General features: G+C 42.8%; 2 protein-coding genes and 1 pseudogene across 3 annotated transcripts; all 3 read right to left on the bottom strand.

Moving 5' to 3' along the window:
* Positions 1 to 28,837: 28,837 nt before the first annotated feature.
* LOC308287212 lies at positions 28,838 to 41,787 on the bottom strand (annotated as a pseudogene). The gene is made up of 14 exons (XR_013963352.1): positions 41,667 to 41,787; positions 41,155 to 41,339; positions 40,050 to 40,204; positions 39,524 to 39,948; positions 38,798 to 38,945; positions 38,337 to 38,516; positions 35,955 to 36,015; positions 34,522 to 34,709; positions 33,206 to 33,390; positions 32,782 to 32,936; positions 32,553 to 32,681; positions 31,918 to 32,047; positions 30,940 to 31,093; positions 28,838 to 29,376 (listed from the first exon to the last, which is right to left on the bottom strand). The product of XR_013963352.1 is annotated as an uncharacterized misc_RNA (transcript).
* Positions 41,788 to 48,528: 6,741 nt separating this feature from the next.
* LOC308287200 (protein FAM177A1-like) lies at positions 48,529 to 48,936 on the bottom strand (the record flags this gene model as incomplete). Its single annotated transcript, XM_080728318.1, has 1 exon — positions 48,529 to 48,936. One exon carries the CDS (start codon positions 48,934 to 48,936, stop codon positions 48,529 to 48,531), a length of 408 nt encoding a protein of 135 aa, XP_080584444.1.
* A 1,017-nt stretch (positions 48,937 to 49,953) lies between these two features.
* Positions 49,954 to 50,925, bottom strand: LOC308287189 (retinol dehydrogenase 12-like; the record flags this gene model as incomplete). The annotated part of the gene is made up of 1 exon (XM_080728307.1): positions 49,954 to 50,925. The coding sequence occupies one exon, from the start codon at positions 50,923 to 50,925 to the stop codon at positions 49,954 to 49,956; it is 972 nt and encodes a 323-aa protein (XP_080584433.1).
* Positions 50,926 to 72,089: the final 21,164 nt, after the last annotated feature.

Raw genomic sequence — 72,089 nt, 5'->3', positions numbered from 1 at the left:
AGATCCCCCAGAATTTTGAATTATATGAAAAACTGTAAAAATCTATCTCCTCCTGGGATTTTTGCGTTAGGCGCACAAAGCTTTTTTCACATGAACTTTGGACCAATACGGTCAAACTGTCTGGTCGGATTTCTTTTAAAGCGAAAGATTATTTTTTAATAATTCAATAAATATTGCGGTTTTATGCAAATTATTCTTCTGCCTCTAAATCATACATGCAATCTTATTCCAATCGGCCAAAGGGGGGCGCTATACGAAGCATTTGAAAATTCAAACTTCAAACGGGCATAAGTCATGACTCGTTTCGTTTGAAGACATGCAACTTGCTTACACGCGTGCTTTGACTCAAGCGGAAGACATCTGTGTCTTTGTTGAGTAAGCTCCGCCCTTAGATTTTCCGCCATTTTGAGCAGTTTGTAAAACGCTTAAACCCGCTTTTATTCTGGAATTTTCGCGTCACGTCCACAAAACTTTTTTTACATGAACTTTGGACCAATATCTAAAGATCTGTCAGATCGGATTTTTTTTTTTAATTGAAACATGCTTTTTTAATAATTCAATAAATATTGCAGTTTTATGCAAATTATTCTTCTGCCTCTAAATCATACATGCAAAATAACATGTTCATGGCATTTGGCAAAGATGTAGAGTGTTAGTCCAAATATCACTAAAACCAATCTTACTCCAATTGGCCAAAGGGGGGGCGCTATATCATTTTGAGCAGTTTGTGAAACGCTTAAACCCGTTAGGATTTTTTTTAACAATTTGCATGAAACATTCTACACACAATCTAAGGACCTTTATTGTGTGTGTGCCTATGAAGTGCACACACACAAAAAATAAATAAATAAATAAATATAGCTGCAAGCAGCGATAGTGGCCAAAGCCAAAAACACCTCAAATCATGAACACAGACTGCAATGTGCGTGAAATCTTGCAAGCACATTCCCAATAGGTCAAGGAACAGATACCACCCTTCTCACATTGGCCTGTTATAGCGCCACCAGCGGGTCAACTTTTGCACAACACATTTTTGGAACAAAATGGACCAATCTTTGACGTCAGTAACATCAAAGAGAGCACCGCCTGCGATCTTGACATTTTGTACTTTTATAGCCATTGTTTTCTGGCTTGAAGCGAGCCCACAATTGTTTCGAAGGAACAATATTTTCTAGTTACAGTGGCCTCCTGTAACACACTTAGACACCATATTCAGCATGTTCAGTCTGTCTGTGTGTGTGTGTGTGTGTGTGTGTATAACTGAAACTGTGTGTTTGCAAATGCCCTTAGTTTTAGTTTCTCTCGTTACCAACAGTAACTGGATATATTTTACAAAAATGATACTTAGTGTAGAGCCTTTACCTGTAGACCTACAGCGAGGGGCACCGGGTTGCTTTAGTAAGACGCGTGCGTGATGAAATTCAATGTCCAAAAGGTTGTCTTAGTTTGGATATGTCAATCCTTTTATTTTGGCGTGGCGACACACGACACGGTCTAAAACTGTTTGCCGTTTTCCCCTTTGCACACCTGAGTTGCCAAGGCCATTGCCAAGTGTAAATGTAACCACCCCCTGTGGCAGTACCCACCCCCTGTGGCAGTTGCCATGGTAACAAATGATGCCACACCTCTGTGATGAATGAAAATAATAAACAATTGTATTTTGGCTCCAACACGTAGCTTGTGAGTTAGTTCAGGCAGATACACTCGAGAGGTTACACATGTGCAGGTGGGCAGGTTATTTAAGGTCACCTACGTTGGTGTTCATCCTGCGTTCCTTCGGGAGTGTGTCATCATTTCGACATGGCATCTGTTCAACGTCCCATCTTTTCAAAGCGGTTGAGTGTTAACCTGGTGAAATGCTAACCTGCTGACGCTGGTGAATGCTAACCCTAACCCTAACCCCAGTAAAACTATGCCTAAACCTAACCCTAAAACCTAACCCTAACTCTTAGTCGAAATGATATGGTATGTCGAAAAATAGAGATTTCACCCGTTCCTTCTCCGTATGCGTCCCTGGTTTGTTATGCAATGTTTGCTCCCGCCGCCACCCCAGCACCACCAGTGGGCTTTGCTATTAGTCCTGTTCCGCATGGGGGGGCAAGATAAAATATTATATCTACATTTGTATTCACATTCTTTAATTATATATTGGTTCATTCTATACATGAGTTATCTGACTGACATTTTTGTTGCAGGAAAATAAGCGAACATTTTGCAAACATAGTTGACCTGTAAGCTTGTAGATCACCTATTTTTGCTACAACAAAGTATAGTTTTAGTGGTTATAATGGACTTTTGAAGTCCTACTGTATATAATGCTATAGTTCCCTAGGTCCTTATTCCTATCAGTCATTTCCAGACCCTGCATCATCTCAACAGTCAGCATTTCGCCTTCAACATCGGCATTTAAGAATTTGTGGTTTTCATTTCATTTACTTTCAATTTGTCTGGCCTAAACAGAGTGTACATTATGGCCACAAACTCCTGCACTGTTCTGCAGTGTAAAGTATATATTGACTTTGCCTTCGCCATAATCTTGTTGGGATAATGGACTGCAGGGAATGCTTTTCGGTCTATTTTCGGCCTACGCTTCATTCAATCGCCTCGCTCCGTAACTCGGTTAAGGGAGGCTTGTTATCGTTATTGTTGGTGATCACTATCAATGGGGTTAGAGGTGATAGATAGATAGATAGATAAGGTGCAGAAGGTGGACGGGACTAGTTGCACTGATTAATTCAACAAGACACTGAGGCATGTTTATATATTAACCACTTTAAGAGGCAGGTGGAAATGAAGAAGGGCCTCGGGGTCACATAACAGCATCATGCATAAACAATTGAAAGAGGAATATGCAAAATAGAGTAAGCTCAGGTCCACAGGGGTCACACCACAAGGGACTGAGTATGAAGGCTGTAAAAGACACACTGTTGCGTACAAAAAGGCGTTGTCAGGTTGTATGGAAGTGGAAAAAGGAAACAGTGTTCTAATGTAGTTCATATTTATATCATACAATACTGTCTCACAAAACTAGTGAAAATAGCAGATTGCGAGGCGTTGTGTGCTTGTAGATCAGCTATTTTCTGGTCTTCTTCGTACCCTCCTGCTCTGACTATTGAAGTGGTCCTAGCAAATGTCAGGTCATGCATGTGAATTCACCAGACGTTTCAATAAACATCCTGAAGTTTGAAGAGTGAGCAATCCCCTCGACTCCCCTCTGTAATGTTCCTTCAATGAGGTAGAGAGCTGGGAAGGTGAGATAGAGGCCTAATCATAATGATCACAATGATTGATTGATACTATATTGCATGATCATGTAAATCAGTGCAAGTCTGTTGTATTCTGTGAGCGTCATGGTCGCACAGCAAAATATAGGCTTAAAGCGGTAAGATGGGCAAGATATGACTTCCGCTTGGTTCCAAGATTTCTAGCTGAAGTGCTAAGTTTAACGGACGTTACATCATGCGGTGCGGGTCTGTTTACATTCCCCAGCAAAAAAACAAAAATAGATTGTAGTTCTTAACTCGCTCTAAATAGGTGTAACATTGCCTGAATCAATGTTTTGTTGTTTTTGAGTGCAACCGACGGAGGCAGGGACACCGCACTCACGCACTGTGAAAAAAATACAACTTCCAGGAAAATTCAGCCCCACCTCCTAGAACGGTCTCTGCCTCATATCTTGACCAGGCTTTTCTCTTCGCAGATGAGTAAACCTGGCTACGTGAGGCTAGTCTAGGTGTAAATGCAGAGGCAAGCATCTAAACTACAGTATAGTGTCTAAATAACTTGGCAGCAAAGGCAAAATATGCCCAACATATCCTCAAAATTAAGTTGCCACCAAGGTGCAGCAGAGTACATAATTATATCATCATTATAATTGCTATGGGTAGCGCCAAACGTTAATAATACTGTAGGTCTTGTAAAGGTATAAAACACAGATCAGGACATGTATAATCTGTATAATGATTATAATTTGTGTGTGTAGATATCACGACTTGCATGTACTGATAAGGACCACATTATTGGATAATTCGAGAACTAAAGTCTGTCTAATTTTAGTAGGAAGCGATTCAGCTTGGTTAGCTTGTTTGAAACTTTTTTTTTTTTTTCAACTATTTTTGGAAGATTTCCTCATTGGATTTGGAGCGTTCTCCTCTTAGCCACATACTCAATGCTGCACAAATTCTATTAGTTTGTAATGTTTTATTATTTACATTTTCAACAATTAAGCCCTGTAGACTTTTCCGTTCGATGAAAATAAGTAAAAAGAAGTGAACATAGCAGATCCACAAACTTACGAACTTGTAGATGACAACTGAAAACAAAGGATGTGACAGACAACCTCGTTAACCTCATTAATTATTATTTTTGCCAAGCAAGAACTAAGGAGTCCATCACCTGTTTCTGTCGGTTCTTTTACCCAGCTGCCCTCGGTGACCTCTGGCATAATTGCTACGCATAATTGTTCGGCTTTTGTGAGAGTGATTACAGTTATTAAACCATGTTATTGGCTTACATTTACATTTTTAAAACATGTTTCATTGGCTATTGGCTACACATTGCACAAGATGCACTGATGATAATTGTTTTGCCATTGGCTGAAAATGTTGACCCTGTGAATATGACTGTGTGCATGTGACAAAATTAAAATTACGTTTAATTTTAGTAAATAAAAATGATTCAGTTCTAAAAGGAGCTGGCTAAACAGACTGTGTTGTTGTACAACATGTGTAGTATAACTAGCATCTGTCAAAGTATGTATGGCATATTGTACGACAGACTTTCAACAGTATGGTATATCTTTCCATGATGACTACACAGTAAACGGGGCCAGTGGGCCACCTGTCGTGCAGGACTGTAGCAGTTGCTTAAATTCCCACATGATAACTACAGCCAAGGAAGCCATAATCCACACTGTCGTGGGGAAATGAATTCGAAGAACCGCAAATTTGAAACATTTATTTTCTCTTTGCATTGATTGTTTTATATTAATATAAGTGGCACATGGTTATTTGTGTGCACATAACAATGCATGATGATGGTAGCATTTCATGAATTGTGTTCATTTTCAGTCAAACACAAATGTTTGTAGTTCCTACACTGTATGCAAGGTTGTTGCATGAAAGCTTCTCATCTGACAATGGCAATGTGGGGCATGCATGCATGCATATGCACATGCTCGCACGCGTGTGCACGCACGCGCACGCGCGCGCACGCACGCACGCACGCGCACACACACACACACACACACACACACACACACACACACACACACACACACACACACACACACACACACACACACACACACACACACACACACACACAGGCAATTAGTCACCTTCTCCTAACTGGGCCATTACTTGTACTGTAGGTAAAGGCTCAAGCATGTATGCAGAATGAGACAGAACAAAACACAAGCTGTTACCACATCCTCAGCAGGTTATTTGAGTCCATAACGGACACGTGTGTATGTTGTCTTTTGACTGTGCAGACACATCACTGCACTCCACACTACAAGTCTGTCTTGTAAAGAACTGTTCAAGTTCAAACAACACACCCTAGCCTAGAAGGCATTCAGTCATGGACATGACTCATGAAAGAACATCTACCAACACCGAGGGGTGAAGATAAGGGTGTTTTTACATCTAGGTCAGCTACATTCACCTGAATACTTGGTACACCTTGGCTCCCAGGAAATAAGTGATGGAGTTGTGCCTGTGCGATAACAAATACAGTGGGCTTTGGCTGACATACTGTAGGACACACCTTTTACCATGGATGAGATGCAACGCTTTTTTATATATATTTTTTTATAATTATAAGCAGTGTTGGGCAATATTACTCAGGAGAGTAAACGTTACTTATTACTCCTTAAAGTACCGTAATAATAAGCGACCGTCAGGTTGCAAGTATAGGCCTACCTACACCAGTAAGACTCCCTAAATCGGGAGATAGGCGACCGTCAGGTCGCATACACAAACTTTAGGCAATGCTAGCCAGTCAGGAGGGAATATGGGAAATGGGCCAGATGTGTTGATGACATGACTTTAGAGATACTGTGTACCGCTTTGCGTGATTTTAGGACGAAATCTGTAGGAGCAGTGTCCAAAAATGTGTTTTTCAAAGATCGGCAAGATGGTGGCGCTAGATGGGACAGATGCATGTTGATGACATGACTGTAGAGGTACTGTGTACCCACTTTGCGTGATTTTAGGGCGAGATCTGTAGGAGCAGTGTCCAAAAATGTGTTTTTCACATTGCGAACTGGTGGTCGCAATTACCGGTACTTAAAATCAAGAGTCATATATTATATTACTTTTTCACCCTCACCAGCAAAACCAGTAAGACTCCCTATTCGGGAGATAAGCGACCGCCAGGTCGCCTACACAAACTTTAGAAGGCAAATAGCCAATCAGGAGGGAATATGTGTAACATTTTGTACAAAAACAACCAGAGCTTTTGCACATTTATAGAAGATTCCTTTTTTATTACTCTTATATATCTAGTAAAAAGACGTACTAGAGTATAGAAGTAAAAATAAATAAAACAGTCCCTAGATCACCTTTGCTTCTCCTTTTTGGAGAATTGAGAGCATCTGGCAGCGCTAAATCCAGCAGAGCAGTGTGAACACCTAGCGTTGAATGTTTCATAAGCCCAGACTCCCACAAGAAATTGAGAGGTGGCTCTGTCTGCTGTTCCCATGACAGCAGCAGCCCAAGAACCTGCAGAATTGGCCGGAGGTGAGATTTCATTGATGACGAGTCCTATACGGGGCCTGTATGTGTCTCACAGTACATGACATTATATTACCGATGAGCCAAGCAGGTAAAAGACACAAATATATGTGCCTGTTCATAAAAATTACAAAGTAAAATTCTGAGTGTTAATGTGTCCATATGTGTACAAATACATAATGGAAATGTTGTAATAATAGTAGAAATTGTTTGTGCAATTTAGATAGAACTCAATCAACGGTGAAGCCGCTGGTGAGAAAAGGGAGTTCAGTCAGAGATCACCCACAGGAGTCCACAGTTCTTGAAATTCAGATTGAATTAAATACGTGTCTGCAAACTTTTCTGCTCACCATAAGGAGGAGAGGGACCGATAAGGCCAATAGACAGATGATATTATTATCTGTTCTTCTCTTTTCATTGTTCTTTCCAATTTAGTCGTTCTGTCCCCCTCTGTAGTCCCTGTCACTGTTATTTTGGAAAGGTTTGTTTGGTATATATCTTTTAGTCCAACTCGTAGAGACTGGCAAGACTACACTTCTCGAGCGTAGTCTTACAGTAAATAGGGATTGGGGAAACAAACAGGGGACACCAAACCAAAGCGACGCCGCTTCTAGAACGAATACCAGGCTTTCCTTCAAGGTGGAAGGTCTAGTGTTTGCTTTGTTGAGGAGAGCCCGGTCAAGCCAAAGGCACCATAGAGGAATCGAACCCCAATAATGCCCTATAATGGGCAGGTACTATTACCCCTGTGACACACAGACATGGGTTTTAATTACTTTTGGAAGATTTAAGAAGCCAAAGCATCTAGTGAAACAATTTATAATTTAAAGCAACTGATGTCCACATCTCTTTCAGAGTATCGCCATGCGATTTTCACTAATCTGCCCCATGTTTACCTGATGCTGTATAAATATTTGCAATAGAACAAAGGGTGTGCGTGGCTTTATGGTCACGGGACGTTAGTGCACGACACAGGAGAAACTGGAAGGAGTGAGAGGAAAGAATGAGAGAAAAGGTGTGTGTGTGTGTGTGTGTGAGTGAGTGTGTGTGTGTGTGTGTGTGTGTGTGCGCGCGTGTGCACGCGTGTGTGTGTGTGTGAGAGAGAGAGAGGCTTTTGATTGTTCAAGCGCTTTGCATACATGTGGTGTTTGCACATTACAGTAATTGGAGCAGATGGGTAAATGAGCTGGAAAGGAGTGCAAACACGTGCATGTGCTGTATGCAAACACATGTGTGCATGCGTACATGCACGCAATGCCACATACACCCCCCCCCCCCCCCGTCCCCCCCACACACACACACACAAACACACTCTGTCTGTCTGTCTGTCTGTCTGTCTGTCTGTCTGTCTGTCTGTCTGTCTGTCTGTCTGTCTGTCTCCCTATACCAGTACAATATCATAACAAAGCACAGAGACAATAATAATATCCAAATCTATGAAGCATGACTATCACCTGCACTCTGTCATTCCTTTAATAGTCTGCATACTCCATCTCTCCGTCCAATTATGTCTCATGCACAGGCTATTTTTCACCCGGCTATATTTGTCTCCCCGTCTCCCCTCCTTTTCCCTCACATTCTCTCTCTCTCTCTCCCTCCATCTCAGTCATGTACGCATCCAAGGCCCAAAAACAAAGCAGCATGATGTTGATTGTGTCTAATCTGGTGCTCCACTCTGGCAGCCCTCACACAGCACATTAACTCTGGAGAAAGAGGAGAGGAGAGGAGAGGAGACTAATCATCAGCCTCTCGCCAATACATGCCACTTTGCTCTTGCTTCTCTGAGTGTTTGTGCGTATTCTTTCCGGGTCAGAGACAGTTCACAATCACTGCTCTTTTCTCTCAGTTCCTAACATGGAGCATTTATAAACGCTGTCCATTGATCTGCCGATGCAAGAGGGGGGACAATTTAGCCTACAGTAGCTCCCACTTTGTCTGGCAAAAAAAAGAAAAAAAGAACACTTTGTATCCAGCAATCTGGCCTGGACACCCATCGTCAAATGAAAAACAGCGCCCTCTCTGTTTTGTTCCTTTCCATTTGTAGTAGTAGCGCAGCACTTCATCTGTCTTGAGAGATTATGTATCCAGTGACTCATTTGCTGTCACTCAATATTTGACCGTTCGGCTGTAGTAGCATATGTGCCAAATAATGCCAGATATGCATGGTATGAAGACACAATGCCAGAAGGGGCGGCAGGGGCCATTGTACTGTACTGTGTTAGGATCTGTCTGTGTCAGGATTCTGTAATCTGTAGTGATATTGTTTCTGTTTTCTGTGTTCTATACTGTAGGTTTTACTTTATTGCTGTGTTATTTTGAAGTAATGTTCTTGTTTTGAAGTAATGTTCCTAGTATTTTGTGTTGTTTTTGTAGCTGTTGTCTGTCTTGTCCAACCTGTGATTGTTCATTTCCTGTTTGCACCAACCAATCCAGTTGTTGATTGTCTTTGAGTTTCACCGGTATGTCTAGTGTACAGTATAGACCTATATCCCAGTTTGTTTCATTGAATAGGACCCCGCTTCTTTAGCCTCATAAACCAGACTCTCCTTGAATTCGAATCAGAAGGCTATATCGCTTCTTGTGTTAGCTGTCAGTTTTGCCACCCTGATTGTTGTGAGGGCTTGAGAAAGACTGTTTGCACTTGGAATCTGATCGAGTTTTCCTGCATTTGGGTTCGAGCTTGGAAAAACCCTGACAGACTGAAGATGTCAAAAGAAAGGACATGGCATGGGGTCACCCAGAAGGCTTGATTATAATGCCTTTTATGTAATGAAATATCTTGTGTGCAAAGTTGATATTTTGACCACTTAATGGAGTCAGGGTTCTTCTCCCGCACAAATGCGCTCTGCAAGTTTCATGACAGTCCACCAATTCGATTTAATATTAGCAGTGCCAGTAGAGGAAAAAAAGCCATGAGATCACTTAAATCAGTGGGCTTAATTCTCAGTGGAGGATGAAGTTGCACAGAAGTCCAGTCTGTATAAGTACAGTGTTCTAGATCAGAGAGAGCCGAGTCACTAATACAAACTAATTAGACCGAATAGAGGCTGGAAACTACAGTAGGATAAATATCAGATTGGTGCGGACAGAAAAGTCACCTCCTTCCACTGTGCTTCCCCTTTCAAATCCACCTACAACAATAGCACCATAACCCACAGCTAGCTAATGGTAGAAAGCCACACACTTATCATGGTGATTTTTTGGGGATGGAATGATCCGTTTATCCATTATAGCATCCATTATAGTCTCGCCCACATTCACTTTTGACACTAAACCAGCCAGTTCTTACCTGTGTAAATTGGTTCCACGAAAAAAATAAAAATACAAAAAATAAATCCCAGCACTATTTGCAGGGGCATTCAGTCATAAATCCCAGGGGGGGCTGTGCGTGGAAGACAGGTTTTATTTGGGTTTATTTTTTCCTTTTCTTTTTTCGGGTGTTTATTCCCCACACAACGGTGTAACAACAATGAGCTCAGACTAGTTATTTTACCAAGCAGGGCATCGCATACACACACACACACACACACACACACACACACACACACACTGTGCAATGACAGGAAGTATATGCGGTTCTGCGTGTGTGTGCTTTTGTTGTATTGTTTTTAGCCATATTTGAGTGATTTTAGTGATGCACTGATCGGTTGGCACTTTTAATTTCATTGTACTTGTAACAATGACAATAAAGATCTATTCTATTCTATTCTACACACACACACACACACACACACACACACACACACACACACACCCACACACACACACACACACACACACACACACACACACACACACACACACACACACACACAGTATATGTACAAAGACTGTTCTTTCACCAACATTGTGTCAGACAAACTGCACAGTGGCAGACAGTGTTGCAAAGAAAAACTACAGCCCTTGTCAGCCTTACAAGCAGTGTTGGTGTTGGGTGTAACAGCGTTAAAACTAACAATGCATAAGGAGGTCCCACTGACTTTGGGTGTGACACGAAAATCGATGACCGACCGATGCCTTGCAGTCTGTGGTGGTGATTCTATACAGTAATCAATATGTCACTAGTTTTTTTAGGTAACAACGGGTTAAGGTCCCCCTAGTGGCAAAGAACAATAAGTTCTGTTACAACTTACGCTGCATTTTAACAGCTAGTGGGGGAGCCAATCGAGCAGATTCTGTTGGTCGTAATTTTGGAATGTTAATTTTTGGAGACATGTATATCTTGATTCTTGGGGTTCTCAGAATGTCAAAAAAACATGTCTCCAATTTTTCTTTTTGGGTTTAGCTTGTGTAATTAGCATAATTAGCCAATTAATTGCCAAAAACAGTAAATGGCAATAACTTTGCTTCTAGGTAACTTATAAAGGTGATTTAAGAGTCTAAGTCCATGTTTGTGAGGTCCAGAAATTCATCTGTTACCATTGTGAAGTCATACAACCTTTCCTAGTTAGCGTAATTAGCATAAATGATGCAAAAACTAGGCAAAAATAAGCAAATTGCTGCATTTCTTTAGTTTTAGTCAACTTTGAAAGCTTCTCACAAACTCTAAGATGTATGTTTACAAGTCATCAATTATCATCATCCTAAAAATAAATCATGCAACCCTTTGTCTGTGTAATAATTATGTAATAATCACACCCAAACGAGAAATAGCTATATTTCTTTGCTTTAAGTTAATTAATAACGATAATCTTACAGACAGTGTAAGTCTGTTTGCATGTCTAGAAAATATTCTCTTTCCATAACTAGGATATCTAACCTTTCCTTATTAGCTTAATTTGCATATATATTGTTACGACCCTGCAAGAGATTGGGCCGTAACTCGCCATGCCAAGTGAGCTGCTTGCCTTGTCTGCTGAGTGGGGTGCTGGGGTTCGCTTCCTGGTTTGGAAGCGAACTGCCTCACTCAGTCTGCAAAACGTTACATTAGTGTCAGACGGGCTGGCCCGTGGAGCATGCCTTTGTGTGAGGGCCGTGAGGGACTCGGCCGTGGGCAGTGAAGTGGGGTCCTACTAATTGCACCACAATACCCAAAAGTACACAAAAGAACACAAAAGTACTCAAAACTACCCAAAAGTATACCCCAAAGTACCCAAAAGTACACAAAACTACCCCAAACTACCCAAAAGTACCCAAAAGTATACCCAAAAGTATACCCAAAAGTACACAAAACTACCCCAAAGTACACAAAACTACCCCAAACTACCCAAAAGTATACACAAAAGTACACAAAACTACCGCAAACTACACAAAAGTACACAAAAGTAGGCAGGGACCAGCACCCAGGGGGTCCCTGGTGGCCGCCCCACTACCGGGGCCCACCAGGGACCCCCAAGGACCCCCACGGACCTCAGCAGCACTGAAAAAAGCAAATGAAAAAATAAGCGAATCTAGCAGATCTACAAGCTACGTGCTGCTCCACTCCACATGCCGTGGCTTGGCCGGGAAGGGGTCCGCGGACCCCCACTCCTCAGGGGGGGTCCCCGGGGGTCCCTCGCCGCCGGCCCTCCACCGGGGCCCCAAAGTACCCAAAAGTACCCAAAAGTATACCCAAAGTACACAAAAGTACACAAAACTACCCCAAAGTACACAAAACTACCCCAAACTACCCAAAAGTCAGCGCCGGCGCCCCCTATAGGCAGACTACGCAGTCTGCGTAGGGCCCCCGACCAAAAAGGCCCCCACCACCCCCCTCCTCTCTGCAGAAAAGAACGCACCAAACTGTCTTTTGACACCAGCGCTACTGCCATCTTAGCCTGAATGACACATCTCTGATTAACCTTGTCCCTGATTGGCTGTCACGGCTCTTTGCCATTGTCCCATTGGCCACAAAGAAAAAGGAGACCACATTTCTTGACTCTGGAAATCTTTGGGAGTTTCCGCCCCGCCCCCTTTCAGAGTCTAGTGTTTGTTTACTTTCGCTTTGACAATGCACGTTTATCTTTCTGGATATGAGAGAAAGAAAAAGCGTCAAACGGAACTGCAGCAACAGCGATCAGGTAAACAGAAACACACATTCAAAGTGCACTGTCAGTTGTAACTTGTGTTGTACGACGGAGCCACGTTGCTGCTTTAATGCTTTTCTGGCTTCTCCGCCTCTGTGTAAGGCTGGTCATAAAGTAATTAAGTCATAAAAAGCGCAGTTTTCAAAGCGGAGAATCGGTTTATGACCGCAGGGTTCTGCACGTTCTCACTCTCAATAGTATCGCTTCCCTCTCATGTCCCATGTAGACTACTAGTAATGGAAAAAAGTACTCACATGTTTTACTTAGTAAAAGTATCAATACTGCAATGCAGGAATACTCTGTTACAAGTAAAAGTCCAGAGTAAAAGTACAATATTTGCCGCTGAGATGTGGAAATACTCCAGTATAAGTAAAAGAACCTGAAAATGAATTGTGCTTAAATACAGTACTTGAGTAAGTGTAGCCTACTTAGTTACTTTACAGCACTGCCCGTGCACTAGACACACAGTAACCATGGTAACCACTCCAATTTAACCCTTTCATTTTAAGCAAAATCTTTTACTGTGTGTAAAAAAAAATAGCCGATCTACAAGCTCACAGCATGCATTGTCTCTGTCTATTCCTGTGGCCTATATATTAATGTTGCTATGATTTTTTCTCTTCAATGTCTCGCGTTGCCATGGTTACCATAGACTTCCATGTAATTGTGCAATTGTGTAAAAAGTGCACGCCCATGCCTAGATGATGCACCACGTGTGTAGATGCTGTTCACAGCTTTCAAACAAAAAAATCCGCTTGGAAATCCGTTCAGGCATTCATGATTTATCAGCCATTATGTTTTCTTCAGATGTAAACAAACATGGCTGCCATGTTTGAAAGAATGGGTTGGTATGGGGGTTAAACATGCAATTTCGCGATCGCGATCATGCCTAATACATTTCTGGAGGTCCAAAAAAAAAATGTTGAAAAAAAAAATTTGAAAAAAAAAAACATTTTTTTTTTTTTCAAAAACGGCCCAAACTCGGGAAACTCGGGGTTGGCACAGCACTAGTACCAATACAAACTCGGGAAACTCGGGGTTGGCACCATATGTGTTAAAGACAAGTCCCTAAATATTATTATATTCATATAACTATATCTATAGGATATATTATATTTTTATTGTAGATTTAATTTTCTTCATTATATCTAGAACAATCAGTGCCGTGGTAGGCAACAAGTCCAATTTTGCTGCATGTATTGTATGTGTAAGTCACTGTTTAACCGAGTTAATAACTTAGAATGACGATTCTGAAATTTGGCCTATTTATATACAAAACCCAGAATTAAACCCATTATAAAATTGATTAAAAAACAATAAAAAATTATATTATTTTTTCGAGGGGCTCTCGCTACGCTCGCGCCCGCAGGAAGGCCCCATAGCAAAATCATGCTTAGGGCCCCCGTGGGCCCAGAATCGGCTCTGCCAAAAGTATACACAAAAGTACACAAAACTACCGCAAACTACACAAAAGTACACAAAAGTAGGCAGGGACCAGCACCCAGGGGGTCCCTGGTGGCCGCCCCACTACCGGGGCCCACCAGGGACCCCCAAGGACCCCCACGGACCTCAGCAGCGCTGAAAAAAGCAAATGAAAAAATAAGCGAATCTAGCAGATCTACAAGCTACGTGTTGCTCCACTCCACATGACGTGGCTTGGACTCCTCAGGAAGGGATCAAATTCAGGTTTGTGTGTCTTAGACAGTACATGTGTTTATTAGATATCTGGCATATGGTTGAAGCATTCCATTTCATTGTGATTGATATGATTGTGCCATGCTTTCAACAGGTCTGAGCTACAAGCTCACAACGCGTCGCATCGCAATGCGCTTTGAGCTTGCCTTGCCCATGTAGAACTGCTATTTTCAGAAAGACAGTGTATAAAATAGGGCTAACGTGTATGTTTCATAATATTTTAATTTATATCCGCAAAGTAACTATAGTAACTTCAACTAAGTTTTCAATTAAATGTAGTGGAATAAAAGAGTAGAAGTAAAAGTATTGGAAATTGGAATTACTCATGTAAAGTAGCCTACAAATAACTCAAAATTGGACTTATAAGTACAAGACTTATAATTCCAATTTCCAATACTTTTACTTCTACTCTTTTATTCCACTACATTTAATTGAAAACTTAGTTGAAGTTACTATAGTTACTTTGCGGATATAAATTAAAATATTATGAAAGATACACGTTAGCCCTATTTTATACACTGTCTTTCTGAAAATAGCAGTTCTACATGGGCAAGGCAAGCTCAAAGCGCATTGCGATGCGACGCGTTGTGAGCTTGTAGCTCAGACCTGTTGAAAGCATGGCACAATCATATCAATCACAATGAAATGGAATGCTTCAACCATATGCCAGATATCTAATAAACACATGTACTGTCTAAGACACACAAACCTGAATTTGATCCCTTCCTGAGGAGTGGGGGTCCGCGGACCCCTCCCCATCCAAGCCACGTCATGTGGAGTGGAGCAGCACGTAGCTTGTAGATCTGCTAGATTCACTTATTTTTTCATTTGCTTTTTCCATCGCTGCTGAGGTCCGTTGGGATCCGTGGTGAGCCCCGGTGGTGGGGCAGCCACCAGGGACCCCTTGGGTGCTGGTCCCTGCCTACTTTTGTGTACTTTTGTGTAGTTTGGGGTAGTTTTGTGTACTTTTGTGTATACTTTTAGGTAGTTTGGGGTAGTTTTGTGTACTTTGGGGTAGGTTTTGTGTACTTTTGGGTACTTTTGGGTATACTTTTGGGTACTTTTGGGTAGTTTGGGGTAGTTTTGTGTACTTTTGTGTACTTTGGGGTATACTTTTGGGTAGTTTTGTGTACTTTTGGGTCCAGAGACCCTTCCGGATGGTCTAGTTGCCGGGGGACCGCAGTGGGGGTCCACGAGGGGCTCCGTGGGGCCCCGGTGGAGGGTCGGCGGCGAGGGACCCCCGGGGACCCCCCCTTAGGAGTGGGGGTCCGCGGACCCCTTCCCGGCCAAGCCACGGCATGTGGAGTGGAGCAGCACGTAGCTTGTAGATCTGCTAGATTCGCTTATTTTTTCATTTGCTTTTTCCATCGCTGCTGAGGTCCGTTGGGGTCCGTGGTGAGCCCCGGTGGTGGGGCGGCCACCAGGGACCCCTTGGGTGCTGGTCCCTGCCTACTTTTGTGTACTTTTGTGTAGTTTGGGGTAGTTTTGTGTACTTTTGTGTATACTTTTAGGTAGTTTGGGGTAGTTTTGTGTACTTCTGGGTACTTTTGGGTATACTTTTGGGTACTTTTGGGTAGTTTGGGGTAGTTTTGTGTACTTTTGTGTACTTTTGGGTACTTTGGGGTATACTTTTGGGTAGTTTTGTGTACTTTTGGGTCCAGAGACCCTTCCGGATGGTCTAGTTGCCGGGGGACCGCAGTGGGGGTCCACGAGGGGCTCCGTGGGGCCCCGGTGGAGGGTCGGCGGCGAGGGACCCCCGGGGACCCCCCCTTCCCGGCCAAGCCACGGCATGTGGAGTGGAGCAGCACGTAGCTTGTAGATCTGCTAGATTCGCTTATTTTTTCATTTGCTTTTTTCAGCACTGCTGAGGTCCGTGGGGGTCCTTGGGGGTCCCTGGTGGGCCCCGTTAGTGGGGCGGCCACCAGGGACCCCCTGGGTGCTGGTCCCTGCCTACTTTTGAGTAGTTTGCGGTAGTTTTGTGTACTTTTGTGTATACTTTTGGGTAGTTTGGGGTAGTTTTGTGTACTTTGGGGTAGTTTTGTGTAGTTTTGTGTACTTTTGGGTATACTTTTGGGTACTTTTGGGTAGTTTGGGGTAGTTTTGTGTACTTTTGTGTACTTTTGGGTATACTTTTGGGTACTTTTGGGTACTTTGGGGTATACTTTTGGGTAGTTTTGTGTACTTTTGTGTTCTTTTGTGTACTTTTGGGTATTGTGGTGCAATTAGTAGGACCCGGATTGTGATATAAAATAAAGAACAATACGAGAAATGGTCACAGAATTATCTGATTGTTTATTCTCAGAAAGTTCTGTAAACACATTTAAATAGAAGGGTCTCCATCTTCGTCGTTGTCATCATCAATCCCCAACAGATGTGCCTTGCTTACATTACAACACACCTATTCATCTGCCCCACACATGCACATCTCAGAGCAGTTAAAATGTTGAGATCGACAAGAACAATGTGACATGCACTGGGATTTTTTGCAGCCACATTTGATCAGTTGGGTAATGGTGGCTGGAGCTGGGGGATCATGTGTTGTGACTAGCACCAATTGATCTCCATCCATATTCAGTTGCTAGTGGTATCTGTGGGTTATGTACGTGGTCCTGACTCCTCATACCATACCATTGCCTGGTAATGGGCACGGGCAATGGCTTGATGTAATGCTCCTTGTGTAGGTTGCAGCTTCTCGGCTTCTAATTGTTTCTTTGTGAATAACCTCCACCTGAGCTCACCAACATCCACAAGATTTGTACCGGGCTCGTACAGCTGGCAAACAAATGCTTCAATCTTGTTTTCTGTGTCAGAACTGAGCTTTTTTGTAGTACCTAGAGTAGCAAATGCAAATGGGAATGGATCAAGAGATGTTCCCAGTGGGCTGACCACTTCATAGCCACACTGGACAGGAAGACCAAAGAACATAGTGAGACCCATGTAGTATTTGACCGCCATGACATTGCATCTTCACTGAGGGAGGCCACATGTAAGCGATGCCAGGGTGGCAAGCCCCCTACCACTTATCATGTGGAAGACAACACACCAATAGGGAAGGTGTCAGAACAACTGTCAGGTATCCACACCAAAGATGAGCTGACTGTCTATCTGGCTAAGAAAGCCCTCCAACACTTCCAGGGGAAACCCAACATTTTCATAATCACGTCAAGGCAACATGTCCACTCAAACTCTATCAATGTAAAACATCTCCACAGCTCACAGGAAGAGGCTGACACAAGGATAATCCTGCACAGCCTGCTGTGTGTGGGTTACCATCAGCTGTACAAGGACACCTATTTCATCACCGGTGTGGGGAACAAAAAACGTATCATCTCACTGGAGCCAGTAGTGCACTGGGTAAAACAAGGACTTCAGCCTTACCAGGGTTACATGCCATTTCTGGAGCTGACCAGCCAGGCCATTTTGCTGGCAAGGGGAAGTTAACCTATTGGCAAGCCCTACACCCGTGTCCTGTGGAGGTGGTATCTGCATTTGCTACTCTAGGTACTGCAAACAAGCTCAGTTCTGACACAGAAAAAAAGATTGAAGCATTTGTTTGCCAGCTACAAATACAATCCCGGTACAAATCTTGTGGATGTTGGTGAGCTAAGGTGGAGGTTATTCACAAAGAAACAATTAGAAGCAGAGAAGCTGCAACCTACACAAGGAGCATTACATCAAGCCATTGCCCGTGCCCATTACCAGGCAATGGTATGGTATGAGGAGTCAGGACCACGTACATAACCCACAGATACCACCAGCAATTGAATATGGATGGGAGGCTGAGGGAAATCAACTGGTGCTAGTCACAACACATGATCCCCCAGCTCCAGCCACCATTACCCAACTGAAATCCCATTGCATGTCACATTGTTCTCTCAAACGTGTAACTGCTCTCAGATATGCATGTGTGGGGCAGATGAATAGGTGTGTTGTAATGTAAGCAAGGCACATCTGTTGGGGATTGATGATGATGACAACAAAGATGGAGACCCTTCTATTTAAATGTGTTTACAAAACTTTCTGTAAATATTAGAACAAACAATCAATCTGTGACCATTTCTCATATTGTTCTTTATTTTATATGAGGGATATATATATATAGGCCTATATATATTGTAACGTTTTGCAGACTGAGTGAGGCAGTTCGCTCCCAAACCGGGAAGCGAACCCCAGCACCCCACTCAGCAGACAAGGCAAGCAGCTTGCTTGGCATGGCGAGTTAAGGCCCAATCTCTTGCAGGGTCGTAACAATATATATGCAAATTACGCTAATAATGAAAGGTTAGATATCCTAGTTATGGAAAGAGAATATTTTCTAGACATGCAAACAGACTTACTCTGTCTGTAAGATCATCTTTATTAATTAACTTAAAGCAAAGAAATATAGCTATTTCTCGTTTGGGTGTGATTATTACATAATTATTACACAGACAAAGGGTTGCATGATTTATTTTTAGGATGATGATAATTGATGACTTGTAAACATACATCTTAGAGTTTGTGAGAAGCTTTCAAAGTTGACTAAAACTTAAAAAATGCAGCAATTTACTTATTTTCACCCGTTTTTGAATAATGTATGATAATTAGGAAAGGTTGTATGACTTCACAATGGTAACAGATGAATTTCTGGACCTCACAAACATGGACTTTAGATCACCTTTATAAGTTACCTAGAAGCAAAGTTATTGCCATTTCCTGTTTTGGGCAATGAATTGGCTAATTATGCTAATTACACATGCTAAACCCCAAAATAAAAATTGGAGACATGTTTTTTTTGCATTCTGAGAACCCCAAGAATCAAGATATACATGTCTCCAAAAATTAACATTCCAAAATTACGGAAATTGATAGGCTCCTCTACTAAGCGGGCAACAGCGAGCGAGCGACGGTCGGACATATTTTCTGGAAGTGCCTTATTTACTGGCGATAGCAGGTGATGAGGCAATAATGGAAAACGTTGCCCAAAAACATGAAAATAATTTAACTTTTGGACGACATCTCCCAGAGTCGCCGCTGTTGCCCGCTGTTAAAACATAGGGTTACATGTATTGTACAGCAAAAGTCCCCCCCTTCCCGTGCTACTGAGGGCATCATCACCACACTTTGGGCTTAGTGTCACCTTGAATGATTGTCAGTGGTTTCCAAATACCACAAGACTAAGAATCTAAAAGTCCTCCTATTGTAGTTACACCCAGACCAGTGTGGTGTGAAGAATAAAATGGCTAGAATAAAAAATAAATATAAAGTAAAGGGATGTCGGAATGGGGGGATGCACCGGAATCACAGCATAGCGGCAGACAGCGTGGGTCCATTAAAGGTTAAATATGGGTTCCAGATCTTATAGAAAGTGTCCAACTAAAGCCCTTTGCACACAGGACAGTTGCGTTTTTTTCGTTTGCTGCATGAATAAAACGCATTGGATTTGGTGTGCAATGCTGTGCGGAATCGGCGCTGCGGATCCCAAAAGGAGTCATAAAAGGAGTGATGAGTTTTTTACCGCATGCGATAAGACGTACGAATCGAACTGGGTTCGATCGAAAAAAAAAACACACACATTTCTTGCCAATCTACACCATCAATCAAGGAGTGCCAAAATCTTTCTCCCATGACTGCTTAAGTACCATGCATAGTAGTACATAAGGACCGCAGGAATACACAAGCAACGGAGGGTGAGAGAACTTTACTCCGTTTCGTCCGGTTTGACTCCCAGTACGTAACACTCCGGATGATTTATCTCCGTATACGGACCCTTACGGACAGCACCCAACTGGACGGACACAACGTACAGTATCCGTACACGATGTATCCGTAGCAGGAAGTAGGCCTACCCACGGCCACCGTTGTCAAACATAGGCGCAGTAGTGAGGAAAAATACTTTTCCTCTGCTCAGCGGCTCATCATATACTTGGGAATTATATGCGGGTGTGTTTTGTTATAAACACTCCCGGTCCTGATCCATGTGGTTAAATCTGTACCCTCGCGGAGTTTTACATTTACCGCGAATCCGCGAAACAACTTTTCCGACAGACAGCAGAACCTGCAGTCCAGACTGTTACCACTTATAACATCACGTCGCCTCTCCTCCAAAAGCGAGATGGGGGCAGTGCACTGTGTTTTATTATTATTACTCAGTCCGGGTGGTTAAATCTGTACCCTCGCGGAGTTGCATTTACCGCGATAATGTTGCCGATAGACAGCAGCTGCAGAACCAGTCCAAACTCCAGACTGTTACAAAACATCACGTCGGTCGTCGGGTCAAGAAATTCTGTGGTTCTACATATTTTGTCTAAAAATGCTTCGGTTAATAACACGTGTGTGCTGTGCAGAAGACCCCACCATGTGGCGTGCGGCCCCAACTGGAGCAGAATTGGAGCGGAGAGCGCGTCGGCACGTACATAACGCATAGAGCAACTATACATGTCGACATAACTACCGTACGTACGTCTCACCCAAAAACGTACACAAAACCATACGTAACTATAAATGGCCCTTTAGCAGAATGGAAATCAGAGCTTGATCAAAAACAGAGATAAGTTTCTTAGAAAATCCTGTGAAGCGGAACAATCGGTTAACAGTGTTGGAACAAAGTGTCTTATAGATTTAAAGTCTTTTCTTTGACAGATAGCAAATTCCTGAGAGGGCACTCAGATTGTGAGGATTCGATATCCAGCCAAATTGAGCAAGGGTCAGATGAGAGCCATCCAGCAAGCATCCTAAGGTGTGCAGCCAGCTGATAATGCCTAATATTAGGCAGATCCAAATCACCACCAACACCAGCCATTTGGAGTTTGGTCATTTTCAGTCGAGGCCTCCTCCCATTCCAAATGAACTTAGAACTTAGCCAGCCTTCCAGCACCTTGATAACCTTTTTTGACAACAGAACAGGAACCATTTGCAAAGGGTACAGTAGTCTTGGGAGAACGTTCATTTTCCTTATCCTACCCAGCCAATAAATATACCTTCTTGATTTGTGATTCTCCTGTTCTGTTGAGCTCTGAAATAAAGTGTGGCAAAAGCTGAAAAGGAGTGCTGATTTTAACTAATTGAAATTGGTTTTCAATTGATTTGTTGATTTGCTTTGGATTTTTTTTAAAGCATACAGTACTTTGAACCTTGTTGCTGCTGAACAGAACGGTCAAGCAGAGCACACAGCTCAATTATGTTGTATTCCATCCATTTACCACTCTCACAGCGCTTAGACATGTGTCCGCACTCATGCATTCAAGCACACATGTGTACACACACACACACACACACACACACACACACACACACACACACACACACACACACACACACACACACACACACACACACACACACACACACACACACAATCCCTGCAGTACCTCAATCAAACAGCTCACTAATGACCATGGTAACTTCTACCAGGTCCACATACAGTATTATGGTTCTTACTTACCCTGAGACCCCAGTTAAAAGGAAAATAGAATGTTCCAGAAATGGGTGTTCTCTCTTTCTCTCTCTCTCTCTCTCTCAAATACACATGCGCACATGGACAGCGCACAAGCTGCAAATAAATCAAAGATTGCAACAGCATTCCCCCCCATACATCTTTGGGAAAAATGAATGATTTTTTGGGCACCAGTAAACCACGGCCACTGCTATGCCCTATAGAGCTGTTCTCAGAGCCCTCTATTGGAGAGTTGCGCCACTTTACTTCAGGTCCAGGTCTTACATACACATCTATTGGCGAATTGTGACAAAGTGTGAACAGGAAGTTTACGGAAGGCATAGAGGTCTATGAGGGAAAAGTGACATTTCTAGTTGCATGAACCACGTGACCGGCGACCGGTTTCTGACCCCGCATTTTATGCCTTTATTGATAAGACAGTAGACTGACAGGAAATGGAGAGAGAGATGGGGAGTGACATGCAGCAAAGGCCGTCCGAATCGGGAATCGAACTGGCGATACGCTGTCAGGCTTCAGAGCCTACAGTATGTGGTATGCGCCTGGACCAGTAGGCCAGCAGGGCAAGCGCTCCCATCTATCTCTTAACCCATGCCAGCCAACAAGAGGAATAACAATGTAGAGCTGAAGCAGCCTGTAAGTCTTCTTTAATAACGTGTCACACTTGCTTTTCTTTTTCTTTCGTGTATCATCGTCCTTGATGATTGGTTGACAACATTTTTATTTCACAAGATTTCTTGTTACAGCAATTAAAATATAGGCAGTCAGCTGCACCTGTACCTATATACTTGCATGCACACCATTGCTTGGTTTTAAACGTTTAAGAGGACATAAAGTTTCACAGGAAATGTAAACGTCAGCGACCTTGTTCCACACCCATGGCCAAAGTGTGTATAGGCCTACGTGTGTGTGTCAGTGTGTGTGTGTGTGTGTGTGTGTGTGTGTGTGTGTGTGTGTGTGTGTGTGTGTGTGTGTGTGTGTGCTGCGCGCGCGCGCGCGCGCGTGTGTGTGTGTGTGTGTGTGTGTGTGTGTGTGTGTGTGTGTGTGTGTGTGTGTGTGTGTGTGTGTGTGTGTGTGTGTGTGTGTGTGTGTGTGTGTGTGTGTGTGTGTGTGCGTGCGTGCGTGCGTGCGTGCGTGCGTGTGTGTGTTCATGTGCGTGCATGGGTGTTCGGAGCGGCAGAGGCTCAGGAGGTAGAGTGGCCATCTTATAATTGGAGGGTTCCTGCTGGTTTGACATAGCCTAGCTCAGCTAGACCATCCACCCATTATAAAACAAGGAGGGGATACTGCAGATACTGCAGTTAGTTAGCTGCATTAGTATATAGGCTGGCTATGCCAGGCTATGTTTGACACCCCGCTCCACCCTACCGTGTGTCAAAGAGTCCTTGAGGAAGACATTTAACCACTAACTGTACCTGCGCCTTGCATGGTTTCCTATACCATTTGGTGTGGGTGTGTGCGTGCATGCATGCATGCACCCTCACCCACGCATGCGTGCAATGCATCGTAAAGGTCTTTGGAGAAGGTATATAAATATAAATGGAGCTCTTACCTTAAAACAAATTTAAATCTGAGTTTTTTGAATGGTGGCACACCGTCTCCTATGCGTGACTGCGCGTGTAGGTAACTATGTATGTAAATGTGTCTGTAGCATGAGCTGCAATACCGCTGGGTGACCAGTGACACTGTTGAGCAACCCATGCAGGCACACACACGCACACACACACTAATCGTCCCAAATCCTGAAAGATTGCTGCTATTTGTTCAAAACGCTTTCAAAGCTACCCTTGCCAAACAGGTATTTTAACTTTCTAACAGCAAATGAACATTTGTGGTTGTGTAAGCCATTTTTCTCTTAAATTGTTTTATTATGTTTTTGACAATTGCTTTGGCAATGTAAACGTATGTTTTCTCATGCCAATAAAGGTCCTATGAATTGAAAGGTGCTATAGAAATGCACATTTGCCCTTTATGTTATGACATAAACAAAGCTACAGAAGAATGTCATATTGGACCAAGGGTACGTCAAAGACAGTGGATAATATTAACATAAGCCTACTATTGGGATATCTTTATATATCTTTTTGTTTTACGTTTTACTTTTGTTCTTTATTGTTGATTCTTCTTCCTTGTTTTCTTTTTTCACTGTACACAACAGTAGCTACTTTTGTCTTTTTCATATAGCTTGTAACCTTAACTGCTGTGCCGCCTCTGGGTGACTGAATTTCCTCCTTGGGATAATAAAGGTATGTATCTACACACACACACACACACACACACACACACACACACACACACATCATAAATATGCTCACACACACTTGAGGAGTCATTGCCCAGTACACAGTCACCATGCAGCTGGAAAACTAAATGAGGAGGAAATGTATAAAGCCTAAATTGTCCCCAGGGAGACATTGTGTGTCTAAGTGACTAAAGACAGAGGCCATTCGGGCAAATGGTGATGAACCGCAGGCGCAGAAGCAAAAGCAGAATGGGAGACAGGGAGGTGAAGGCAGGCCACTGTAACAAGAGCCCTTGCTATAGTGACCCCTATAGGCCATGCTGCTCCTTACACCCAAATGAGCCAAAGTGGTTTGTACCAACTAACACTGCCCTTCTTCCCACTATGGGAGATCAAAAGAAAGGTCTTTACCCCAGGTAGGAAGATTGTGCTCAGCAACCTTCCTGGCAATCTACCCATTAATCTTTTAGATATATTGCATGCAAGTGGACATGTCATAATGCCGTAATGGTCCTAGATTAGAGGGCTGGGGTCACCAAAATCAGTAGGTTTACTCAGACGATAGCAAAAGAGAGCAAACAGCCAAGGTCTGGACACTTCCTCTTAACATCCTCGCTAACATTCAGGGAAAATAGCAGAAACTAAGCGTCCACAAGTTTCCAACATCCTATCGTACATTGCGCAACAGGGGCTGGCATTTCCGTCTCGCAGCTGCGTCGCAGGCGAGCTGAGCCGAGTGTGAGAGCGTGACGTAATCGTAATCCCGACCGTCATTGACGGTCCCAGAATACCCGGATGTGACCCACACATAATTCTAAATTCCCGCGGAAACAGGTGGATAACGTTTAGCGGGTAAAACCCTAGTCACTCACAAACCCAACCCAGCCTCCTCAAACGGACGTTAAAGGGGAGTACCACAAATTTTCAACTTTGAACTTTGTCATTAATATACCTTAGAGTTTGGAAATAAGAAAAAAGATGTACTCTGCAAGCCAAAGAGTACACCTTCATGATGTCACTGATCACATGACCCCACAATCAATCCTCCAGTTCTATGCAACACAGAAGGGGGGGACCTTTATCCTATTTCCACACAACAACTCTAAGGTATATTAATGACATAGTTCAATGTTGAAAATGAGTGGAATTCCCCTTTAAGTTGTTATCATTGGTTACCAAGATCATTTTCATGCACAACAGTGTAGTTGTTTATCTCAAAGGGCCTGTTGCTTTTCACATTGTGAGCCATAGAAAAATAATCGTTGTGAGATATGACCTTGCCCAGAGTGCACACCATCTAAAAACCATTAAACACTAACTGGGCACCTCAGCACCTCCAAATGCGTCCGAGCCCTGTGGCAGTCTGCAGACGTTGTTTCCAACCTCTCTACTCTGACACTAATCAGATTATGTGTTCCCCACAGGCTGCTACAACAACACGGTAACAGCCTGACCTCTGCACCTCGTCTCCAAGGTGCTCCGTCCTCGCTGCCAGTCAGCAGCCTGCATGGAGCCCCGGTGGGGGGGGGGGGGGGGGGGGGGGGCAGTTGTACCTGCCAATGCCCCCCAACCACCCCCCCCCCCCCCCCACCCCCCACCGTTAGGCAGCCTGCACTTCCCACACCCCCAGCTGACTCCTCGGCCGCCCACTGGCAATCAGCGGTGAGAGCCAACACATTTCCAGGGCAGAGCGGTAGGAGAGGGAGAGACAGAGAGAGGGAGAGGAAAAGGAGAAACGGTGGGGAGGGAAGGGGACCCGGGGAGCGGCCGGGGTAATTTGCCCTTTTGCTATTGTTAAAGGCTTTCGGTTACACATTTTGACACCGAACACAAAAGGTGAGAAGAGAATACCCTCAAAATACCATGCAAGGCAGAAACTTTGTATCTCCATATTTCATTGTTTTAATGTTTTTTTTTTGTAAGTTATTGCCATATTACTTGGTCGTAAGACATTGACGCACTGTGTAGGTCTGCTACTGCAGATTTTTATTGAAGAGATATAGCCTGAGATGCAGCATCACATTTTCGAGGGGGTCCCATATGAACACCACACCATCAGCTGTTGAGCAACAGAAGAGAAATAAGGGCACAGTGCAAATACATCAGTGTCCCTACAGGTACAGTAAACAACAAGCTGGATCAAGATGTGAATATTCAATATAGGGAAGTTTTGAAGCGACAGAGGGATAAAATGGCCTTCGTCCTGATCCTTGAGAGATTTTTGGTACTTTAAAGGTGATACACCATGCATTTAAAAAGTATTTATGTCATATTGTTTATGTCCCAAAAACGTTTTTCAAAAGGTTTGAGGCTAAATTACCACTCCTGAATAGAGAGCCTCTCTCATTTTTGAATGGCTCTCAGAGCATTTCAGCTGCAGTACCACCTTTGGCCTGAACTGCGCCACCCCCCCAAAAATCTTTTTCTTTTTCTTTGTGATGACGTCACAATCGGCAGATGACGTCACAATCGGCAGCAAATCTGGACAGCCTGTTTTGAGAACCCGTGGGATACTTTTAACCTTCGCCTTCTCAAAACCAGAGAAAGACACAACGGTCAGAAATGGGACTTTGTGAGGATAGAAGGTGCTAGTGGGACCCCAAAAAAAGGTTTTAAAATAGGAAAAGTGAAATTTCATGGTGTATCACCTTTAAAGTAAGGATATTGCAGGTGTCTAAGTGGATAATGATGAAGTAATTTGAACCAAATACTGTTTCAAATAAGAATGGCATCTAAAATGAATGCCTTTAAAATGTAAGAGAAATGCACTTGCCTTCTTGATCTGGGCTGCAAACAATATAGAGCAAGTTGTACATGAGGCAGTGATGTACGAGCATGCAACAAATAGAAAATCCAATGACTTTCAGCAATCTAACACCTGATGCCACGCACGGCAGGGAAGCGACTGGGGGCGTGTGTGGAAAGAAAGCCCTCAGAGCAGGTATCTATGGTAACATTTTGTGTCAAGCATCACTTCTTGGAAACTGTGAGTGTGTCGTGAGCCACTCACACAGCCAGACATGAGCACTTTTCTGACGGAGAACAAATTATTGTTGTACGTCATGATGTGGCCCTTCCAACCCCGCATCCCAGTTACAATACTGCCACTTGATGATTCACCCCACGTCCCCATCATGTACCATCATCAGCCATTCTGCTCCATTCTGCTCTAAGGGGAAATATCGTCGCACCGATCATTCTGAAAATGCACAGATTGTGAGGCATCAATACATAATGATATCCATCATCATTCATCCATAAACAACTGTGTAGGTATTTCCATTGCATGAATTATCCATAACCTAACCATCTATCCCTCTACTGTTCATTTTTAGCTCCTGTATGTGCTGTATAGAGATCTGGGGAAAACAAGGATTGCTGATAGCTGGTGCAGTATGTTTCAAAGACACAGGATGTATCTGCCCTCCGAATCACCAAACCCTGCTTTTTCTGTGACATCTAACGTGTCAGAACATTGATCCTTTGAGTAAGCCAAAAGTGACAACCTAAGGAGGAAACATTACTAATCTGTGTCAGCAAAGCTATCCATGTGTAGTGCTGAGTGCTCTCCCCGATGACAGCTAGGCTGTCACCATTCCCATCCTGTGAGATTCACAACAGAACAGAATGTCACACACACACACACACACACACACACACACACACACACACACACACACACACACACACACACACACACACACACACACACACACACACACACACACACACACACACACACACACACACACACACACACACACACACACACACAGCCGAAAATGTCCAACAGAATAGACAGGGTAAGGCATGAAGCGGGTGGGCACCGCTCTCTCTCTCTCTCTCTCTCGCTCTCTCTCTAATGAGCTCACCTTAGGGTGCTCAAGAAGCTAAATGTATGGGGGATTTTTGCAACTGATCCTTCTGTTCTGGTTGAGGGCCTCACTAGTTTAAGCATAGCTTTGCAGGGGTCCTCTCCTATGATGGGCCTGGTGGAGTCTGTGCTGACAGCTGGATGGTCACTGGTGAAATCAAACCCAGCTGTATGGACCAGTGTAGCACCTTGGATCCTTTACTGGTCTGGTGTCAGGGTTCCCTCATAGGCTGCCATAGTGCTCTGGGTTGTTGATGGTGATGAGAGCACAGGCTGTGCCTGAGGCTTAATATCCTGCAGTTTGCCAGCAGTCGAATATGTCCATGCCAATGATGCGCCAGTCTTGTATACCAGCCAGCCAGAACTCATGGTGCAGCTTCCTGCAGTGAATCTGCATCATCATTGGTTACCAGACTGGGGACGGGGGTCGTGAGTTTTGGCTAGGGCCCCGATTGAACCATGGAGAGTGAAGCTGCTGTGTCGATGAGGGCTTGACACTGAATGCCATTCCAGGACTCAGTTCAAATATAACCCATCGGCCTAGCCGGCCCCGTCGGTGATGCGTGAGAGGGGGAGAAAGATTGGACAGCAGTTCCCCCTGCCACCCCCTTTGTAGTTTAAAAGGCCATGGCTGAGGGATCAGGGGAGCCAGAGCTGGGTAAGAAACTTTGATGAGTGATCATGTCAACTTCCACCCGCCAGGGTCATGGGTAAGTGGCCCTGTAGTAAAATGTGTATACGCAATGATGCTTGTTGTTGATCTTTATAAGTTAAGATTTGGCAAACACTTACATGGCAACAACATGAATACAAATGTGTGCAGATGTATTAATCAGGGTAAAGAGTACACACACCCAGAATGCAATTACTTTATTACAGAATAGTTCCATGTATTATTAATCTGTAAGCCGATATACAATTTCCCTACTGAGAAAGATAATTAAATAGACACCATCATTAGTCGATTTTTCTTTTCAGCCGTTGGGTTTTCATGATTCAGTTTGCAGGAACTTGAAAATATGTACAGTATAGATGTACTGTATATAGAAGTATGTACAGAGGAGTAAAAGTGCTCCATTTGTCCTGGTGTCAAAGAGCAAACTTATCAAAAAGTAGGCTACTTGTTCAAATCAAAGATTCTTCCTGCACCGGTGGTGCAAGTGATATTTTTGTTATATCATGAGGTTGTATTCATAGAAGTTCATAGCGGTCTGGGGTTGGGGGACAATGAAATCCAAAGATGATGTCTCCGATATAATAGAAGACAATTCTAATGTCTTGCGTATCAGTGGCACAGGAGAAGTGAGGGTATATAAATTTTCTGCTATTTGTATTCAGATCTAAAAACATCTTCAATATGAATTCTCTTGCTGCCTCAGCATCCCGTTGTGGACCTGGTAAAAAGAGAGACAGCAGCGGCAATTCAAAATGTATACGTTAATAAACCGTTGTGCATTTTGTTTCCATAACAAAGCTCAGACAAGGAAACCATCATTACTGTCTAATACTATTTCTTGGCTATACAATATAGGCAAGAGGCTGGGCCATATGACCTCAAATCAATATCATGACTTTTTCAAACTTTTGCCTTCATTAACCGATTAACCAAGATGAGTAAAATGAACAAACATGCATCTATATACACACAATATCTCCATGGCCATGTCAAATAACAAGAAGAGAAAAGTTGCACTTACTTTCTTTTATTTTGTATTTTTACATTTCTCAAAAGTGTTTTACTATTCTCAACTTTTGAAGGCGAAGGGCCCTTTAAAGGTAGCTACTAGCTACCTTTTGCACCATGCAGTATTTCTCATTTTTTATTCATAGAAGTTCGTACTGACGAAAACAACAGGTCCGAAAGATGATGTCTCTGACTTCTTGGAAGGCAATTCTAATGTTCTGTGTGTCAGTGGCACAGGTAAAGTGAGGGTATATATATGTTCTGCTATTTGTATTCAGATCTAAAAACATCTTCAATATGAATTCTCTTGCTGCCTGGGCATCCCGTTGTGGACCTGGTAAACAGAGAAGGCTGTGAATTTTACGCGCCAATTAAAAAGTTAATAATTGATGAACTGATTCAGAGATCTACCAACCGTTTAAGTAAACAATACAAATATGATTACATTAAAATTAAAATGTCCCCATTGTTTAGGCTTCTGGGAGCACCATAGTCTCACGTAGCCAGACAACTATTCCACAATCTTCAAATGCTATATAGAGTCTGGAACTACAATTCCGGAACGGTGAGTATCGGAAGTAGTCACTGCTGCACTGAACTGTCAGTAGTCCCCTTGGAAACAGACTAGCACAGTCAGTCAAGCGGCATATTCTTGTTATGCGTGTATAGTTTAAGAAAACATTTGAAAACATCATGGAAGTATACACCAATAACACCGAAGAGAGACGAAATAATGCCCCCAAAAATATTGAAAGGAGACAGGACTTGTTATACTGCTGTGCTGCCTCTGGGCAACTGATTTTCCCCCTTGAGATAATAAAGGTAGATATCTATCTTGTTATCGCTACTGCACCAAGGGAGCGGGTGCGTCACATCCGGTTTACCGTATTTCGCACTCATCGTTAGAACTTCCGTCTCCCAGACTGTATGCTGGGAGCATTTGCAAATCGCGTTAGGCAACAGTCTGGCCACGCGAGACAAGGAGCACCACATCCTAAACAGGAACTCGGTTTGTCTCTTGCCCTTTCTTAGTCCACTTCCTAACGGGTGCTTCTATGTTTATTCTTACTTAAAACAACATTACATGTGTAGGGCAGTGGTGCTGAGAGATTAGAGTCAGAGTGACGTGGCTGTGGCCCTGCCTATATACAGTATGGCATATCAGGTTTGTTTATGGATATGTATGAGTCAGAGTGGCGGGATGCAAATCATAGGAAAGAACCAAGAAATTGACATTTTGTGGCCCTACTAGAAAGGTTGTCTGTTGTCTCACCATCATATTCAGGGAAGTAGTCCACCAAATGTGAAAACATGATTTTTTCCTCCAGTAAATCTGTCTTGTTCATAATCAAGATGGTTTTGGAATGTTGAAACCATTCACAGGATATTATTGTCTGGAACAAGGCTTTGCTTTCCTCCATTCGATTCTGTGGGGGGAAATTGTACACGCATGCACACGCACACAGAGAGAGTGGAGTACAGTTATAATACTTGAACGTGTAACCTTAACTGAGAGGTGAGCTTCAAGTGAATAAATGTGATCTATACGCTCACAGAAAGCCAAGAGTGAAGACAAGGTGTAAGACCGGAGGACACAGAAAGAATGGAGGAGTCAGCCTCATGTTCGGTGTTCAGCTCCATAGAAATCTAGGTCATTTGGACTTATTCAAAGGACAAAATGATTCTGCCCTTCAAAATGACTAGTTTATTATCCACATTGAATGACTTCCATCTATAGTCAATCTGTGCTCAGCGGATGGATAATGATTATCAAAAGATGATTCTGGGCTGAACTTAAAGCTATACGCAGGCTGAGTTATTACTGAGGTACCTTGGGCATGGCAGCCATGGATGACCATGGATGGTTATTGGTTACCATTGGCTGCTGTGCTTCAAGTTCAATCTAATTGGAAGATTCAATTTTGAATTTGAACTTTGAACTGCTTGATTACAACCAGGATGCAGTTCATCACCTTGTTTGAGAATCGCCAGTTGTTGTGGCATCTGTTGAATTCAGTGAAATGTTCATATTGTCACAGCTTATGCATATTTTACATACTGATTCCTTCTGTCTTGCCCCCCCCCCCCCCATGTCCGCACCATATTCCAAATACTGCACACTGCAATGCAATGCTTATATTAGAGACTAGTTTTATGCGTACATGTTTAGGATGTTGGGTGTTACATTGCAACTTTAATTCATGTGTAGTGTAAGTGTTTTGCATGATGCTGAATACAGCCTGAGTCTTACCCCATTGACAGACCCAGCAAGAACCTGGTCATAGTCGCTGAGGGCTACCATGAATACGACAGCTCTAAACCCCTCAAAATAGTGCATCCACTTTCTCCTCTCCGAGCGCTGACCACCAACATCTACCATCCTGGAAATACATTTTAAGGACATAGTGGACAAAAACCCAGCACCTACAATACCTTGTGAATAAAATTGCAATAATCTATTATCTAACATTGTTCAATGTTAAAATGACACTACATTACGGAAGGAACATCAAAATGTGAATATTACAATTAAGCTGAATTTACCTCACAGTTACTTTCTATTTGCCTGTCAAGTGTCTCCTTACTTGTTTAATTACTTACTTCATTACTTTCATATAGTCTGAAATGTGTGAGGACAGTTCCTCTCGAACACACTATGCTTTTCTCAGACAAAAGGCACTCAACATAGCAAGAGTGCAATTATGTAAAGTACTGTAGAAATTGGAAACAATTTGTGGTTGATGAATGGTATTTCTTTGTAACATTGTTGTTGCTATGGCTTAAATCCTTAAATGCTTCATACACACCATATTCTAATTATTAGTAACATAGGACAAGACAGACTAATGAAGCAGTCACAAAACTGGGTATTTAGAATTAGCCCACCTGCAGATGCAGTTACCCACTTCAAAACGGTACTCCATAATACCTCTGGTGGGAACCCTCACCCTCAGGACATCCTGTTGTGTTGGCACATACGCAGAATCAGTGATGCGGTCAAGGGCATTGAGATAGCTGTGAACACATGAAGAGGGGATATACAGACTGAAGCATCAGAATCAGTGGTATTTGGCAAAGACAGAGACATGTTGATTTGGTCTCTGTGTCCACTCACTATCTGGCTGAGTCTGAGATTTGGTACTCTCTCTTCCGACTGTAGCATTGCTGGATCCCAGGGTCAATCCATAGGCTCTTGATGGCTTCAACATATGGATTCATAAAGGTTGTGACCTTCTCCACATCTACCTCACTGACTGTCCTGGCATAGGCCTGAGCAAGCAGAGACATTAAACACAACAGAAATTGTTAATTAGCTATGTCAATATGCGCTGATGAAAGGGCATGTCCAGGCATAGACTTATCCGACCTGCCACAACTTAAACATATACAAAGCATTGACCAGCGTGAACAGGTTCCAGACCCAATTGTAAATGCAATGAACAGTGTCAACTGATCATCTCAAGTAGAAGTTGCATGCCTGCACCTGATTGTTGTGCAACAAATGGGAATAGTAGAATAAATAAAGCAGATACCATTACCTCATTGTGTTCATACGTGTAAGGGATCTGTAGTGTGGTCATAGCATGAATTATAGACTGCATTGCTGTGAAGATGTTCTGATAGATCAGCCTGGTGAAGCCTCTCCTGTCCTCCTCAGAGTATCCAGAACCATGAAGGATTCTCATTTGTTTGAGAAATGTGCTCTTACCACTCTCACAAGTCCCTAAGAAGTAACAAACACATATACTGTATATTGTACACAATATACTGTGTAAAGTGGAATAGTCTCAGTGTGTAGATTAATTTGGATTTCAATTAGTCTTAACCATTTTTCATTATTCTTTTTTGTTTTTTAATTGTCTGCCTCTTACTAATGATTGTATGCACCTTTGTATCTGTCAATAGCCTGAAGGCCTGAAGGTCTGGGTGCTAACGTATAATTTGTTTTCGGACAGAGAAGCGGATTATACGCTAGTACCCAGACCCTGAATAGATATGAGTTAGTATAACATTCCCCCAGTAAATGGCAAATAGTCAGGTAATCACAGTCCTCTGTAGTACATTACTTTGTGTATAACTACATAACATTCATATACATATGTATCAATATCAATCATAGTTTAAAATAACTGGGCACTATTCAATTCTAATCTTGTTCTGATAAAAGTCTAGCTGGTTCTGGTTGTTGTATATGTTTGAAGTGGGGAGTCTTTGCTGCAACCATGCATGATTGTGCATGTGTAGCGGAGATTAACAATGTGCCTGAGTAGATGATTTTATGGTAAATCTAATGGGGCACAAAGCACCAAACATTTTTAACTCACTAAACCATCTGTTTCATCTACATCTAAAGGTACTCACATGGCTTGTTATGCAGTGGTAATATCACTAACAGAAAATGGTATACTTTTCTTTTGCTGAACAATAATAAATGGTTTGGATTCATCCTGTCTTTAAATAATTGGTCCTAATGTTCAGAATAAAATAAGCACAATTGTGTTTCTCTGTCTGTGATTTAAAATGTTAAATGTTATTATCGCAAGAACAAGGCTTCCAGTATAGCATGGTAACTTTTCAGGAATAGAAAGCCTGCAGTTTCTAGTAGCTTGGATTTCCCATCGATGATGTCACTGGTAGACATGTTTTCTGAACTGCCCACAGCCCTCCAGAGACATGACAGACCGAGTAGTTATTTTATCATGAACATGAGTGAGGACCAATTATATAAAGATAGGTTGAAAAGTGGTGACTTTGGCTAACTCTAATAAACAAACTGCACAGCCTACAGTTCATCAGTACATTGGTCATTGTACACTGACACTGTTGCACAATATGGTTCATTTGATCTGCCTACCAAGCAAAAGCAACTTGTTTTCTTGGTTTTTTATTTTGTCCCGTAGGAGCTGTCTTTCTATCTTCTCATTGATCCAACGAGCCTCTTCATTCTTCTTGCTGACACAGAAGGAAGCCATGGAACCAACTCTCATGAGCCTGGATGTGCTTGACTTTTGGATAAAGGCTAGTTGACAGTCCAAATCCTTCCTGCAAAGTATGTACACAGGACAAGACACAAATACTTTTCAGAAATATTGAAATAAACACATTAAATAATGTACCCATATTGACTAAATGTGAAACGATGTGTTATTAAATCAAGGGATGGGCCACTATAGAACGGTTAGGGGAAAAAAGTATTGCCTGTAAAAAAGTGTGGTGTAGACTAGGTGCATATCTCAGGGCGTGTTAAAGAGTTAACGTGAGGAGGGCCCATTCACTGTTACAAAAGCCCACTTATTTCTGTGGGCAGCCCTCACCATAATAGTCTATTGATTAAAGCCACTGGATTTGTGTTTAGGCAACAGACCTACAGGCTTAGGCTACATACTTTTTACAGTATCTACTGAACTTGATTTATACAGGCAATTTGTGACAACAACCTTGGACTGTTATCAGCTGTGTGAGAAGCTGCATGCACAATTGCACTATATAATATATAAATACACACTGCACATCTTAACAAATCATATAAGTGTCAGAGTAGGCTACAGACACTTGATACTAGAGATTAAATGGTTTTAATGTAATTTGTTGTGTGATAAGGCACATTGGGTATGAAACAGACAGACAGACAGACAGACAGACAGACAGACAGACAGACAGACAGACAGACAGAATCTACTGTGCCATTTCATGCGTATGATTTGCCTGGACAATCCAGGAATGTTGTTGTCTGTTCAGGAAGAAATAATGACACAAAATGTCCACCACAGTATTTTCCAGCTTTGCATACATTAGTATTGCTTAATGAGATCAGACAGCTTCCAGTGTTCATTCTTAAATGCAATTTGAACTAATCAAATATTTTAAATAAAGAACACATTTATACTGTAGGTTTAGAGTTTAGAGAGTTGTAAGCCAACTCTACGTCATTAGTGTTTTTTGAAGCAATCAAGCAGCATGTGTGATCAGATCCATGCAAACTAATAATAAACGTTTATTTAAGTATACAAAGTATATAGTTACACATTACATGATGACGTTTAAGTGTAGGCTACCCCTTGACGTGTATTCATTGTAGCTACATCATGAGTTGAGATAAATGTCATAATCATAATTGTGTCTCTGTCTCAAGTTCACTGTATTCCTCAATGAGTGTGGTGGCCGCTGTTGCAGCAGTTGAAAGCCTGTATTACACTACACAGACATACAGTGCACAGTGCACAGTGCACTCCCAGTCTGTCAGTCTTCCAAAGAAGCCCTAATGTCCGTTTTAGCTCATTATCTCACATTGGCTGCATCAGAGCTATGGGTCTGGACTCTGGACTGGATGAGTAAACAGGTAACAGTACTAGAGATGTCAGGCAGTTGCCATGTGTTTCCATGGAAACGGAGATAACACACACACACAAGGTTATTTTGAGAGCAAATTGCCCCACAATATTAATACATTTTCATTGTGTTTTATTTTGCTGAGAACTGTTGTACAGTACAATCACAATATTTACTTTACCCTCATTATTGCCACGACTGTTGTACGGTGAGGAACAAGGCGCTCATGTAATCTAATATTGCTTAATTCAGGAGAAATAATAAATAAGTAAGAGTGTACAACTTGTAATCACACTGTGCAAAACAGTACACTATGAAATAACAAGTCCTTACCCCTGATGGTAGCTGAGTTCAAGTTGTTGTTGTGGTGATGTGAAATATTGTCTTAGACAGCAGTACAAAAACACATAATACTCAATGGAAATGAAAGGCTCCTCTGTTCATCTTTCCAGTGCTCACGTTTGCCTTGTCCCTTGTATTTGTCAGACCCTATCCCACTCCCTGCTTCTGTGCTGCGTAGCAAGGAAAATAAGGTAGGAGGAAATATAATCAAGCTGATCATGTGACTTCCTGTGTGTGCATGAGGGTTGTGCTCTGATGGGAAAGGCAGAGGGAGGGGCAGCCGCTTGTGTGTATAGATAGAGAGACAGCAGAGCAGAGTAAAGAAAGGATATTAAAACCTGCTCCCAAGAACCGTAATTATTAACCTGTAAGCATATTCATTTAATAGACACATTAGTAGTAGGGCATGTCAATTTGCAGGACCTTGATACACATTATAGAAGAAGAGTATATCATATAAAATGATTGTACAATTTGTCAAAGTGGAAGGTCAGGTCTAAAGATTTTTTATGAATTAACTGTATGAAAGTCATTTTTGTCTATAGCTCTGAACCTTAGATTCCAATATAGACTTGAAGTGCTTGAAGAAAACTAGATTTTCTGCCATTTAGCATTTTCTTCAAAACACATTCTTCACTGTTACTCCAAAAGATTTGAGTCCCAATCTCATACCAATTGGGACACATTATATATTGTCTATATGCAAATAATTATACATAAAAATAGAAGCTGTGCAGGCCCCAGTGGCAAGGCTCCATAAACAGATACTACAGTATTTGAATTTGTGATTATTTGCAAGTCAACCTGAATAAACAGGGACAGAACAGGAGTAAGACTCAATTTGGGTTTTGCTCCGTGTCGGTCTTTATTAATATATAAATAAACAGTAAAAAATAATGCCGGTACTTTAACTGCCGGTAGGTTTTCTTTACGTTCTTTGTTTTAAATACTTTCAGTTACTGTAACAAACCCAATAAGCTCATGCATGTTCACAAAATGACAATAAATGCTTCAAGCCATACATTCTTCTCTTTACTTATTGAAATCAACACAGTATTCTCCACATTCACATGATCGATTCAACCAAACTTGTCACATGCTGTTACAATAAACTGATCTCTAGCCCTATGATGGCTGCCATCAACCTGGATAGTTAGACCTAGATTTCTCTGAACAAAACAAATATACCATCACATAATTCTGGTACTGAATAAATGCAAGAAGAGCATTCAGAATTCTTTCACATCACAAATTCATAATAATGTAATAATTTTGAAAAGATGTACTGTACAGTAGGCCTATGTAACCAGTAAGACGCCTAAGTGAAAAGCGACCTCGCCCTAAAGGGCAAGGTCACGCCATCTGTCTTGGCCATATATGGATTCTGCCGTCTGACATCATAAATACAATACCTTTATGCCCATATATGGAGATCCCTTTTATGCACATATATGGAGATCCCTGTTCTGAGTTTCTGACATTACTGTGATGTCACCTGTGATGTCACAGTGATGTGTCAGGGGAACCACAGTGTCAGGCGTTACATACAGACAGAGATACAAATATAAAAAACAACCACACACATTATGAAAATACAACTCAAAGCCAACGGCTATTTCACTTTAAGGGGTGCCACAAATGCAACAAATGTCACTGCGTTTGTTGCAGAAACACATAGTCAAATAGCTTTATATTCCATACTGTTGGCCTGTAATTGGTTTACAAAATGAGTTGGAGGGGCCTATTCATTACAAAGATATCATCAATTCAATGTCCAATCAACTCCACATTGGAATCGCATAATGAGGAGGTGCGGTCTATGAACCAATGAGCCAATAAATGTGAAAAGTTGAACAGTATGTTGCGGAAAAGCTATTCGGCGGAGTGACACTTTCTATCAGTTTCTATGAAAAAACGATGGGATAAATACTTTTGATGGCTTCTTTTGATGAAACAGAGAAGGTTTTGCAGTGGTACCTCTGCTACTTTATAAAAGGCTATTCTCCTCTAGGTTGATCTGCAAGATGTAGTGTTTGACAGCAAGGAAGACAAACCTAATGTTCTCTGTGTCTGTGGCACAGGTGAAGTGGGAGTAAATGACTTTACTCTGATCTGGATTCAGATCTAAAAACATCTTCAATATGAATTCTCTTGCTTCCTCGGCATCCTGTGGAGGACCTGGTAAAAAGAGACAGCACTGTGAATTCAATTGTGATAAATAGCTTTAATAAAAATAAATATAAAATAAAATAAAATAAATATATATAAATTGTTGCTGTACACACCAGGAGTACAGAGACCTACAAACAGGTTTCAAGAAACAATACAAATACAGTACCAATACATGGGGAAATTTTAATTTAGCATTAAAAACATAAAATAAAATAAATGAATTAATAATTACTAACATGCTTATCTATTTATGACTATAAGACTCCATGCTTATTTTAGTGACTCACCATCATATTCAGGGAAGTAGTCCACTAAATGTGAAAACATGATTTTTTCCTCCAGTAAGTCTATCTTGTTCAGAAACAAGAGGACTGCGGACTTAGGAAAATAGGTTATTATTGTCTGGAACAAGGCTTTACTTTCCTCCATTCGACTCTGTAGTGAATAAACGTGCGCACACACACACACACACACACACACACACACACACACACACACACACACACACACACACACACACACAATGTCACAGTGATCATACCCTTAATGTTCGTTAGATTAAATATTTGTTTGAGCGGCGTGATTACATGAAGTCAATATTGCATAGAGTGGTGTGAACAAGGCGAAAGGGGCGACGATGCGAACCAATCGTTCCGTCGCCTTTGTGCCTTCACTCCAGCTGGAAAATCCCAACTGAGACGATGTTGGTGTCCCCTCCACCAACGCTTAACTGTGTGACCAAAGCGGAGTGATTCAAGGATACTAGAAGGATATTTTATCTTCTGGTGGGAACTCCCTTTTAGGGCCCAGTCACACATGCATTTCATTATTCTTTTTTACGCCTTGATTCAGCGAAGACACAGCGGGTCTTTGCTGAATCACAGTCTAGAAAGGAAGGAATAATGGGCTGCCATAGTCTGTTGGGTCTTATAGAAAATAGATTGAGAACCAGGGAAGAAGTGGGGGAGAAGGGGTTTTAAGCTGCCTTGTCATCACTACAGTCTCAGTCTTACCTCATGGACAGACTCAACAAGGACCTGGTCATACTCGCTGAGGGCTACCAGGAACATGATACAGGTAACTTTATCAAAACAATGGATCCACTTTCTCCTCTCTGAACGCTGACCACCAACATCTACCATCCTAGAAATACAGGGTTAGGACATAACAACATCCAAACATACCCAAATTGGAATCGTATGTTATGCACCCCATGACTGACACAGCCCATGGGAAGGCGAGCAGGCCTATTAGCGGAGACAAAACAGACTATAGTGAGCACAATACTAGGGAATCCAATTGGGCTCACCTGAAGACGCAGCCATTGAGGGCAAAACGGTACTCCATAATACCTGTGGTGGGAACCCTCACCCTCAGGACATCCTGTTGTGTGGGCACATATGCCGAATCAGTGATGCGGTCAAGGGCATTGAGATAGCTGTGAACACATGAGCAGGGGACAGAAGGAAGGAACAACGTTCAGAAGCAGTGGTATTTGGCAGTCTCAGACATGTTGATTTGGTCTCTGTGTCCACTCACTATCTGGTTGATTCTGAGATCTGGTACTCTCTCTTCCGACTGTAGCATTGCTGGATCCCAGGGTCAATCCATAGGCTCTTGATGGCTTCAACATATGGATTCATAAAGGTTGTGACCTTCTCCACATCTACCTCACTGACTGTCCTGGCATAGGCCTGAGCAAGCAGAGAAGACATCATCATTCATAATACCATCCATCCATCCATCCATCTAGATCAGGGTTCCCCAGTAGGCGGCCCGCGGGCCATTTGCGGCCCGCAGGGGGCTACTGTCTGGCCCACACCAACCCCAGTAATAATGGTGGTATAAGAGCAGCAACAACACTAGTATATCGTCGTTGTCGGGTGGAAATCTCGTATCCCCAAATTTGTTATGTTCTTCCGCAAATCAGCAAGGCCGTCGCACAAAAGTAGTGAAAACAGCAGATCTACAAGCACACAACGCCTCGCGGTGCGAGGCGTTGTGTGCTTGTAGATCGGCTGTTTTCACTAGTTCAAATAATTAAAAAAATTATAAATTGATGATAAAATGATAAATTCAAAACGAACAGTTTTGGACATACAAGATTTTCACCCGACAACGACGATATCTGAACTGTCGCTGGAGTAGCGGGAACGCCACCGTCGCCCCCTGCAATGTTGTCGCCCTCAGCTTGGTACCCTAGACATAATTCGGCCCTTGGGGAAAACTAATTGGGGAACCCTGATCTAGATGCTGTGTGTGTGTGTGTGTGTGTGTGTGTGTGTGTGTGTGTGTGTGCGTGTGCGTGTGCGTGTGCGTGTGCGTGTGGGTGTGGGTGTGGGTGTGGGTGTGTGCGTGTGTGTGTGTGGGTGCGTGCGTGCGTGCATGCGTGCATGCACGTATATACATAAGTAATTGTACGTATACGTTACAGTAGGCAAGGTGCCTTCAGTGCTCTGACAGGAAATAACTCACCATAGCAATGTAATTCATGATTTCAATTTCCCACATAAATGCATGTCATATCATATGCTTTTTCAGTTTATGTCAGATATGGTAATTTCTTAAGAAGTTGTATGCTGCATGCCTGTTGTGCAACAAAAGTGAATAGTACAGTACTGTAATTGAAAGTGCATTACTGTACCTTGTTGTGTTCATATGTGTAAGGGATCTGTAGTGTGGTCATAGCATGAATTATAGACTGCATTGCTGTGAAGATGTTCTGATAGATCAGCCTGGTGAAGCCTCTCCTGTCCTCCTCAGAGTATCCAGAACCATGAATGATCCTCATTTGTTTGAGAAATGTGCTCTTCCCACTCTCACCGGTCCCTAAAATTTGACAAACACATCAAGTGGTATATAGTTCAGTATAGGTTCATTTGGATTTAAAGTTTTGAGTTGTGAAGATGGAGATGGGGACCACATCTCCAGCATTAGTTCAGTGTGGTATCAGGCCCCGAAAACAGCCAACCTCCAAGCTCACAACGCGTCACAAAACAATATTTTCACTAAAAGGCCCTTTTAGAAATGTCAGCACCTGCCTCTCCAACTTTCTTTGCAATGTCCCTGATATCAAGTGCCTATATCTCTCAATAGTTCACAACATTTGTGCAATACACAATACATAATATATGGTTTATTTGATCAGGCTTATACCAAGAAACAGTAGCTTGTACTCTTTTAGGGAATTCTTTTGGTCCCGGCTGAGCTGTCTCTCTATCTCCTTATTGATCCGACGAGCCTCTTTATCCTCCTCACTGAGACAGCAGACAGCCATAGACCCAACACTCTGGAGTCTGGATGAGCTTCACTTTTGGATATACCGGTAGGCTAGCCTTTCCTGCAAAGCGCACAGGATAGGACACAAATACGCGTATTCAGTACCCATATTGAATAAACACATAAATATCTCAAATTAAATTGCATTTATATATCACTTTTCTACACCTACTGTATGATATTTTACTCAAAATAAAAAGTGTGCATTGACTGACCATGTAATTTATATGGTTACATATTTCCTTTATTCTAGATTTAACTTGTATTAACACTGTGCAACAAGTATAGATTGTGAAGTAACAAGTCCTTACCCCTGATAGCTGAGTTCAGGTCTTGTGTGAAATATTGGCTGATTCAGCAGTACAAAAACACGTATTCCCCATGGAAACAATACCTTCCTCTGTCCAACTTTCCAGTGCTCAGTTCTGCATTGCCACCTTCCTCTAGTATTTAGATCACATCCCACTCCCTACTTCTGTTCTGCATAGGATGAAGGAAGAAAAAACAAGATCATCATGTGACTTCCCGACTACACAAAGGTTGTGCTCTGCTGGGAAAGATTTACAAGTTGTCTTTACGGTCAACCGTTTATGGTAATGTTTACGGTAGGGTGCAAGCAGATGTCGAGTAGAGGGATGGGCGCTGCTGTGTGTGTATGAGTGAAGATAGCGGAGCAGAGGAGAGGAGAGGAGGGTGCTACTATTGTAATGGAGGTGCATGTAATATAAACATAGCCTGATGTTTTTCTTTTATCGTTTTTTTTTTTTCATGACTTTGTAAATAGTCTCATGTTGCCATACAAAGATCTCCACTTACAGTTCATTTGGGGACTTCTAAATGCAAGGTGTTGCTATAAAACAGCAACAGCCACTAACAAAGCTACGCCTACTGAAGACCAATCATGCCACCGCCCCAGTATAAAGAACTGCCTTAAAGACTTTGGATTGGTTCTGCAAATTTCCTTTTTAACTGTCTACCACCAGTTTTAATAAATAAACATGGGAGATTTTCCTCAGTCTCCAGTTGTTTGTTTTCACTTACAAGAAAATGTAAAATTGTTTACAAAGAATTAGAAAATGTGAAGGAGATGCCTTAAAAACCCTCCAGGGCCTTGAGAAGTGTCATTCTCTGGGAATAGTTTATATTCAAAGGATAAAATTACATCATAATAGAAAATGCATATCCTTTACAAATAAAAGTGTCATACAGATGAGAATTTAACAAGAAAAACAAAAGAAAAAAATGTGAATAGACCCATGGTTAATTTAGCAGACCATATGGAAAGTATACTGGTTAAGGGAAGGGATTTCAGAATCTTCTTAAATTGATGAGAAGACAATATACAAGAATTGTATATTTGTGACCCTCTGAAGCCTACAGTAAATTGAGTTTGAGACGTGCAGGTTTTTGGTGGTCTGAGGTCATTTGAGCTATGTGTTGGGTAATTATGGACCTGAGAATTACGTCCAAATAAATCATGACAAAATGAGTTAAGGGTTCTCCGTCTCCCCAATGAGCCATGAACAAATAGACCAATTTGAAGATGGTTGACACGGAGGACACCAGTCTAGCAGTATAGCTAGAGCCTGAATGGACCAATATGCGAAAGCAAGATGGAGGAAAATGTGTGACCGAATTAGATGTGTGACCAAATTCCCATAGTTGAACACTTGGTAGGCTACTACCATGATAAAAATAAGTTCATGGTGAAACATCAGTTATTTATTGAGGGTGCTCTACCAATAAATAAACACTAGGCCTACACTGATATACCAGATTATTACCAGGCAGCGCTGGCTACGTGCCAATATTTAGTGTTTTTCTCGCTTCACTCTCTGCTTGCACTGGCATTGACTATAGTGGCAAGCTGTGCGCAAGATCCTCATACAACTCCTGTGTGATTGAACAATGAAGCAGCATTTGTTCACTTACATCAGAGGCAATTCTGTAGATGCCTTTGCGGAGTGATTTCATCATCTGTTGTGGGGGTGGTTGTTGTATGACAGCTTACTGGCAATGGAGGGACGTCACAATCTCCCTTCTGTGCCAATTGTCCCGAAGAACCGATATGAGCAGGAAGTAATGTGGGGACAGCAGAGTACAAGCTGTGTTAGTCAACACTACTGATAGCCAGGAGCTAAATAGAGTGTGATGGGAGACGAGGTAGACAGAAAGGAGGCAGACAGTTGCTGCCAGAGACACAGGGACAGGTGCAAAGAGGATGATATACTGTATCATCTAGGTTTTTAAGTCTTTACTCGAGACTCACCTTTTCACTTTGGCCTTTAACCATAGGCATAGCTGGGCTCAATTTGTATTTGATCACACCTCCCATCTTTTATCTTATACATGTTTGTACATGCAGTACAATACTGTACGTGAAAGTATAAGTCTGTATGTGTCTCGTGCCATATATGGATAGATGCTGTACATACAATACAATACAATACAATACAATACAATACAATACAACAAACAAAACCATAAGACCAAAAAAACTATGTCAAACAATCCCGGGTAACAGCCACATACGTAATATAACAGTATATTGCGCCACTACCACGCCACAAGTCCTATTGGCAATACACATTATAAAGCCTCCCCACTTACGGATGTATTTATCCATTCTATCAGTCCTCCTATAAATCATTTCCTCATAAGCAGCCACCCTGCCAATCTCTCCGTACCATCTTGGAAAGAGGGACTCCCTGCCCTGCCTTCTTCCAACCCCTCATCAGAACCTGTCTACCAAGATTGCCGTCAGGATGAAATCTGCATAATAATCACAGTGGGCAACCTGCGCTATAATACGTGCCTTTGTGTGTACCGGTACATTCATGTGGGGAACATAAGTCATTGATACCCTGCCGATTTTGGCTTACAAATAATGGAGAATTGCAAAATGGAGAGGCCTGCAATTTTTGAGCGGTTCAAACCACTCCCACGTTTCACTTTGTGTGTATTAGCCAAAAGAAAGTAAGAGCACGGATCGTTTTTGATACCCATTCATTTTACATATATTTTTTATCTGTCTTTCCATTTGCATGTTTTCTGTGTAATAAATCGAATCGGCTTATACAATCTTTAAGTGTCCCTTCACTGTGGGAATGGGACTTCAACTTTTGCATTTGCTTTTCTTGTTTTGCCCTATAGCTACTTTGTCATGTATGACACTTATATGACTGCTTTACATTTTTCTTTTTTTGTGGATGTTTCTCACATTAATATTGTGAGAACAAGTTGCGAACAAAGTTATGGTTTAATGTATTGTATGCCCTGAATCTCCATTAAACAAAACTGTGGAAAAAGAAAACTATGATTGCTCTTCTGGCTTCAGGCTTTACTGCTCTTTTCCCGAAAACGTCCTGAAAATATCTTTCCCTGTTTTGCCTTTCAAATGTTTATGGAGAATGGCAAGAAGCTACTGTTCAAGAGCTATAGGCCAAGAGCCAAGTTTCAGGCCGATCGGTCTAGTGGTGCCAGAGATGAGCTTTTCCAGACAAACAGACAAGGCGCCAAGGCAGACAAGGGCGAAAACCTCCAGCCTTCAGCCGTCTGGCCTGGTGGAGGAAACCAGTGTACAGTAGTAGGCTTCACTCAATCCCTGGTGACATTTCCCTTGTACTTAGATGCTCGTTCACTTACACACTCTCTGCATGAACCAGTGCCACAGCCCTGAACTCTATTTTATTTACTATTGGCTCGAGACAACTGCAGCTGCAATCATCCATGTCTCCAGTTCCACAAGTACATGTACTAACAGGCAGGGAGACAGCGATATAAAGAGATATGGACAGGCAGGCAGATGCACTGTTAGGTGAATGGAAATGCAGACACACAATCTGAGGTGGGGATTGGATTAAGATGACTATAACCATGTTTGGGAAAAAACAGACAACACACTTGATGATGATTTGACTGTGGCATTCAACTGACAGCATCCGACAGTTGCATAGCAGCCAGGCCACAAACAAACACTATTTGAGGACAAAGTGCCCCCCTGAGACCTATTAGAGTAATTACATTTCACAGGATCACAGATACAGATATTCTGTAAACAATCCACAAGAGACGAGACAGACTACACATCCCTGTCATCTCCTGCATGGGGAACCAAACATCCAAGTCAGAGCCAAAACAAAAACCCCAGCCAAGACAGAGATGGTCAGTGTACCATCTGTGCTACACAGACATTATTTATTCAGATTGCACCCAATGCACCATTACGGCATATAATCGACTGCATACAGTATGTACGCCAGTCAACAAGTCCGACAAACTGTTTCCATATTGTTTGCCGTGCCGATCTCCTACATTTATTTTTATTACATCTCTAATTGACATTGCAATTGGTGCTAATGAGAGCAACCTGTGGCTGTAGGATGGAGGAATACAACCCCAAACCTGAACCTAACCCTAACCAATGTAGGACTAATGAGATGTCGGACTTATGGGCAGTCCCCAAACACACTCGCCCAAGTCAAAGCCGGTTACCTCTGAACGGTCTGACAGTTTGGGTGAATCTATTAGAAGAGGAGCTGGAACTGGACAGACCGGTCAGCTGGTCTCAGAGTAAGGACAAATCATTTCAAGTTGAAAAGTGTAGGAACCCCACCTTGGTTGCTGCAGAGAGAGGACACAAGCACTGTGACCTGGCACATGAGGGCATGCAGCTGCAGGTGGATGGGGGCAGGGACACCATCCACCTGGAGAAAGGCCAGAGAAAGGGGGGGGGACCCCCTCCCGTCATTGGACCACCGAGGACGCTGATGACACCACGGATGGTACCGCCAGTGAAAATCAGCCTGAGCCAGTGTCCGTGATATTCATGAGAGCCACGTCCAGATGTGGACTCACCTGGCCCATGCACGGGAGAGAGTAAGGACACCACTTCCCTGTGTGTGACCGGATGGGAAGGCCAACACACTATTGCTCGGGACCTCCGTGGGGATTGAGAGGATTTACAGGATGGCTGCGTTAGGGGTCGGGAGCCTCAAACGCAGTCTCCCTGCAACAGGTCTCTTTCGACGTCCTCGTTCATGACGAGGTTACCGACCACGTCACCCCTGATCAGATTGAGGAACTGAGGAGAGTGAGCCAGCTCCTCATCACACTCAACAGGCATGCTACGGAGTGGCTCGGACGCGCCCTGGATGCCTGCGCCATGCTGGAGCTCACCAGATGGCTGGCACCCATCAAGTTCCAGTCTTCATCGGGGGGAGACCCAAGAAAACACCTTATGAACCTCGAACTGAACCTGCACCAGTCAAGTTCCTGAGACTCACGATGGAGGCAAAGGATGCGCAGCATGAAGTGAACTCCACGAAGTGAACTTCACAAGTTCGCGAGGATGGTAGTACAGGGATATGGGCATTGACCCCAAAAATGCACATACCGGTACCTGGTTGGTTGTTTAAGCTGGACAAAATGTGCCCAAATGTGGCCATATTTTCCCAAATATGGCCACATTATACAATCCAACCAATATACCCACATATGGAGATCCCTGATGTCATAAATATATGCCCATATTGGCCATATATGGGTGAGATGTTTATATTCTTGTCCGTTTTATGCCCATATATGGAGATCCCTGATGTCACCATTATGGTTATGATGACATGGTTATGTCTGAGTCATAGTGATGGGCTGCCGGGGTCCGCCAACACACCTGCTGATCCATTTGCCAATCTTTTGTGACAATGGGTCGCATCAGAACCGTCACATCTTGTCTGTGTCTGTAAATCTTGTCTGTATGGGTAACGCTTGTCTTTTTTGTTGATTGACTCTCACTCTCTGTCATCACTGTGATGTCAGGGGAACCAAATCCCCTTTGTTGCCATATATGGAGATCCCTGTGATGCCAGGGGAACCAAATCCCTTTTATGCCCATATATGGAGATCCCTGTGATGCTAGGGGAACCAAATCCCTTTTATGCCCATATATGGAGATATCGGGATCCCTGTGATGTCAGGGGAACCAAATCCCCTTTGTTGCCATATATGGAGATCCCTGTGATGCCAGGGGAACCAAATCCCTTTTATGCCCATATATGGAGAACCCTGTGATGCTAGGGGAACCAAATCCCTTTTATGCCCATATATGGAGATATCGGGATCCCTGTGATGTCAGGGAACCATATCCCTTTTATGGCCATATATGGAGATATGGAAATCCCTGTGATGTCAGGGAACGAAATCCCTTTTATTACCATATATGGAGATATGGAGATCCCTGTGATGTCAAGGAACAAAACCCCTTTTATTGCCATATATGGAGATCGCTGTGATGCCAGGGGAACCAAATCCCTTTTATGCCCATATATGGAGATATGGAGATCCCTGTGATGTCACGGAACTAAATGGAGATCCCTGTGATGTCAAGGAACAAAATCCCTTTTATTGCCATATATGGAGATCGCTGTGATGCCAGGGCAACCAAATCCCTTTTATGCCCATATATGGAGATATGGAGATCCCTGTGATGTCACGGAACTAAATCCCTTTTATTGCCATATATGGAGATCCCTGTGATGTCAGGGTAACCAAATCCCTTTTATGCCCATATATGGAGATATGGAGATCACTGTGATGCCAGGGGAACCAAATCCCTTTGGCCAGATGGCCAAGACATGGCGCGACCTCGCCCTCGCCTTTCACCCTTAGGCGTCTTACTGCTATTAGTAGGAGGATAGGATAGTGAAAATAGCCGATCAAGCTCTCATTTTATTTCTTCAGATCAGATCGTCAGATCGTCTGGCAACCGGTTGTCTTTCTTCTTCTTTTCCTCTTCCTCCTTCTTCAGCCTGTAATATGAATCGATGGCATACTGATACTTGGCTGATGTTAGGCCGAGGAGGGAGGCCAACTTCTCTCCCAGGTAGTCGCAGACTGAGAGGGTGGAAGTGGCAGCTTTCCGCACGTAAAACCAGACGTATGGACCCACGTTCTTCTTTGATGGGGGGGATTTCCTCTTAGGCTCCTCGACGTCCTCCTCATCTGTACTGTATTCCTCCATCATCTCCCCACTGGCGAAATGGATGATTCGACGAGGAACTTTATCTTTTTGCTGCTTCTGTTGGGATGAGAGGGATGAGTCCCTCAAGGACCCCTGGTGGTCCTCGACATCTGTAATGTTCTCTTCCATGATCTCACCACTGTAGAAATAGAATGATTCGACAAGGAGCGAAACTAGAAAAGTGAAATTGCATGTGTGGTTGCCTACTTATAGGCTATGTGTGATGTCACTTGATGTCACGCCATGTCATTCAACTCCAAAAATGGAGGTGACTGACATCATATTGATGATGTAGTTGCCTGAGAAAGTCTTTTCCCACCCACATATGGAAATGACTGACATCATAGGTTTTGCCCAAATATGGAGATTATTGAATACATCATAATGTCCATAGTATATGTAAATGATGCAGTGGAGATATTTCGATCTTGGTGCGACCACCTAAACTCAACCTTAACCCTAACCCTATAACCTCAGCAAAACTAACGCTGGTGAATGCTAACCTGTTGAAATTCTAACCTGCCGACGCTGGTGAAATGCTAACCTGCCGATGCTGGTGAATGTTAACCTTGTCGGGCCAACTCCGTCATGGTCAATAGAAAAGGAGCGGCTACCGCCCAGAACTCATGTGCGATTCCAAATAACAGGGGTTCTACACATCTTTCCAGAGGCCATGTCTATGACATCAGCAGAACATGTATGATAAAAAAAGATTAAAATGATGACATCAGGGATCTCCATATATGGGCATAAAAGGGACATTGACAGAGAGACACAGACTTGTGGTATATTTCAGAACGTGAACACCCGCCTATCCGATCCCAATCTAGAAAGCGTCCCTCTCTTATAGTGGTCCTTCTGGTTCCCAAACTTGGAATTATTTTGGGGGTCCCCAGATGATTAGCTCAATGTGCAACATTGTTTTCTCACTCAATAGTAAAAAAATATGTATACAGGGTATCTTCACATTTCTTTTAACAAAGAGGCAAATATTGTGAAAATAGCAGACCTACATGCTCACAACACCTCGCACTGAGAGGCATTTTGAGCTTGTAGTTTGGCTTATAGTTCAGCTATACATTTAGTCAAACCAAATTACATAAAGGTAATGCCTGCGATTCCAAGTGCTTGTCATCATCATCACCATCATCCCAGACCAACCATGGATGCACTCAGATCCCACAGTCTCTTGGCTGCTTCATCGTCCTGGCCCAGAGGTGCCACTGTTTTAGGGCTGCAGTCACTGTAGTACAGTCCACTCTCATTCTGTAGGCCTTCATCCACCGCACAGTGGATGGTGGTCTGGGCCCCTTCCTTTGGCGATTTGAGGAAAACCATCAGTGGTTTACACACAAGTCTCTTCCACAGGGGCAGTGCAGGCCAGAGGTGACGCCCAAGCTCAGTTCGGATAACTCCGGGGTGTAGGCTGTACGTGGTGACCCCGGTACCTCGCAGTCGACGGGCCAGCTCCCTTGTGAAGAGGACGTTGGCCAGTTTGCTTTGCTGGTAACTTGTCCAGGGGTTGTATTCCTTGTCTAGGTTTATGTCATCAAAATGGATTTTTCCTCTCTTATGAGCTATACTGGAGACATTCACAACACGACTAGGAGCTGTCTTCTGCAGGAGATCCGAAAGGAGGTTGGTTAACAGGAAGTGACCCAAGTGGTTCACGCCAAACTGCATCTCAAAGCCATCTTCAGTCAGCCATTTTGGACAGGACATGACGCCTGCATTATTGATGAGAACGTCCAACCTCTCTTCACTGGCCAGTATGTCTTTTGCCAGTTCTCGCACTGACTGCAGAGATGCCAAGTCCAACATTTTGACAATAACGTTGCTGTTCCCACTGCTCTCCCGAATAAACTCTGCAGCTTTACTGGCCCGGTCCATGTCTCTACAAGCCAGAATGACCCTCGCACCCCGGCTAGCCAAGTCAACAGCTGTCTCTTTACCAATTCCTGTGTTGGCTCCGGTAATCAGGACAGTCTTTCCATCCAAACGTGCTTTGCTATGACACACCCCTCCTGCCAGCCATTTTCTCATTGCAAAGAATCCCACCCCTGTTAATGCGATGAGGGTAATAGTAAGATGCCCGCCAGAGGTTCTTAGACTCTTCATGTCTGTGGAACGTTATTATCGCTTTCCATCCAGAATACAAAATAATTTCAGGTCCAAAAACAACTTTACACACTGGTTTTAAAGATGTTTTCTACACAGAGGCAGGAAAATCAGCACATACTATGGTTGCGTAGGAAGTGACTGCTTTCAGGTCAACGACACCTATAAACCTATGTGTACATATGACTTGTATCTTTGCTCAATGATGTACACGACTGATGTCATAGATGACTGTCATCATAGATCACCGCTGCGAGCCATAATCCGAAGTAAACCTGCAATACATAGCTTATTTTATAACCACTTAAACCCTATTCTATAAATGCAAACATAGCATTTCTGTTACCACTGCCGTTATACTCTACTGACTCACCTGTCAGTGAGCAGGTACGGTAAAGTACTCTGTTTCTGTGAAAAGGACTGATATTCCCTATCACTGGTGTCACAGCCCTATGATAAGATACTAATCAGTATCATGGTCAGTATCATATTCATATCAGTGGTCAGTGTCATTATCTTGTTCATTAACAAGATCAGCATCATGTCAGTATAATGGTCAGTTTGAACCAACAACCGGGAGTTCATGAAACAGTGACTCATCTCCTGCACCACAGAGGCAATGAAGATATTTGTGAGTTGTGATAATTATATTAGGATCCATAGGATTAGAGAACTATGAAGTCACCTGTTGCAAGCTTGTAGACCTGCTAAAGCACAGCCAAATTTGCTCCGAGAGCCATGCAGCGCCCGGGGATCAATTAGTGGTTAAGAGTCTTGTTCAGGGACACACATCCACTAATTGCTGGCCTGGCCTGGAATCGTACTGGGACAACCAGGGCCTCGGGCTCACAGACATAAAAAGGTAGACACCTCCTCCAGCTCTGGGGCGTCTGTATCGCGGGCGCCATTTTACGGGTGAGGGCGAGCTTCTGCGTGCGTCACAGAAGGGGACGTTCGGTAGGCCCAGTGTGATCTAGGTGGGCCAATCAGAGGCAGGTAGGGGCGGGTCCTTTCTTAAACCCAGGGTGCGTTCGGATATAGGAACTGAGGGCACTGGTGTGCCCTGCCCTCTGGTTGTTTGTTTATTCGAACGCACCCTGTATTCTGACAAGTCCCGGAAAAGAAGCACTGTGATTGGCCAGTAGTCACTTTGAGTGGCAGCGTGCCTTCCGCACTTCCACCCTCTCGTTTTTAAAGGTCGCTCCAATGAAGTGCAGCGGTGAATGAGGTATCTAGGTTTTTAAATCTATGCTCTGGCTCCCCAGACAGGCTCACTAACCACTCAGCTATGGCCGGGGAGGCATGTGAAATGAAATGACTTGGTGTGTGATAAGATAGCCTATAGGGAGCAGTTACTGATACACTGTACTGTAACGTGTGACAAATAAACTGTGATGCAAACATGTTTTTATCTTTGAAAAAAATAAATGGTGAGTTATTGATTCCTTTTTAGATTAAATAATGCAAAACAATATAATATGTGTCATCATCTGTACAGTATACTGTAGGTGTGTGTGTGTGTGTGTGTGTGTGTGTGTGTGTGTGTGTGTGTGTGTGTGTGTGTGTGTGTGTGTGTGTTTCCACCTCTGTATTGCGTTCTTGCGAAGCTGCTGATGCTGTGTTTTGTTGGAATCCTGGGTAATAATATGCTACCGTGGTGTTCCTCCCTCCATCTCCTGAGCTTGGGGAGTGGGGGTTGGGAGGGAGGAATGGGAGGTGGTTTGGGGCTTTTGAGGAACGAGCCTTCTCCCCTCGTTCTGTAGCGACTGGGGGGAATAATTATGGCATGAGCAAAATGTTACTTCGCTCATCATGAAGGGTCTGTCTGTCTGTGTGTGTGTGTGTGTGTGTGTGTGTGTGTGTGTGTGTGTGTGTGTGTGTGTGTGTGTGCGTGCGTGCGTGCGTGCGTGCGTGTGTGTGTGTGTGTGTGTTTTGGGGTGTGAGTGAGGGGGTTCCTGTGGGTAATAGTGAGCTTTACACGGTAGTTGAAACACATTATACAGCCATGGGTTTTAATGCATCACGCAGTAACGAGCTCGCTGTCAGCCTATGGTATGTGTGATCAGAGGCTCGCTCTTTCTGAGCTAAACTCCAGGCAGACAAAGGCTACTGATGTGGAAGCCAATAAGCAATCTCTCCCACTGCACTGTGCTCCTTTTAGATGGTAATGTGTGTGTCTGTGTGTGTGTGTGTGTGTGTGTGTGTGCACTGTAAAATCCTGAGTGTTCATTTAAATCACAGTGTAAAACAAAATGTGACCAAAAACGGATCCATTTGGATATTTACACTTGATTTTACAGTGTGTTTCGTTGTGTTTGTTGTATGTTTATCCATCATCATGGCTCTTGCATTGCATTGTTTAACACAGCCCTTCTCTGATCCTGTAACCCCAAGCTGCAGTAGCAAAGCCAGGAGTTCTGGACTGTCCAAATGTGTACTCAGCTTTATGAGTCTATCAACATTCCATAAAATTACCTCCTGAACCTGAATTTAGATAGAATTTGACGGTATTATCAGAATCAGTATAAACTTTATTGTCACATCACAGGTTTTTAGGCGTAAAGTAGTTGGGGTAATTTGTTTTTGTGAAAGCTTCATCATTAGTGGCCAAGGCCACGAAGTGGCAAAAGGCCACTCTTTAATATTGGACTTCATCATTATTCTTCCGCCACTTTTTCTCTAGCGGCTAGACCGTGCAGTCGCTTTTTACGAAACTCGGCAGTATGGCAGAGGACTATGCCAAACGGCTAAAACGCGAAGCTCGCAACAATCGGCCAAAGGGTGGCGCTGTAGGAAGCCTTTGAAAAATGCCAACTTTGAACAGGTATAGCTCATGCCCTGTTTGTGGTACAGCAATGAAACCTGTATACACTTATGCGTCTCCTCATGCCGAACAACTTTTACACTCTGACTTTTGACCTCTGACCTTTACTTCTCCCACCATTTTGAATTATATGAAAAACAGTCAAAATCTATCTCCTCCTGGGATTTTCGCGTCACGTGCGCGAAACTTTTTTTACATGAACTTTGGACCAATACGGTCAGATCTGTGTGAAAGTGAAACATTATTTTTTAATAATTCACTGAATATTGCAGTTTCATGCAAATTATTCTTCTGCCTCTAAATCATACATGCAAAGTGACACGTTCATGGCATTTGGCAAATATGTAGAGGGTTAGTCCAAATATCACTGAAAGCAATCTTAGTCCAATTGGCCAAAGGGGGGCGCTATACAAAGCGTTTGAAAACTCAAACTTTAAAGGGGCATAAGTCATGCCTCGTTTCGTTTGAAGACATGCAACTTGCTTACACGCGTGCCTTGAATCAAATGGAAGACATCTGTGTCTTTGTTAAGTAAGCTCCGCCCTTCAATTTTCCGCCATTTTGAGCAATTTGTAAAACGCTTAAACCCGCTTTTATTCCGGAATTTTTGCGTCACGTGCACAGAACGTATTTTTACGTACGTATGTACTTTGGACCAATATCTAAAGATCTGTCAGATCGGATTTTTTTTTAAATTGAAACATGCTTTTTTAATAATTCAATGATTATTGCAAGTTTTATGCAAATTATTCTTCTGCTTCTAAAACAAACATTCAAAGTCATATTTTCTCACTGTGCAGAGCTGTGCATAGCACCCCTAGTAAGGCCTTTGTCTATCATTCCAGAGGTCCCCGGTTCAAGCCTTACCTCATGCATTTAAGATCCATTTCACAAAATATATATGAGTTTCTTTATAAAGTAATGATGTTTGAGTGCATTCATTTATTCATTTATTGTTGCAAACCAGGGGAAGCTCAGCCTCACACCTGCAGCCCATCTGACAATCAGCTGACAATCAGTACCAGCTCCCAGGTTGCTTCTTTGGAGCCAAAGAAAGGCAGTGCAAGTGAGTTTATTATTCTGAACTGTGTGGAACGGGCAGATTGAACACCTCTTCTCTACCAGCAGGTCAACTTTAGCAAAACACATTTTTGGAACAAAATGCCTCAAATCCTGCATGCAGCGTCCGAATGCCGTGAAAGGCCCAAGAACGCATGGCACCCTTTTCACTTTGGCCTATTATAGAGTCACCAGTAGGCCAAAAAAATCTACCTGACCTGCCGGAGTCCTGTTCGGAAGAACGCTGCTTCTAGTTTTTCTTTGATGTCTTCTTTGCTTTCCCTTGATGCCTTTTTGCTTTCCTGCTTTTTATGCCTTGGACACTTTATCGCTATATTATTATTATTGCTGTGACATGTGAGAATATAATACTATAGCAGTATTGGAAAATAATGTTTAAATGAAAAGGGATTTTTAAAAGTCAAAGTCTCTCTCTCTCACTCACTCTCACTCACTCTCTCTCACACACACACACACACACACACACACACACACACACACACACACACACACACACACACACACACACACACACACACACACACATACATAAACACACACACACACACACACACACACGCACGCACACACACACACACACACACACACACACACACACACACACACACACACACACACACACACACACACACACACACACACACACACTTGCTCGCTCAGTCACACACACACACACACACACACACACACACACACACACACACACACACACACACACTCGCTCGCTCAGTCACACTCACACACACACACACACACACACACACACACACACACACACACACACACACACACACACCACCCAAACCACAAATGTTTCAGGAAATGAAACTTGTATCTGAGGCGTGTGACTGCAGTTCGTCTACTGAAGCTCAATCTACAGAAAACTACCGTTGACACCGACAGACAGACAGAACTCATTGACAGGTAAGGACTGAACCAGAAAATCAAACATGTTACTGTACAATAGCACTGACTGTACATTATAATACTGTAGTTTAAGAGGATGCTGATATGTCTTAATTTAATACAAAATATAAAGTCTACTGAAAGCAGTTTGTGAAGACAAATAATATATCAGCTGTTTCTCTGGGATGGGCATGGCAGTGTGTGCGACAGGCCATCTGAACAATATCAGGCTGAGATCAGTTTTCTTTGCAGGAATCTGATGAAAGGATACAGTCAGTAACTGAACACTAAATCTAAACTAGTTTAGTTTTCACAACACTGCAGAAAGCCTGCTGATGTGAGGTTAGAATGACAAGGCAGACATCCAGACATGTGAGGCACAACCGAGAGAGCTGCCGTCTGAGCTGCTTACTGATGGGTGGTGGAAGTGGAATCACTTATAATATAACTTCTAAATGGCATTATACTGTAGTACTTGAATATTGATACATTTATTGTTGGTTCAAAAACATCGACAACGTAGCTATTAGCTTAGCTTGACGAGATGGGTCACATTCACACAGCGGCCATTTTGCTATAAAGTTAATGAAATAATGCTGTGAGAATAAAATGGCCACTGTGTGAATATAGTCTGTCTAAGTGAACGCACATCACAGTGAGGCGGTCCCTGTGTCAGATCTGATCTGATATCTGTGTCAACTTTTCAGTGTGATCTGTGTGTACAGTGATTACATGTGGAGAGTAAATGCCAGAGTGAAGAACGTGCACTGAGTCTGACTATTAGTTGTAGTTGTACATCTGAGCTTTGAGGTGTAGGCGCTACCGTTACAACAACTGTGTTTGTAATTATAGATTATTATGAATATTATAATAATTGAAAAGTAACTAACTACATTTACTCAAGTGCTGCACTTAAGTACAATTGTTTTTTACTTTAATGAAACAAGATGAGCCGAGTGCTTCAGAGTTTAGCATGTGTGGTATCTCCAGTCTTGTCGTGTTTGAGGTGCTAGAAGTTAATATCGGATTAAATCAGCAAGGAATCCCATCGGGAAGTTCTTCTCGCACACTCAAAGAGCCAAGGAACGCAGTTAAAAAGCCTTTATTTGACACTTGGGGCTTTTACATATTAAAACCAATAAAGCCGAACGGTTTCGACACAAAAGGTGTCTTCTTCAGGGCGTGGCTATACATCCATCCGTTTTGTCGAAACCGGTCGGCTTTATTGGCTTTATATTGTTTTAATATGTAAAACCCCTAAGTGTCAAATAAAGGCTTTTTAACTGCGTTCCTTGGCTCTGAGTGTGCGAGAAGAACTTCCCGATGGGATCCCTTGCTGTTTTTTACTTTAATGGAGTATTTTACATTTTCAACTCCACTACATCTGAAAAGCAAATATTGTAATGAAAAAAATATCACAAGGATGCAACTGGGACGTATCATCAGTGATGTAGCCTGGGGTCGACGGGTGTTTCGGGTCTCGCAACATCATACACCCTCGCCCAGGTGACCCAGCCGGGGTTGATCAAGTCCCGACTTACGTCCCAGTAGCTATCCACGATCAGTTCTATTAGGGAAAGACCAGGGTCACTCGATGTGCTGCACCGGAACTACTCTGCCGGGATTGGGGGCAGCGCCACTCTGGCGCATGGAAGAACTAGGCTCTATATGGGTTGACTCCTGGCCGGGCTCCTCCTACGTCTCACCAGGTCCTCTCCTGCTCTCACCAGGTTCAGAACCTGTGCGCTGCACCAGACTCCCGATCCAAACATTCCATTCAGCTGCTGCAGGTGGTTGGGACGCAAGGGTTGGCCAGTGGTAGTACTGCAAGCTCCACTTGGGCAAGGTGGTGCTGCAGGCTCCGCTTGTGGCTTGAATGGCCCTCCTAAAGGCCTCACCGTGGATTTGTTGGGCTTCTTCCTCACGGAAGACACAGGCTGGGGCGCTAACCCAACCTGCTCCCGGATGCCGTCTACATTCCGGCCGTCAGCCGACTCTCCGGTGGTCACCAAACTATTCCTGGTTGTCACATAGTCTATTCCTATGAGTCACTATAAATAGAACTAGTAATGAAAAAAACATCACAAGGATGCAACTGGGACGTATCATCAGTGATGTAGCCTGGGGTCGACGGTTGTTTCGGGTCTCGCAACATCATACACCCTCGCCCAGGTGACCCAGCCGGTGTTGATCAAGTCCCGACTTGCATCCCAGTAGCTATCCACGATCAGTCCTATTAGGGAAAGACCAGGGTCACTCGATGTGCTGCACCGGAACTACTCTGCCGGGATTGGGGGCAGCGCCACTCTGGCGCATGGAAGAACTAGGCTCTATAGACCAATTATTTGTTTACAAACATTGAGACTGAATGCACAGCTGACTGTATCATGTAATCAATTCCCAACAGATCCCCAAACCTGTTGTTTTGGGGAGCACTGGTTATTCAACCTCCTCTTGTGTGCTAGTGAGGTGCTCCCATGGGTGCGCCCTTATCGAGACATATATACTTCATTGCGCAACGGTGTTCCACGTCAAGAGTAGCTGATATACAAACTCACATCTCGTCACCAATGCAACCCTTCTGAGCTTGGAGGTCTGCGGCTCTGCGCGCGACACCGTCGCAGGACAGAGCATAATTAGGCTTCATGGACTGCAGCTGGGCGAGCAGTAGACGCTCTGGTGATCCAGTGGATCGGGTGGGTGATCATGAGGAGCGCTCCCTCTGTTCTGATGACGGTGAATAGAGGTGGGGTTTGAAGGACAACTGTTTTGAATCGCTGTTATTGTTTACAATCAACAGAAACTAAGGATTATATATTTCAAGAGTGAGAATTTACAGTAAAAATCCTAAGCATTCTTCCTCCACACTGGGAGAAAAACGGCATCTGAAAGTTTGATGGAATGCATTTTTAAACACGAGTGCCATCCATTGCATCCTATGAACGGTGGGGTTCATTTGGTGCCGACCGGCGTGCGCATACTGGTTTATATCAATGTGACGTGGACCATTAAGGCATCTATATGGTTTGACTCCTGGCCGGGCTCCTCCTACGTCTCACCAGGTCCTCTCCTGCTCTCACCAGGTTCAGAACCTGTGCGTTGCACCAGACTCCCGATCCAAACATTCCATTCAGCTGCTGAAAACTTTGGTTACTAGTTACTTTGTACTTTTACTTGTAACGAGTATTGATACTTTTACTTTACTTTTATTTCATACAGTACTCTTTCCACCACTGTGGGTTAATAAGCTGATGTTAATTTGCATATTGTTAAACTTCAAGAGTTCTTGAGCAAGATGGAAGGAGATGACAGTGAAAGTATTTTGTAGAAAATAATATCCATTTGTGTTGTGGAATTTTTGTGTTCTAAATGTGATCCCTTTGACATATGTGACTGGTGCTGGTGGAAAGGTACATATGTCGCCGTTTTTAAAAGTCAGAAAATGCGAAAATAAGATTGGTTTATTTTTTGCTTTGTTTTTTGTTTTTTTATATTTAAGACAGTTTGAATATATTAGAGGGTTTTCATTCCATAAGATATCTTTGTTAAGGTCGCTAAATGGCAACATTAGTGTAGCAAAGTTGCCTTGCTTTGGGAGAGTTTTACTGCTGTTTTAGGAGGCGGAGAATGGAGCTCTTTAGATTTGCATAGCGATTTCGCGGTAGCGCGATTGGTCTAAGGAATGCATTGTCTCGTATTTCAGCACGCCCATACAGCGTGCTATCTGGTTGTAAACAGTCTACACACAGTAACTAACTTCATCTCGCTAATGTTAACGGTTTGCTGAAGACAGTATTCTGGAAGGATGTATTTTTTTATGTATAGCCTACATCGTGATCTCAGTCGCTCTTGGACGCACAAAGAAAACGTGGAAAATCGAAGCAGCATGTTGAAAACGCTATGTCATCATGAGTCCTTGTGCTGGCATTACAGGCGGCACGCTCACTCGTCTGTAGTGAAAATAAAAGATACAGTTTCGCTACTCACCAAAACAAAGACGGATTTGGGGAGTTGAAAGCCTACTTTACTTAGTGGGAACACTCAGAGTCCCCAACATCGGTTGCAGCACACTGGTGCGTGGACAATGACGCTCACAACCGCGACCACCGACTGTAAACAAATCAACGTGATGGATATAATTCCAGTGGAGAAACGTTTGGATTTATATTAAAAATGCACCAATGGATTGGATATACACAACACTTTTCCCTGTACCTTCAGAAGTTCAGAACGTGCCAAACTAAAAGGTAATACATCGCGGGGGCGCCCGTTTTTTATTGCAAAACTGGGACTACACATTTAGAGCACTGGTTCTCTAAGTGCTTGAGGGAGTTTTAGGGGGTCGCCAGCTAAATGATAGGAACCAAAAAAAATTACCCTTATGGGTATGGGTACACATGGAATGGGTCCATTTGGTTCCGTATACACTGCAGATTCTGATGCATGACAAACTGGGGGTCCTTGAAATGTAAATGTCTACTTTTATCAAACATATAATCTGATTGGTGTGGTCTAATAATCTATAATATATAAACTAGAGCTTATATCTCTGTCGTGCATTACAACCAGTGGTGTCGTGGGGATCTTTTCAAAAGGATCCTGGATCCACAGCTGCGGTTGCAGACCAGGCATTTAAAAGCGGTACTGAGGGGAGCAGGGGTGGCTTTGCGGGCATGCCTCTTTGCACGCTTTGCTGCACAGTGTTGTGTGCGCTGGCTTTCTATGTGCTCCACTCCCTGTGCAGAGTGAGAGCGCCAGAGGTTGCGGCAGGAAGCAAGTTCCTCCAGTGAAGAGGGGTTGATCCGGCCTCTCTTCAGCGTGGTCTTCAGTTGAACCGCTACTTCTGCCCACCAGCCCACCAGCACTGCGTTGGCCAAGGTGTAGCTGGCCGTAGAGGACTTTGCGCGGAAGTCAGTCTAATATGGCTGGGCATACGGATTACATGCCCCAGCCACCTGAGTTGATGTCTGTTCAGGACAGACTCTATACGGCAGCTGCCTTCCCGTTCCAGCACCTCTGTGTGTGGCACTCTGTCCTTCCAGGTGATGCCAAGGATCTTCTGGAGACATCTGACATGGAAGGCCCCCAGGCTTCTGAGCTGGTGACTGTAGATCATACATGCGGCCCCCATCTTCAATTCATGTGGCCCGCAGGTTAATACCTGAATACTGATATATTATTGATTTCAGCTGTTACAATTCCAAAAATGACCTACTTTAATTCCGTCAGTCTATATTAGTAGCTTAATGACTAGTATAGTAGTATTAAAATGTATTTTTTTATGTCCAATGTATTTGTATTTAGGTTCATAAAGTTAACATGAGTATATAAATAAATGCGTTTGAAATTAAATCAAAATGTTACATTTCAGGATTCCAATTAAAAAATAACAACAAATTATTCAGGATTCCAATTCAAAAGAAGCAAAAATATCCGATCTACAAGCTCAAAACGCAAAGCAGCGTGATGCGTTTTGAGCTTGTAGATCTGCTATTTTTGCTTCTTTTGTATGAGATACTAGAATGACAAAGTAGGATGTAGCAATATGCAATGTGGCCCTCTGGAGTGAAGGTGGAAATATAGTGGACCTCGCCATCATCAAAGTTGCCCACCCCTGCTGTAGATGGTCCATGCCTCACATCCATACAGCAGCTTGGAGATGCATACTGCTTTGTACACAAGCACTTTGGTATGGAGGTTGATTTCGGAGTTCAGGAAAACTCTTCTCCGTAGACAACCAAATGATGTTGAGACTAGCTTGTTTAAGGCGGTTTTGGATCTCGTCCTCCATTGAATAGGTGTCAGCCATTATGCTTCCCAGGTATTTAAAAGTAGGTAGCAGCCTTACTTAGTCTGTACACCAAAGGGCTCAGATCTGTGTCTCCCCACTACCACTCGAGCCATCATCCCGGAATGAAACTGTCCAAGGATGTTGAGAAACTGTGTGCGCGCGCACACACACACACACACACACACACACACACACACACACACACACACACACACACACACACTCTGAGAGAAATTCTCTCTCTCTCAAATGTTTTAATTTCAAGGGCTCTGAACCACTTTGAACACCTACGGTCCACATCATTCATTATCGATATCCCTTTAATGTCTTCATTATCCAACTTAATGTCCCTGCATGACCTTCTATGTGACATTTCCTCTTTCAATGACAACTTCCCTGTTCTGTAGAGTCTCTGCAACTTGAACATCAGTGTCAGCATGTGGTTAACCTCTCTCTGTCTCTGTCTCTGTCTCTCTCTCTCTCTCTCTCTCTCTCTCTGTCTGTCTCTCTCTCTCTCTCTCTCTCTCTCTCTCTCTCTCTCTCTCTCTGTCTCTCTCTCTCTCTCCCTCTCTCTCTCTCTGCACAGGAATGAAACTTGTATCTGTGTGACTGCAGTTCATCTACAAAACAACAACCAGACTAAATCTCAATCTACAGACAACTGTTGACAGACAGAAATCATTGACAGGTAAGGACTGAACCAGAAAATCAAACACGTTACTGTACAATAGAACTGCATAGTTTAAGTAATCCTAAATAATAATAATTTAAAATGTCTTAAATAATACAAATATAAAGTATATTGAAAGCAGTTTGTTTAGAAAAATAATATGTTTCTCTGGGATGGGCGTGGCAGTGTGTGATACTGAACAACATCAGGCTGGGATCAGTTTGCTTTACAGGAAGCTGATCCACTCTGGGTCTGTAGAAAGGATAGGGAAACGGTGTGTTCATGTATGTGTGTGTGCAAATGACAGGATACAGTAGGCGGGCTCCAGACAGGATCAGAGCACTGAACACTAAATAGAAACTAGTCTAGTTTCCACAACACTGCAGAAAGCCTGCTGACGTGAGGTTAGAACAACAAGGCAGACATCCAGGCCTTGAGGCCTGTGAGGCACAACGAGAGAGCTGCAGACTGATGGGTGGCGGAATCACTTATAATATAGAAATTCATCGTTTAACTGATTGTATTACCAAATTAAAGCAAATAGATAATAGATAAATGTACTGTACTCATGTATGTGTCTGTTATTGGGAGTGAAATTGTGTCATGTGGCCTAAATGACAGACAATGAAGAATGTGCACTGACTATCACCATTACAGTTTTATTATTAGTTATATGGTTAAACTTTATGTGCTTATTTTATTAACTAATGGTTAGTGTATTCTGCAGGACAGTGAACCTTACAAGCACACGTGTTGTTTATACACATACAAAGTATTATGGATATTATTAGTAGTGTTTTTCCCACACCCCAGGCCTATGGTGTTGTAAGCAGATTATAATACATTATAAGAATGTTTATAATGCATTATAGACATAAGGATGCTTAGCAAGTGTCCTCTGAGATGTAGCAGAGTAGAAGTACAAGTTTTGGAAATTGGAAATACTCAAGTAAAGTACAAATACCTTAAAATGTTACTTAAGTACAATACTTAAGTAAATGTAAGTAAGTAAATCACTTTACACCACTGATTAATCCAACTCTCTAATATAGCCTTGTAAACTTAATGTTTATTTTTAGGCTATATTTCAATACATTATTTAATGGAAAATGATAAGCTTTCCTAAACCAAGCCCTGTTTCCATGATTATATATTACTAGCCCTTACCCGTTCAAAGATATGATCTCCAAAATGATGTGCAGTGTGTGGGTTATGGGATGTGCACTGTGCATACAGTATATGAGGGATGGAAAGTAACTTTAACTGGTGCTTGCATGATAATATGTAGGAGCATCAATGTAAGAAATACCCGTTTTGTTTACTGGCTACCCCCCCCCAAAGCTTTTTGTCACATTCCTAAGACATAAATGTGATAACAATAAATTTACCCCCATTCATTTCGGATGGTGACCCATTTCGAAATGGGTCACCATCCGGAATCAATGGGGGTAAATTTACTCAAATCAAATTTTTGTCTTAGGAATGTGACAAAAACCAAAAAATATTATTGAACTCTACTCTCCATGGCATGAGTAATCAATAGAAAAAAAGTCATTTTGGGGGTGAACTACTCCTTTAAGTCTTCTTTCCCTCAGATGCCTGTAACGGCCAATAATGGTTTAGCAACCATTGTCCTGTTTCATCTCTGCTGAAGAGTACATGGAGTTCATGCAGATGCTTTGAGATGTCACCTATATCTATCAGCCTGAAAATGCAAAGGAAGAAGACTTTATTAATTCACCAAATCAAATCTCATGCTGTTTGGCTCCATGTCAACACAATAAAATGTGGAGCCTCCATTCTATTTAATTTAATTGAATTAATTTCCCCCTTATGCACCTTATCTTAACGTATTGAAATAGCAGAGTGTTGATGACTCAGATAATGTTTACTGTGCATTCTGTCCACAGTAAGAGAGTTCCTTCATCAGACTGGGAGTGAAGGGAGCTGGGGCTTGGTTCACACTCAGCCACTAGGAGGAGACATTTCCCTGATAAAACACTTCAGGTTCGTCCAATAAATGAATCTATCCTGAAGCCCTGCTCTTTGATCTGTGTTCAGTGAACTTTAATCTGAATGACCCCATGAGAACACCCACAGTAATGAGACAACTTTAATCTGAATGACTCCATGAGAACACCCACAGTAATGAGACAACTTTAATCTGAATGACTCCATGATAACACCCATAGTAATGAGACAACTTTAATCTGAATGACTCCATGATAACACCCATAGTAATGAGACAACTTTAATCTGAATGACTCCTTGATAACACCCACAGTAATGAGACAACTTTAATCTGAATGACCCCATGATAACACCCATAGTAATGAGACAACTTTAATCTGAATGACTCCATGATAACACCCACAGTAATGAGACAACTTTAATCTGAATGACTCCATGATAACACCCACAGTAATGAGACAACTTTAATCTGAATGACTCCATGATAACACCCACAGTAATGAGACAACTTTAGTCTGAATGACTCCATGATAACACCCACAGCAATGAGACAACTTTAGTCTGAATGACTCCATGATAACACCCACAGTAATGAGACAACTTTAGTCTGAATGACTCCATGATAACACCCACAGTAATGAGACAACTTTAATCTGAATGACTCCTTGATAACACCCACAGTAATGAGACAACTTTAATCTGAATGACCCCATGATAACACCCATAGTAATGAGACAACTTTAATCTGAATGACTCCATGATAACACCCACAGTAATGAGACAACTTTAATCTGAATGACTCCATGATAACACCCACAGTAATGAGACAACTTTAATCTGAATGACTCCATGATAACACCCACAGTAATGAGACAACTTTAGTCTGAATGACTCCATGATAACACCCACAGCAATGAGACAACTTTAGTCTGAATGACTCCATGATAACACCCACAGTAATGAGACAACTTTAGTCTGAATGACTCCATGATAACACCCACAATGAGACAACTTTAATCTGAATGACTCCATGAGAACACTTACGGCAATGAGACAACAGAGCACATTCTCATGTGAAAATTATGGTATAAATACTCTCTATAGATGTAATATAAATGCTGTTGTCTACCATGTTAAACATACTCCATCAATTATTCTGATTGATGTATATAAAAAATAATCATAACCACATCTATAAAGTATTTGTACAGTTCTATCACAACAAGCTCACAACACGTTGCTTGTAGATCTGATATACTCTTTTTTACAAACGTGATCAGGAGTATCTTTTGCTTTGACTCAAGTACTGTGGTTGAGTACAGTGTCCACCACTGTTTATCATATAGTCAAATGTGTGATATAACAGTAATGACAATAAAACAATAATAACGGCAGATTATTGTGACTTACTGTAATGTTACTGTTTTACAGTTCAAACAACAGCTGTAGACAGGATGGCCAGTGGACCCTCAACTTCCATCAGAGGTGAGTTCTATTAAAACACATGAAACCAACACACTGACACTGCTTTAGTCACATCTGCATTTACTGGTTTAATCACATCTGCTTGTGATCTTTATGAATATTATATTTATTTTTCCAACCAGGGAAGAACAGCCACCCGTCAGAACTGAGAATTGTTCTGATTGGGGGAGGAGCTGGACCCAGTGGACGCAATGGAAAGAGTTCAGTAGGAAACATAATCCTAGGCAAAGATGTTTTTGACATAATCGGAATAACAACTAATAGTGTCATGAGACAAGAGTTAGTGTCAGGGAGACACGTCAGTGTAGTCGACGCTCCAGGATGGGAGTCTTCTTATCCCCTAGATCTGACCCCAAAACTGACTCAGTTAGAAATCCAACAGAGTGTGAATCTGTGTCCTCCAGGACCCCATGTCTTTGCTCTAGTGGTGAGACTGGACCTCCCATATGCAGGAACAGGGATGTCAGCAGAGGAGCATGTGAGATTTCTCCTCAGTGACAGAGCGTGGAAACACACTATTGTGGTGTTCACTGTAGCTGATAAAAGCAAAATGAGACCTGATCTCATTAGATCTGATTCTGATTTAAGATATCTTATTGAGAAATGTGAAAGCCGCTTCCATGTTCTTAACATTAGTGACAGAGGAGATGGTAGTCAGGTCACAGAGCTGCTGCAGAAGGTAGATCAGATGGTGACTAGTAATGGTCACTATGAGACAGAAGAACACGTCTCAGAGGAACTGAAGGAGATGGAGAGATCTATCAGAAGAAGAGCAGAACAAAGGAGGGCAGACGCTCAGAAACAATCAACTGGACTTCCAAAAGCTGTTGGTATGTTTTGTTTTTTACTTTAAGAAAGAATATTGTATTAGTCTGTCTGTCTGTCTGTCTGTCTGTCTGTCTGTCTGTCTGTCTGTCTGTCTGTCTGTCTAACCATCTGTCTGTCTGTCTGTCTGTCTGTCTGTCTGTCTGTCTGTCTACCTGCCTAACTGTCTGTCTGTTGGTCTGTCTCTCAGTCTGTCTGTCTGCCTGTCTGAAGAGGAGCACACACCGGACACGGGCGGCTGCGCAGCGTCGCAGTATTGACGCACGTGACGGTCGGACTACACCAAGGCTTTTCACTCGCGTCAGTGCATAGCATTTACTGCGTGGGCACAACGCGTTTGGAAAGATCCAATATATATCGGCTGGGCTACGCCAAGGCTTTTTACGCGCGTTAGTGCGTATGCGGGGCGTGGGCGCGTATGCGCATTTTGGAAAGATCCAATGTATATCAATTCAGCCGACTACACCAGGCACACGGATAGCGCGAACAACGGATATGCATTCCTTAAAAATAGGATCGGTTCTATTTTCTACATACGCGTATGCGTTTTGTACACAAACTTCCATGGTCTCCCGCACCTATCCCCTCCTTGGTGTAGCCAGGGGATTTTCACACACGCACAGAAGACGCACGCATGCGTGCGCATTTTCTGGTGTAGCCCGGGCGTATCATAATACCGGCAACACCAGGCTCACGGATAGCGCGAGCCCCGGATACGCATTCTGTTCTATTGCACACGGTAACACCAACTGGATGCGGCACGCTGCCACGTGGCGTAGACTATCCATTTCCCCCGGTGAGGAGAACATTTTCTCTGCGCGGCAACGCTGGAAAAATAGAACAGCGGCGTGGCAGGCGAGGCGGCAGACTCGCACCTGCGTGTGTCTGACACCATCGGTGAGGGTTAACCCACATTCACACCAAGAAAAAATACACGCCTTAAAAGCGCATAGGAACGCAATTCTGTGCGCTTTCAGTCCGCAAGGCTGTTGTTGATTGACAGTCACTCTGTCCCTGTCATTTCACACAGACACACCTACACGCAGAGCAGCGTTGCTTTCATTGGCTTCAAGAGCTCACGCACACACAAGATTTGAATAATGTTTCATAAGTTCATTCAAATTCCTCGGTCAGTCTGATGCGTGTGCTCAGCGTGAAATTCAGCGTTTTTTGGCCGTATCGCGTTAGACGGGCTCCACACAATTCTCCATTGGAAATGAATGGGATGCGTGCGCTCACACACGCAACACCAGAGTAGTGTGAATAGGCCTTCAGTTCACGTCCGGTGTGTTTCCCTTGATTATAGTCTCATAAACTATTAGACAGAAGAGCATCATATCTCTTGTGCACAATACAAGCCAAGGACCTCAATTCCAGAATAGTTTTCAAATTGATCAACAACTACATGTTTGTTGTTTTTGGGAATTAATAACTGTAGCACAATCGTTCCTCCAGGCTATGGGATAGATATCCTGAGACTATGGACCAGGACTAGCCAATCAGGGGGCTACATGTCCGGTCTATGAGATCCACAATATAGTCAGGCGGAAATTCTGAAAAAAGGCCTTCTATAAGCAGGTTAGAGGCATTTGGGGGTAAAAGTGGGGAACCAGGCCATTTTACATCATTCAGGGGTGCAGAATCTGAAAAACCTGGTTACCAATCAAAAATTGTAGTTTTTGACCTTCTAATTTGCATAACAAAGTGGCTACCGAATTGTACATTTTGAACTAATTATTCAAGCAATATTTCTCTTTCAAAAAACTTTTCATCATTTTATCATACTAGATGCCATACTAGAACAATGGGCCTTCGGGCGGCCCATTGTTCCGACCAACTCGGAACAATGTAAATAGGGAATGAATGCCCCGCCCTTTAATGCAAACCCCATTATACCTGTTTTCATAGGACCCGTTTTGACCATTTGTCTGCCTGTGTCCATTTATGCCCATATATGGAGATATCTGTATCTGTCTGTCTGTCGGTGTCCATTTTATGTCCATATATGGAGATCACTGCAGTTATAGTTCTGGGTCCATTTTATGCCCATATATGCCCATATATGGAGATATGTCTATCTGCGTCCATTTTATGCCCATATATGGAGATCTCTGTATCTGTCTGTCTGTGTCCCTTTTATGCCCGTATATGGAGATCTTTGTGATTCTGCATCCATTGTATGCCCATATATGCCATATATGGAGATATCTGTTTATCTGCGTCCATTTTATGCCCATATATGAGATTTCTGTCGCTTTTTCAAACAGATGGTCAAAACGGGTCCTATGACAACAGGTATAATGGGGTTTGCATTAAAGGGGGAACCGGCACTGTGTCTGCAACACAGTCGGAGGCACAGACAGATACAGAGATCTCCATAATGGGAATAAAGGGACACAAACAGATGGAGGAGGAGACAAACTTAATGCAAACCCCATTATACCTGTTGTCATAGGACCCGTTTTGACCATCTGTTTGCCTGTGTCCATTTATGCCCATATATGGAGATATCTGTATCTGTCTGTCTGCGTCCACTTTATGCCCATATATGGAGATCTTTGACCATCTGTTTGCCTGTGTCCATTTATGCCCATATATGGAGATATCTGTATTTGTCTGTCTGCATCCATTTTATGCCCATATATGGAGATCTATGCAGACACAGTGCCAGTTCCGGAAAATCCTGATGTCAGACATCAGAATCCGAACCTTTCGTGCTGGTTCCAAAGAATCGTGTATCGGGTCGGGTCGAGGCCGAGCACTGCACTACCTGCTGCGGTGGGGAACGCACGTGCTGAATTTGAAATAGGGAATGAATGCCCCACCCTTTAATGCAAACCCCATGAATGCCCCACCCTTTAATGCAAACCCCAATATACCTGTTGTCATAGGACCCGTTTTGACCATCTGTTTGTCTTTGTCCACTTATGCCCATATATGAAGATCTCTGCACACACAGTACCGGTTGCGGAAAACGCTGATGTCAGACTTTATGCAGATATCTGGAGAACGCGCGTGCCGGTGGGAAGAAGGGTTCTCGAGATACGCGGATTACATACATACATACACATTCACAGAGATTTTGTGTTGACTCATGTGGCGTACGTGATGTCAGAGCCTTTTATGAAGTGATGTCACAATGACTAAGCGCTTGCGCCGATTTCCTCCGGAACAGCCTGATGTCAACAATCAGCTCCGCATAAGGAGATTCCGAACGTTTCGCGCCGGTTTCGGAAAACCGCGAGTCGGGTCGGGTCGAGGCCCGGCACTGCACTCCGCGCGGCGGCGGGGAACGCGCGTGCCGAATCTGAAGCCGGTGGGACGAACGGTTCTCGAGATACGCGGATTACAAACAAACAGACAGAGATTTGTCGCATTTATAGATAGATAATCAGGGTTTTGCGAACACCCAGGACAGTTGTTGAGTTGCTTGATTCAGTTTATATTTAGATATTTGATATTCATTTTATCAGACACGCCCCCTTCCTATACAAACCCATTGTAACTTCAAACTCCATTTTAACCATGATAGATTTAATGAAAACACCCGTCCTTTTTTCTGGTGACTCCTGACGCCCTCCTAATACACGAACAGGCAGTGTTCTTTCGATAACCTTTTTAGTTTATTTTCTATAATTATTTGGGAAAATGAAATAAATAAAATACAATTAAGATCTTATTAAAGATAAATGAAAAATGTTATTGACAAAACATAACCTGCTCACGTATTAGGAGCATATCAGGAGTCACCAGAAAAAAGGACGGGTGTTATATGAATATCAAATATCTAAATCTAAACTGAATCAAACAACTCAAAAACTGTCCTGGGTGTTCCCAAAAGCTTGATTAGACGATAAAATTACTTAAGTGAAATATCCCTTGAAGAAATAGTTTAAAATTTACAATTCTGCAGCTATTTTGTTATGCAAATTTGAAGGTCAAAAACTCAAAATTGTGCTTGGTAACCATTCTTTTCAGATTCAGCACCCTTGAATTGTATAACATAGACTGGTTCCCAACTTTTACCCCAAAATGCCTCTAACAATCACATTTTTCAGAAATTCCACTAGACTAATACTAACCAATTATAATGCTGTCAAAAACATTGTTGTGTATCTTCCTCTTATGAAGGACACTTACAGTTCAAATCACTACCTTTGATTGACTTCTGGTACAAATATAATTGATATAAGAAAATTAAAGAAAGTTTGTAGGGAGTTAATGAAATGTAAAAAAAGAAAAGAAAAAAAGAAATAATCTTGTAGTGTAACAGTTAAAGTAAACATATTTAATTAATGAAATTGATAATTAAAATAGTTGATAATCTGATAAGATAATGAATCTGTAAAGCTGATCTGCACACGTGCGCACGAACGAGTGAGCACGCAAGCATACACACGCATACACGCAAGCACGCACGCACGCACGCACGCACGCACGCACGCACGCACACACACACACACACACACACACACACACACACACACACACACACACACACACACACACACACACACAGATATATTGTAGATGTATTGTTCCACTGTTACATGACTCTAGGTAATAATGTCACTGTATACATCATTGTACTCTACTGACCTCTAGTGGACACCCCTTAGTGTTCATTTAACTTGTATCAATGTGATTATTACATATTAACAACATCATAGAATTACCCGGACATTGTTGCTTTGTTCCTCAACCACGACAAAAACACATGTTCAAAATGTTTGAAAATAGCAGATCTACAAGCTCACAAAGTGTCACATCACAATGTGAGCTTGTAGATCTGCTATTTTATCTATTTGTTGTTAAAATATCTGAATGGAAACAGACTGAAAAACATTTTATGAAAGTGTTTATCAGTGTTTAAATAAAAACATCAAAGTGAAATTAATCAATGTTTTCTCTGACAGGACTGACTGACATCAGGATTGTGTTGTTGGGAGAGCAGGCCTCTGGGAAGAGTTCAGCAGGAAACACCATTCTGACAGGAAGTGGTTTTAAAGCAGGTCAGACAGGTCAGAGGTCATTGCAGTCAATGTTTTCTCTGACAGGACTGACCAGGATCAGGATTGTGTTGTTGGGAAGGTGGTGGTCTGTGAAGAGTTCAGCAGGAAACACCATTCTGACAGGAAGTGGTTTTAAAGCAGGTCAGAGGTCAGTGCAGTGTGAGGTGAGACAGGGTGAAGTAGCAGGGAGACATGTGACAGTGGTGGACTCACCAGGCTGGCTCTACAACAGTCCACTACTGGACACCTCAGAGATGGACAAACTGGAGATCCAGAACAGTGTGTCTCTCTGTCCTCCTGGACCACATGCTGTTCTTTTGGCGGTTCCTCTTTGTGAAGCATTCACCAAAGCAATGAGAGTAGCATTAGAGGAACACATGTCACTTCACCCAGAGAGCGTGTGGAGTTACTCTATGATACTGTTCACCCATGGAGACCGTATGGGAGACAGAAGCATTGAGGAGCACATTGAGGCTGAAGGTGAAGACCTCCGCTGGCTCGTTGACAAATGTGGAAACAGGTATCATGTCCTCAACAACCAGAAGACAGATGTCACTCAGGTCACACAGCTTCTGGAGAAGGTAGAGGACATGGTGTCAG

The sequence above is a fragment of the Nannobrachium achirus genome, assembly GCF_963921795.1.
Source record: "Nannobrachium achirus genome assembly, chromosome: 1".
Taxonomy (NCBI): Eukaryota; Metazoa; Chordata; class Actinopteri; order Myctophiformes; family Myctophidae; genus Nannobrachium; species Nannobrachium achirus.
Note: the sequence above shows the minus strand (reverse complement) of the source record. Positions and strands in the feature narration are given on the sequence as shown.